Source organism: Arachis stenosperma, chromosome 7, assembly GCF_014773155.1.
Source record: "Arachis stenosperma cultivar V10309 chromosome 7, arast.V10309.gnm1.PFL2, whole genome shotgun sequence".
NCBI lineage: Eukaryota > Viridiplantae > Streptophyta > Magnoliopsida > Fabales > Fabaceae > Arachis > Arachis stenosperma.
This window is the reverse complement of record NC_080383.1, coordinates 1990446-2062534: the sequence shown is the minus strand read 5'-3', so window position 1 is coordinate 2062534 and position 72089 is coordinate 1990446. Positions and strand designations below refer to the sequence as shown.

Sequence of the window (72089 nt, the reverse complement as noted above, 5' to 3'; positions counted from 1 at the left end):
TAACAAAAAAATATTTAATTCGATTTCTAATTTTTATTTTTTAAAATTGATTAGTCTCTATATTAAAAAAAATAATATTAACATTTTATCAAAAATTAAATTAAATATTTTTTTATCAGAAACTTTCTTATTTTTTAAAGTAATTATCAGAGTTATTTAGAATTTTTTTTCTCGTTTATTACGAGAGAAAGAAGCCAGAATTTGTTGGGAATTTACTATACGGAAAGTGAGGTAGTTGTATTGAAGATGTATATACTCAACAAAAATAATTATTATTTGAATCTATGAATTCATCAAAATTGTTAGATATCAATAATTTTTTTTTTTTTTTTGTAGAAGGTAAAATACCGATATTATAAATATCACAAACAATAAAAGTAACTAAGATGTTAATATTTATATTTTGAATTCAAGCTTAATAATTATGTTATTAACGCAATAAACAAATAATCAAACTTAATATTTATGGTATTACAAAAATGTTATTTATACAAAAAAAATAGTCATTAAAATAAGTTTTTAATGTATTTATATATAAATACATATGTAATTTAGTTTATTTTTAATATATATTTATATTCTAATATATATTTTATACTAATAACTAACTTTAATAATTAATTTTAGTGTGCACGTAATATAATTGATATTATTATACGAATAATTAGTGACTAATTATATATATATATATATATATATATATAAAAATTATACAATTATTATTAAAAAAATATTAGAGAATTATCAGAATTTATTATTTTTAGTCATTAATATTTAAAAATATGAAATAAAATATATTATTATATTATTAAATTAAAAAAAATAAATTAAAAAAATTAAATTAATAATTAAAAATAATAAATTCTCATAACTTATAATATTTTTTTATCATTAATATTTAAAAATATAAAATAAAATATATTATTATATTATTAAATTAAAAAAAATAAATTAAAAAAATTAAATTAATAATTAAAAATAATAAATTCTCATAACTTATAATATTTTTTTATTATTATTAATTTATGAATTTATCATCTAAAGTGAGTGGACTATATGGTTCAGTTTTCGTTGTCATGGTCCCCTCAAATACAGCCAAAAGTAGCAGTGTAGTTTGGACTTCGAAACAGATGTATTTTGAGCATAATGTTGATATCTTGTATATAATAAGTAAGTAATTATTCAAAAATCATAGAAACCGCAATTAATGCAATGTCACGGCGTCACCTTTTTCTAGCAATCTTAGTCCGAGAGATGATTTAATATTCACAATTTTGGCTGCTAACAACCATACCCCACAACCAAAAACAGTGGTCTAAGAGCCAAAAATTCCAAATTGCTTGATCATCACGTCTAGCAAATTCGTCATTAAAAAAAATGGATTAAATGATGTTGTGCTCAAATTCAATCTAATCCGGCCAATGTTTATTACAAGTTGGTTAATAATAATAAATTTAAACCACGTATTATATGTTGTAAAATAAAAGATATATATATAATAAAGTTGTATAAATAGAAGACTCTAGTATAAAATAATTAGCTCAATAATAATTTATATATATATAATAAAATTATATGTTGTATTGTGTATATATATACAAAGATAGAAAGAAGTATTAAAAATAAAGAGAGAGAGAATCGTATTTGTTTATTGTTACAATCTCAATATAATAAAGATGATTAATATTGCTATTAATATTATATGTAAAGAGTAATAGAAAATAGAATTTAAAATACTTATAAAATAAAAGAAGAGAAAGAATTGTAGGAGAAATATAAAGAGAAGAGTATTTGATTGCAACATAAAAGAATAATATTTGTTGTAAAGAGATAGAGAAAGGGAAGTATTTGTAACTGTGTCCAATTCATTTGCCTCGTTCATGCTTTTATAGGCAAATAAATTCAACTATTCAAACTTTATTAATTGTACTTTTTCATGTGAATTTGCTCCTTACATAGGAAATTAGATCCACCTTTAAATGAGCATTCATCCTTATCTATCCATGCTGTAACACTCCCCTTGAATGCTCATTTAGGATTATTGCCTCGTTAAAACCTTACTAAAGAAAACCCTGTGGGAAAAACCTTAGTGAAGGAAAAAGAGTACAATATCCTTTGTGATGGGGACTGCCTCATTAAAAACCTTGTCAAGAAAAACCCAATGGGAAAAAACTTGACCAAGGAAAAAAGAGTACAGTCTCCCCCTCTTGCCGACATCATTTAACGTCTCGAAATCGGTGCATCCCAATCTCATGTACCAATCTTTCAAAGGAGGATTTTGGGAGTGACTTTGTAAATAAATCTGCCAGATTGTCACTTGAACGGATCTGTTGGACATCAATTGTCCCTTGATTTTGAAGATCATGAGTGAAGAAGAATTTGGGAGAAATGTGCTTTGTTCTATCGCCTTTAATGTATCCGCCTTTAAGTTGAGCAATGCATGCTGTATTATCTTCAAACAGGACAGTTGGAGCTATCTTATGATCAATCAGTCCACATGATGACATAATATATTGAATCAAACTCCTCAGCCAAAAACACTCGCGACTAGCTTCATGAATCGCCAGTATTTCAGCATGATTAGAGGATGTTGCAGCAATTGTCTGTTTCGTGGACCTCCAAGATATAGCTGTACCACCATATGTGAATAGGTATCCTGTTTGAGATCTCCCTTTATGTGGATCAGACAACTATCCGGCATCTGCATAGCCAACTAGTTGTGACTTGGATCCGTAGGGATAAAACAATCCCATATCAACCGTTCCATGAAGATATCGAAAAATTTGTTTGATTCCACTCCAATGTCTTCTGGTTGGAGAGGAACTATACCTTGCTAGTAAATTCACCGCGAATGATATGTCAGGTCGCGTATTATTAGCAAGATACATTAGTGCCCCAATGGCACTAAGATATGGTACTTCATGACCAAGGATATCCTCATTTTCTTCTTTAGGACGGAATTGATCCTTTTTCACATCCAAAGATCTTACGATCATTGGGGTACTTAATGGATGTGACTTATCCATATAAAATCTCTTCAAGATCTTTTCTGTGTATGTTGTTTGATGAATAAAGATCTCGTCTTTTATATGCTCGATCTGCAGGCCGAGACAAAATTTAGTCTTTCCAAGGTATTTCATCTCAAACTCTTCTTTTAGAGTTTTTATAATTGTTGGAATCTCTTCAGGAGTCCCAATGATATTTAAATCATCAACGTACACAGCAATTATAATGAACCCAGATGTAGTTTTCTTTATGAAAACACATGGGCAGATGTCATCATTCTTGAAACCGTTTTTGGCTAGATACTCAGTAAGACGATTATACCACATTCGTCCAGATTGCTTTAGACCATATAAAGATCTTTGCAATTTGACTGAGTATAACCCTTGTGAATATTCACTAGATGGTTTAGATATCTTTAGTCCTTCAGGGACTTTCATATAGATATCCCGATCTAATGAGCCGTATAAATAGGCTGTTACCACATCCATTAAATGCATATGCAGTTTATGATATGCAGATAAACTGACCAAATAACGCAATGTTATCGCATCCACTACAGGAGAATACGTTTCTTCATAATCTATACCGGGCCTTTGTGAAAAACCTTGTGCTACAAGTCGGGCTTTATAGCGCACAACTTCATTTTTCTCATTTCGTTTTCTCACAAATACCCACTTATATCCAACAGGTTTTACATCTTCAGGTGTACGGACTACAGGTCCAAAGACTTCACGTTTTGCAAGTGAGTCTAATTCAGCCTTCATGGCTTCTTTCCATTTGGCCAATCATTCCTTTGTTGACATTCTTCGACTGATCTTGGCTCAAGATCCTTACTTTCATGCATGATATTTGATGCCACATTATATGCAAATATTTCATTGACAATTGTCTTATTTCGGTCCCATTTCTCTCCTGTAAAGACATAATTTATTGAGATCTCATCATTTTCACAATTTTCAGGTACCTGAACGTCTTCTGGCGTTATATCAAAATTTTGGACAACTGCCGGTGTCTTTACTATGTCTTTTTCAACAGGAATCGTATTTACCTCTTTTCTCTTTCGAGGATTTTTATCTTTGGAACCGACAGGCCTGCCACGCTTCTGGCGTGTATTTGCTTCCGTGGCTATTTGTCCTACTGGGACATCAATTCGAATTGGGGCATTTTCCGCCCTGCCACGCTTCTGGCGTGAATTTGCTTCAGTGGCTACTTGTCCTACTGGGACGTTGATGAGCGGATAATTTGTACACTTTTTGGCACTGTTTTTAGTATGTTCTTAGTATCTTTTAGTTAGTTTTTAGTATATTTTTATTAGTTTTTAGTTAAAATTCACTTTTCTGGACTTTACTATGAGTTTGTGTGTTTTTCTGTGATTTCAGGTATTTTCTGGCTGAAATTGAGGGACCTGAGCAAAAATCTGATCCAGAGACTCAAAAGGACTGCAGATGCTGTTGGATTCTGACCTCCCTGCACTCGAAGTGGATTTTCTGGAGCTATAGAAGCCCAATTGGCGCGCTCTCAACGGCGTTGGAAAGTAGACATCCTGGGCTTTCCAGCAATATATAATAGTCCATACTTTGCCCAAGATTTGATGGCCTAAACCGGCGTTCAAAGTCACCTCAAGAAATCCCAGCGTTAAACGCTGGAACTGGCACCCAAATGGGAGTTAAACGCCCAAACTGGCACCAAAACTGGCGTTTAACTCCAAGAAGAGTCTCTACACGAAAAATGCTTCATTGCTCAGCCCAAGCACATACCAAGTGGGCCCGGAAGTGGATTTTTATGTCATTTACTCATTTCTGTACACCTTAGGCTACTAGTTTTCTATAAGTAGGACCTTTTACTATTGTATTAACGGGGATCGGATCTTTGGAACCTTTTTCTTTTAGATCTTTTGATCACTTTGGGAGGCTGGCCTCACGGCCATGCCTAGACCTTGTTCTTATGTATTTTCAACGGTGGAGTTTCTACACACCATAGATTAAGGTGTGGAGCTCTGCTGTACCTCGAGTATTAATGCAATTACTATTGTTCTTCTATTCAATTCCGCTTGTTCTTTGTCCAAGATATCACTTGTTCTTCAACATGATGAAGGTGATGATTGACGCCCATCACCATTCTCACTCATGAACAAGGTGACTGACAACCACTCTTGTTCTACAAGCATCTGAGGCTTAGTGAATATCTCTTGGATTCCTGATTGCACGATGCATGGTTGATCGCCTGACAACCGAGTGCTCGCCTGACAAACGAGCCAACCATTTCGTGAGATCAGAGTCTCCGTGGTATAGGCAAGAACTGATGGCGGCATTCAAGAGAATCCGGAAGGTCTAACCTTGTCTGTGGTATTCTGAGTAGGATTCAATGATTGAATGACTGTGACGTGCTTCAAACTCCTAGCAGGCTAGGGCGTTAGTGACAGACGCAAAAGTATCGATGGATATTATTCTGGCCTGACCGAGAACCGACAGATGATTAGCCTATGCTGTGACAGAGCATCAGGGACGTATTTTCACTGAGAGGATGGGAGGTAGCTGCTGACAACAGTGAAACCCTACATGAGCTTGCCATGGAAAGGAGTAAGAAGGATTGGATGAAGGCAGTAGGAAAGCAGAGAGACGGAAGGGAAGGCATCTTCATGCGCTTATCTGAAGTTCCTACCACTGAATTACATAAGTATCACTATCTTTATCTTTTATGCTATTTTCGTTCATCATCATATACATTTGAGTTTGCCTGACTAAGATTTACAAGATGACCATAGCTTGCTTCAATACTAACAATCTCCGTGGGATCGACCCTTACTCACGTAAGGTATTACTTGGACGACCCAGTGCACTTGCTGGTTAGTTGTGCGAAGTTGTGTAATGCCATGGTATTGAGCTACCACGTTTGTGGAGCCATTACCGGGGATTATGAGAGTTGTGAAAAAGTATTGTTCACAATTTCGCGCACCAAGTTTTTGGCGCCGTTGCCGGGGATTGTTCAAGTTTTGAGCAAGCTTTTGGTAACAATGCCTGGGATTGTTCTAGTTTGGACAACTGACGGTTCATCTTGTTGCTTAGATTAGGTATTTATTTTTTTCGAAATTCTTGAAGATGAATTCTAGAGTTTTATGATGATTTGTTGAAATCTGGCTGGCTGAGAAGCCATGTCTAATCTGATTGGACCGAGGTTTCAACTTATCACCACAAGAGCGTGTTGATTTTCATCAATTTTGCTTTTGGAGCAGTGATCTGCTAAGGCTTGGCTGACCTTTGGTCATGTCTAGTGTTTTGGACCGAAGCTTTCTTTGAAAGCTTGGCTGGCAGTGAAGCCATGTCTAATTCCTGGACCGGAGTCTTAGACTAGCATTGCACTGATTCCTGGAATTCTCATTAAGAATTTTGATATCTTTTTCCACTTAATTTTCGAAAAAAACACAAAAAAATTACAAAATCATAAAAACCAAAAATATTTGATGTTTCTTGCTTAAGTCTAGTGTCTCATTTTAAGTTTGGTGTCAATTGCATGCATTCATTCATGTGTCTTAAGTGATCTTCAAGATGTTCTTGATGATTTACTTGCTCTGATCTTTGAATTCTTTTGGCTTGAGTGTTTATGTGTCTCATATAGTGTCAGTAGTATACAAACTGCTAAGTTTGGTGTCTTGCATGCATTGTTATTTGATTCTTGTTGCATTTTGATTATTAAAAATCCAAAAATATTTTTAATTTGTGTCTTTTCAAGTCAATAATACAAAGAATTGAAGATTCAGAACATACTGCAGAGGAATTATACAGAAAACGCTGAGCATTCAAAAATGCCCAGTGAAGAAGACAGACTGGCGTTTAAACGCCAGCCAGGGTACCTGGTTGGGCGTTTAACGCCCAAAGAGGTAGCATTTTGGGCGTTAAACGCCAGAATGTATACCATTCTGGGCGTTTAACGCCAGGATGGTGCTAGGGGAAGATTTTGTTTTCAAAATCAATTTTTTTCAAGTTTTCAAAGTTTTTCAAAATCAAATCTTTTTCAAATCATATCTTTTCAATCAAATGTTTTCAAAATCAATTTCTTTCCTTTTTGAAAGATACTTCCTAACAATTAATGATTTGATTGAACATCTCAAATTTGTTACCTTTTCTGTTGAGAAAGGTTTAATGTTTGAATCATATCTTTTCTTGTTAGGCAAGTCACTAATTTTCAAAATCAAATCTTTTAAAATAATTTTCAAAACATATCTTTTAAAATTGTTTTCAATTCATATCTTCTCAATCACATTTTTTTAAAACCAATCATATCTTCTCAACCACATCTTTTTCAAAATAGTTTTCAATCAAATCTTTTTAACTTCTAATTTCAAATCTTTTTCAAAAATCACTTGATTTCTTTCCCACTTTCAATTTTCGAAAATTATCAATTTTTCAAAATAATTTTTAAAATCTTCTTAATGTAATTTTCGAAAATCCTCTTCCCTCTCTCTCACATCCTTCTATTTGTGGAGTACTACTCCTTCTTAATGCACAATTCGAACTCTATCTCATCAAGTTCGAATTCTTCTACCTTCTTTCTTCTATTTTTCTTTTCCTCTGACACTTCAAGGAATCTCTATACTGTGACATAGAGGATTCCACATTTCTCTTCTCTTTCTTATGAGTAGGAGCAGAGACAAAGGCATTCTTGTTGAAGCTGACCCTGAACCTGAGAGAACCTTGAAGCGAAAGTTAAGAGAAGCCAAAGCACAACTCTCTTTAGAGGACCTGACCGAATTCTTCAAGGAAGAAGAACCCATGGCAGCCGAAAACAACAACAATGCCAACAATGCAAGGAAGGTGCTGGGTGACTTTACTGCACCTACTCCTGATTTCTATGGGAGAAGCATCTCTATCCCTGCCATTGGAGCAAACAACTTTGAGCTTAAGCCTCAATTAGTTTCTCTAATGCAACAGAATTGTAAGTTCCATGGACTTCCAATGGAAGATCCTCATCAGTTCTTAGCTGAATTCTTGCAAATCTGTGACACAGTCAAGACTAATGGGGTTGACCCTGAGGTCTATAGACTGATGCTATTCCCTTTTGCTGTAAGAGACAGAGCTAGAATATGGTTGGATTCTCAACCTAAAGAAAGCCTGGACTCTTGGGAAAAGCTAGTCAATGCCTTCTTGGCAAAGTTCTTTCCACCTCAAAGATGGAGTAAGCTTAGAGTGGAAGTCCAAACCTTCAGACAGAAGGATGGAGAATCCCTCTATGAAGCTTGGGAAAGATACAAACAATTAATCAGAAGATGTCCCTCAGACATGCTTTCTGAATGGAGCATCATAGGTATTTTCTATGATGGTCTCTCTGAACTATCCAAGATGTCCTTGGATAGCTCTGCTGAAGGATCTCTTCATCTGAAGAAGACGCCTACAGAGGCTCAGGAACTAATTGAAATGGTTGCAAATAACCAATTCATGTACACTTCTGAAAGGAATCCTGTGAACAATGGGACTAGTCAGAAGAAAGGAGTTCTTGAGATTGACACACTAAATGCCATACTGGCTCAGAACAAGATATTGACTCAACAAGTTAATTTGATTTCTCAAAGTCTGTCTGGAATGCAAAATGCACCTGGCAGTACTAAGGAAGCTTCATCTGAGGAAGAAGCTTATGATCCTGAGAACCCTTCAATGGAAGAGGTGAATTACCTAGGAGAACCCTATGGAAACACCTATAATTCTTCATGGAGAAATCACCCAAATTTCTCATGGAAGAATCAAGAGAGACCTCAACAAGGTTTCAATAATAATAATGGTGGAAGAAACGGGTTTAGCAATGGCAAGCCTTTTCCATCATCTTCTCAACAACAGACAGAGAGTTCTAAGCAGAATACCTCTGACTTAGCAACAATGGTCTCTGATCTAATAAAGACCACTCAAAGTTTCATGAATGAAACAAGGTCCTCCATCAGAAATTTGGAAGGACAAGTGGGTCAACTGAGCAAGAAAGTTACTGAACTCCCTCCTAGTACTCTCCCAAGTAATACAGAAGAAAATCCAAAAGGAGAGTGCAAAGCCATAACCATGGCCGAATATGGAGAGGAAAGAGAGGAGGTGGACGCCACTGAGGAAGACCTCAATGGGCGTGCACCAATCTCCTCTGAGTTCCCCAATGAGGAACCATGGGAATCTGAGGCTCAAAATGAGACCATAGAGATTCCATTGGACTTACTTCTGCCATTCATGAGCTCTGATGAGTATTCTTCCTCTGAAGAGGATGAGTATATCACTGAAGAGCAAGTTGCTAAATATCTTGGAGCAATCATGAAGCTAAATGACAAGTTATTTGGAAATGAGACTTGGGAGGATGAACCCCCTTTGCTCACCAAAGAACTGGATGCCTTGTCTAGGTAGAAACTGCCTCAAAAGAGGCAGGATCCTGGGAAGTTTTCTATACCTTGCACCATAGGCACCATGACCTTCAAGAAGGCCTTGTGTGACTTAGGGTCAAGTGTAAACCTCATGCCCCTCTCTGTAATGGAGAAATTAGGGATCTTTGAGGTGCAAACTGCAAAAAAATCTCACTAGAGATGGCAGACAACTCAAGAAAACAAGCTCATGGACTTGTAGAGGATGTTCTGGTAAAAGTTGAAGACCATTACATCCCTACTGATTTCGTAGTCCTAGAGACTGGGGAGTGCATGGATGAATCCATCATCCTTGGCAGACCCTTCCTAGCCACAGCAAAGGCTGTGATTGATGTTGATAGAGGAGAGTTGATCATTCAAGTGAATGAAGAATCCTTGGTGTTTAAGGCCCAAGGACATCCCTCTATCATCATGGAGAGGAAGCATGAAGAGCTTCTCTCAAAACAGAGCCAAGCAGAGCCCCCACAGTCAAACTCTAAGTTTGGTGTTGGGAGCCCACAACCAAACTCTAAGTTTGGTGTTGAACCCCCACATTCAAACTCTAAGTTTGGTGTTGGGAGGTTCCAACACGGTTCTGAGTATTTCTGAGGCTCCATGAGAGTCCTCTGTCAAGCTACTGACATTAAAGAAGCGCTTGTTGGGAGGCAACCCAATGTTTTATAGTTAACTATTTTCTTTTGTTATTTTATCTTTTTTGTAGGTTGATGATCATAAGAAGTCACAAAAACAATGAAAAAAGCAAAAACAGAATGAAAAACAGGAAGAAAAACAGCACACCCTGGAGGAAGATGCTGCTGGCGTTTAAACGCCAGTAAGCCTAGCAGTTGGGCGTTTAACGCCCAGTGTGGCACCATTCTGGGCGTTTAACGCCAGAAAGGGGCACCAGACTGGCGTTAAACGCCAGAAAAGGGCTAGAACCTGGCGTTAAACGCCAGGAATGGGCACCAGCCCGGCGTTTAACGCCAGAAATGGCTCAAAACGTGAATTTTGATGCCATTTGGTGCAGGGATGACTTTTCCTTGACACCACAGGATCTGTGGACCCCACAAGACCCCACCACCACTCTCTCTCTTCTTCCCCCATTCACCAATCACCTCAACACCTCTTCCCCAAAAACCCTTCACCTATCAACTCCCATCTTTCTCTTCACCACTCACATCCATCCTTCATAAATCCCCACCAACCTAACCCTTCAAATTCAAACCACTTTCCCTCCCAAACCCACCCATAATGGCCGAACCCATTACCCCCCTCTCCTATATATACCCTTCTTCAACCCTTCATTTTCACACAACCTAAACACCACTTCTCCCCCTCTTTGGCCGAACACACCACCATTACTCTCTTCTTTCTTCTTTTGCTCGAGGACGAGCAAACATTTTAAGTTTGGTGTGGTAAAAGCGTTGCTTTTTGTTTTTCCATAACCATTTATGGCATCCAAGGCCGGAGAAACCTCTAAAAAGAGGAAAGGGAAGGCAAAAGCTTCCACCTCCGAGTCATGGGAGATGGATAGATTCCTCTCAAGGGTGCATCAAGTCCACTTCTATGAAGTTGTGGCCTTGAAGAAGGTGATCCCCGAAGTCCCCTTTTCACTCAAAAAGGGTGAATATTCGGAGATCCGCCATGAGATCCGAAGAAGAGGTTGGGAAATTCTTACCAACCCCATTCAACAAGTCGGAATCTTGATGGTTCAAGAGTTCTATGCCAATGCATGGATCACCAAGAACCATGACCAAAGTGTGAACCCGAATCCAAAGAATTATCTCACTATGGTTCGGGGGAAATACTTGGATTTTAGTCCGGAGAGTGTGAGGGTGGCGTTCAACTTGCCTATGATGCAAGGAGATGAGCATCCTTACACAAGAAGGGTCAACTTTGATCAAAGGTTGGACCAAGTCCTCACAGTCATATGTGAAGAGGGCGCACAATGGAAGCAAGATTCAAGAGGAAAGCCGGTTCAATTGAGAAGGCATGACCTCAAACCCGTGGCTAGAGGATGGTTAGAGTTCATACAACGCTCAATCATCCCCACTAGCAACCGGTCCGAAGTTACCATAGACCGGGCTATCATGATCCATAGCATCATGATTGGAGAAGAAGTGGAAGTTCATGAGGTCATAGCCCAAGAACTCTACAAGGTGGTGGATAAGTCCTCTACCTTAGCAAGGTTAGCCTTTCCTCACCTCATTTGTCACCTCTGTTATTCAGTTGGAGTTGACATAGAGGGAGATACCCCCATTGATGAGGACAAGCCCATCACCAAGAAAAGGATGGAGTACACAAGAGACCCCTCTCATCAAGAGATCCCTGAGATACCTCAAGGGATGCACTTTCCTCCACAAAATTATTGGGAGCAACTAAACACCTCCCTAGGAGAATTGAGTTCCAACATGGGACAACTAAGGGTGGAGCATCAAGAACACTCCATTATCCTTCATGAAATTAGAGAAGACCAAAGAATCATGAAGGAGGAGCAACAAAGACAAGGAAGAGACATTGAGGAGCTTAAGCACTCCATAGGATCTTCAAGAGCAAGAAAGAGCCGCTATCATTAAGGTGGACCCGTTCTTTGATTTCCTTGTTATTTGTTCTTCTGTTTTTCGATTTTTATGCCTGTGTTTATCCATGTTTGTGTCTTATGATTATTAGTGTCTTAGTGTCTATGCCTTAAAGTTATGAATGTCCTATGAATCCATCACCTTTCTTAAATAAATCGTGCTTAAATTGAAAAGGAAAAAGAATTGCATGAATTTTGAATTTTATAACAGTTTAATTAGTTTGATGTGGTGGCATTACTTTTGTTCCCTGAATGTATGCTTAAACAGTGCATATGTCTTTTGAATTTGTGGTTCATGAATGTTGGCTCCTGAAAGAATGATGGAAAAGGAGACATGTTACTGAGGATCTGAAAAATCATTAAAAATGATTCTTGAAGCAAGAAAAAGCAGTGAATACAAAAAAAAAAGAAGGAAGCAAACGAAAAAAAAAAAACCGAAAACGAAAAAAAAAAGAGAAAGAAAAGAAGAAAGAAAAAGAAAGAAGTAAAGTTGTGATCCAAGGCAATAAGAGTGTGTTTAAGAACCCTGGACACCTCTAATTGGGGACTTTAGCAAAGCTAAGTCACAATCTGAAAAGGTTCACCCAATTATGTGTCTGTGGCATGTATGTATCCGGTGGTAATACTGGAAGACAGAGTGCTTTGGGCCACGGCCAAGACTCAATAAGTAGCTGTGTTCAAGAATCATCATACTTAACTAGGAGAATCAATAACACTATCTGGATTCTGAGTTCCTAAAGAAGCCAATCATTCTGAATTCCAAAGGATAGAGTGAGATGCCAAAACTATTCAGAGGCAAAAAGCTAAAAGCCCCGCTCATCTGATTAATACTGATCTTCACAGATGTTTTTGGAGTTCATTGCATATTCTCTTCTTTTTATCTTATTTGATTTTCAGTTGCTTGGGGACAAGCAACAATTTAAGTTTGGTGTTGTGATGAGCGGATAATTTGTACACTTTTTGGCACTGTTTTTAGTATGTTCTTAGTATCTTTTAGTTAGTTTTTAGTATATTTTTATTAGTTTTTAGTTAAAATTCACTTTTCTGGACTTTAATATGAGTTTGTGTGTTTTTTTGTGATTTCAGGTATTTTCTGGCTGAAATTGAGGGACCTGAGCAAAAATCTGATCCAGAGACTCAAAAGGACTGCAGATGCTGTTGGATTCTGACCTCCCTGCACTCGAAGTGGATTTTCTGGAGCTACAGAAGCCCAATTAGCGCGCTCTCAACGGCGTTGGAAAGTAGACATCCTGGGCTTTCCAGCAATATATAATAGTCCATACTTTGCCCAAGATTTGATGGCCCAAACTGGCGTTCAAAGTCACCTCAAGAAATCCCAGCGTTAAACGCTGGAACTGGCACCCAAATGGGAGTTAAACGCCCAAACTGGCACCAAAGCTGGCGTTTAACTCCAAGAAGAGTCTCTACACGAAAAATGCTTCATTGCTCAGCCCAAGCACACACCAAGTGGGCCCGGAAGTGGATTTTTATGTCATTTACTCATTTCTGTACACCTTAGGCTACTAGTTTTCTATAAGTAGGACCTTTTACTATTGTATTAACGGGGATCGGATCCTTGGAACCTTTTTCTTTTAGATCTTTTGATCACTTTGGGAGGCTGGCCTCACGGCCATGCCTAGACCTTGTTCTTATGTATTTTCAACGGTGGAGTTTCTACACACCATAGATTAAGGTGTGGAGCTCTGCTGTACCTCGAGTATTAATGCAATTACTATTGTTCTTCTATTCAATTCCGCTTGTTCTTTGTCCAAGATATCACTTGTTCTTCAACATGATGAAGGTGATGATTGACGCCCATCACCATTCTCACTCATGAACAAGGTGACTGACAACCACTCTTGTTCTACAAGCATCTGAGGCTTAGTGAATATCTCTTGGATTCCTGATTGCACGATGCATGGTTGATCGCCTGACAACCGAGTGCTCGCCTGACAAACGAGCCAACCATTCCGTGAGATCAGAGTCTTCGTGGTATAGGCAAGAACTGATGGCGGCATTCAAGAGAATCCGGAAGGTCTAACCTTGTCTGTGGTATTCTGAGTAGGATTCAATGATTGAATGACTGTGACGTGCTTCAAACTCCTAGCAGGCTAGGGCGTTAGTGACAGACGCAAAAGTATCGATGGATATTATTCCGGCCTGACCGAGAACCGACAGATGATTAGCCTATGCTGTGACAGAGCATCAGGGACGTATTTTCACTGAGAGGATGGGAGGTAGCTGCTGACAACAGTGAAACCCTACATGAGCTTGCCATGGAAAGGAGTAAGAAGGATTGGATGAAGGCAGTAGGAAAGCAGAGAGACGGAAGGGAAGGCATCTTCATGCGCTTATCTGAAGTTCCTACCAATGAATTACATAAGTATCACTATCTTTATCTTTTATGCTATTTTCGTTCATCATCATATACATTTGAGTTTGCCTGACTAAGATTTACAAGATGACCATAGCTTGCTTCAATACTAACAATCTCCGTGGGATCGACCCTTACTCACGTAAGGTATTACTTGGACGACCCAGTGCACTTGCTGGTTAGTTGTGCGAAGTTGTGTAATGCCATGGTATTGAGCTACCACGTTTGTGGAGCCATTACCGGGGATTATGAGAGTTGTGAAAAAGTATTGTTCACAATTTCGTGCACCAGACGTCAATTCGAATTGAGGCATTTTCCGCTGGTATATAAGATTTGGTTATCCTCTTTGTATCGGAAAATGCATCAGGCAATTCATTTGCTATTCTTTGCAAATGTATAATCTTTTGAACTTCTAGTTCACATTGCCCTGATCGAGGATCTAAATGCATCAACGATGATGCATTCCAATTAAGTTCCTTTTCAGGAAGCTTATTCTCTCCCCCTAATGTTGGAAATTTTGATTCATCAAAATGACAATCCGCAAACCTGGCTTTAAATACATCTCCAGTTTGTATCTCAAGATACCTCACTATAGAGGGAGAATCATATCCAACATATATTCCCAATTTTCTTTGGGGTCCCATTTTGGTGCGCTTAGGTGGTGCAATGGGAACATATATCGCACACCCAAATATTCTTAAATGGGAAACATTTGGCTGCTGGCCAAAAGCTAACTATATAGGAGAGAATTGATGATAACTCGTTGGCCTCAAACGAATAAGTGCCGCGGCATGTAAAATAGCATGCCCCCAAACCGAGGTTGGGAGATTTGTTCTCATAAGCAAGGGTCTAGCAATTAATTGGAGGCGCTTAATAAGTGATTCTGCTAACCCATTTTGTGTGTGAACATAAGCTACTGGATGTTCAATACTTATTCCATTAGCCATACAATAAGCATCAAAAGCTTGGGAAGTAAATTCACCAGCATTATCAAGACGAATTGCTTTAATTGGATTTTCAGGAAATTGTGCTTTTAATCGAATAATTTGAGCCAGTAATCTCGCAAACGCCAGGTTGCGAGAAGATAATAAGCACACATGTGACCATCTCGAAGATGCGTCTATCAGGACCATAAAATATCTAAAAGATCCACATGGTGGATGAATAGGTCCACATATATTACCTTGAATCCTTTCTAGGAATTCAGGGGACTCAAATCCAATCTTTACTGGTGATGGCTTTAAAATTAACTTTCCCTGAGAACATGCAGCACAACAAAATTCACTAGTTTTAAGAATCTTCTGGTTCTTTAGTGAATGTCCATGAGAGTTTTCAATGATTCTCCTCATCATGGTTGTTCCCGGATGACCCAATCGGTCGTGCCAAGTTATGAATTCATTTGGGCTAGTAAACTTCTGGTTTACAGTGGCATGTGATTCAATTGCACTAATCTTGGTATAATACAACCCAGATGAAAGTGAGGGTAATTTTTCTAATATAACTTTCTTATTTGAATCATGAGTTGTGATATATAAATACTCATGATTTCCCTCATTCATAGTTTCAACATGATATCCATTTCGGCGAATATCTTTGAAACTCAACAAGTTCCTCAGAGACTTGGTAGATAATAGTGCATTATTTATTATAAATTTTGTTCCTCCAGGAAACAAAATTATAGCTCTTCCGGAGCCTTCAATCACATTGCCTGAGCCAATAATAGTATTAACATATTCTTCTTTTGGCACAAGATGGGTAAAATGTATATCACTTTTGAGAATAGTGTGCGAACTTGCACTATCCGCAAGGCATACATCTTCATTACATATCCTTGCCATTTTCTTCAAAAACAAATAATAATAAAATGAGTAGTATGCACAGTTAAATTGAATGCTTGATCAGAATTATTTCTCTAAGGAACACTATACATAAAATAATGTCATATACTAAAATTTTATTTTAAAATTTGACACATTTAATAATTTCAAAATTCATAAACATTAAAATTTTATTATTTATGTACATCACTTAAATACATAGAAAATAAAACTTAACAATAAGTTCTTTACATTATTTATTTACATAAATACTTCACAATCTCACATATTAAACTATTCCATCATTGATCAAATGACCAATATTTCCTTCGGGATCCTCAAAGAAATCAGATACATCATAATGAGTGGTGGAGTTCTCAGCATCATTTGAAACAAAATTTGTTTCCTTTCCTTTGTCGTTCTTTTTCAAAGATGCCTGATAAAGATCGACTAGGTGCCTTGGGGTACGAAAGGTACGAGACCAATGGCCCTTTCCACCACAACGGAAACACTTCTCCTCTGTTGATTTATTCTGCCCGATATTCTTTTCTTTATCCCACTTCTGGTGAGATCCTCTCTTTTGAACATAATTCTTTTTCCTTCCATAATTTTTCTTGTTATTAAAAGCTTGCCATTTACCTCTTCTGGAGTAATGATTTGCCACATTTACTTCAGGAAATGGGGCGGCGCCAGCTGGGCGCGCTTCATGATTCTTCAATAACAACTCATTGTTGCGTTCAGCAACAAGAAGGCAAGAAATTAACTCAGAATATTTTTTAAACCCTTTTTCTCGATACTGCTGCTGCAGGAGCACATTCGAGGCATGGAAGGTTGAGAAAGTTTTCTCCAACATATCATGATCAGTTATTTTTTCCCCACACAATTTCATTCGTGAGGTGATTCGAAACATTACAGAATTATATTCATTTATAGATTTAAAATCTTGTAAACGCAAATGCGTCCATTCATACCGGGCTTGAGGAAGTATCACCGTTTTCTGATGATTGTACCTTTCTTCAAGGTCTTTCCAAAGATCTGCAGGATCTTTTAATGTGAGATATTCATTTTTCAATCCTTCGTCAAGATGACGACGGAGAAAAATCATGGCTTTAGCTTTATCCTTCTGGGATGCATTATTTTCAACCTTAATGGTATCTCCAAGATCCATTGAATCAAGATGGATTTCAGCATCTAATATCCATGATAAATAATTATTTCCAGATATATCAAGAGCATTGAATTCAAGATGAGAGAGTTTTGACATAATGAAAATATTACCTGAGTCTTCCTAAAGATTTGATCAGAGACTCGTGCTGATAACGTGTTGTAAAATAAAAGATATATATATAATAAAGTTGTATAAATAGAAGACTCTAGTATAAAATAATTAGCTCAATAATAATTTATATATATATAATAAAATTATATGTTGTATTGTGTATATATATACAAAGATAGAAAGAAGTATTAAAAATAAAGAGAGAGAGAATCGCATTTGTTTATTGTTACAATCTCAATATAATAAAGATGATTAATATTGCTATTAATATTATATGTAAAGAGTAATAGAAAATAGAATTTAAAATACTTATAAAATAAAAGAAGAGAAAGAATTGTAGGAGAAATATAAAGAGAAGAGTATTTGATTGCAACATAAAAGAATAATATTTGTTGTAAAGAGATAGAGAAAGGGAAGTATTTGTAACTGTGTCCAATTCATTTGCCTCGTTCATGCTTTTATAGGCAAATAAATTCAACTATTCAAACTTTATTAATTGTACTTTTTCATGTGAATTTGCTCCTTACATAAGAAATCAGATCCACCCTTAAATGAGCATTCATCCTTATCTATCCATGCTGTAACATTATATACTATAATGAAATCTTCAATCTTTTGTTATTACTATTGACGATTTTGTTCATAGTTGGATATTTTATATGCAATATGACTCTTTTGAAATTAACTTTTCCCATGCCAAAAATTCAAACTTAAAAGCATTTACTAAGAACAATCATATTATTTGTAAATAAAAAATTTATTATTGGTATAAAATATATATTGAAATAAGAATACAAATAAAAATATATTAAATTACATAAATAAATATATACAAATACATAATGATTAATTTAATAATTAACTTTTTTTAATATAATATAATATTATCGTATTAAGAAAAATTAAAAAAGTTAAAGAATGCATATAAGACTTCAACTCCAACTAAATTTCTTATTTAATTTTATAAATAATGGCATATATTATGATTATCATTAATATAAATTTTTAATTTCTTAATTTAATAAATATATAACAAATATATTGTAAACTTAAACTTTGTATATCTTTTATAAAAAAAATTAATTGATAACTTTAAATGTGTACTTAGGACAAAACCCTTTGATGGTTTCAGTGGCTAAGAAAAGGGGGGTTGAATCTTAGCCCCATTTTTACTTGCTAACACTTGCTGGACTTAGAGGAGACTTTTCTGTTTTTAGCTCGTCCCTAGCCAAGAGACATTTTCATTTTGTCTCGTCACTTGGCACGAGACATTTTTGGATTTTGCTCCTGAACAGTAGAAATAGAAATGAAGTAGGAGAGAAGGAAGATTACACCCAGATATATCCTGGTTCAGCTGCTAAGTGCAGTGCAGCCTACATCTAGTCTCCATCACAACAATGATGGAATTTTACTATAATCAACTTGCTGTTTTGTTAAAGTAGGTGGGGTCTTGAAACCTTGTGTCATTAGATGAAGAAGCTTTATCTTTAAAAGAAGGTTTCCTATCAGATTTATAAAACTCCAAACCAGCTTTATCAAAGAGTGGTTTTTGACTAGCCAAAATATTTGATTCAGATTTTCAGAACTTTGAGTAAATTTGGCTAAGTCATTTTCAAGACTTTTGACCCTTTTCAGCAACTCTTCATTTTCCTTAAAACAGTTTACATATGCAAATATCGAGTGATCACTTTCACAACTTCTAAGTTGGGCTTTCAACTGCTTATTTTCTTCCACAAGATCACAGGCAGTTTCGGCCTCCCTTAGCTTTTCTTTGAGAAAATCATTTTCACCTTTAAGAATGAAAATTTGTTGTTCAAGATCTTGATTATCAGTCAGAAAACATCTTATTTTTTCAGAAAGGTGGTCTATCATAAGATGAAGGTCTTCAGTGTCAGGGTTTTGAAAAAATACCTGATCTACATGATTTGCCATGAGACAAGGCTATGACTTAGTCTCAGATTCTTCATCACTGTCCGAGTCATTTTCTAAGTCTTCCCATGATGCCATCAGACCCTTCTTCTTTCCTCCTTTTTTCTTCTCCTCCCTTTTTAACTTGGGACAATCAGATTTGTAATGTCCCATTTCCTTGCAATTGAAACAAGTCACTCTGCTAAGGTCTTTCTTCATTTTCCTTGAGCTACCGCCTTTGCCTTTGAACTTCATCATTTTCTTGAATTTTTTGGCAAACAACACAAATTCATTTTCAGATGAGTTATCACTGGATTCATCATCCAGAGGGTTAGTAACAGAAGAAAATGCAATTCCTTTCTTTTTTGACTCCTTTTTTAAATAAGCGTTTTCAAAAGTAAGAAGGTTTCCTCTCAAATCATCAAGGGTCATGGAATCAAGATTACTGCTCTCAGAAATAATCAAAGCTTTTTGTTTTCCACTCTTTAGTGAGACATCTCAGCACTCTTTTCACAAGCACAGAATCGGAATGTCTTACTCCCATAGCATCCAAGCCAACAGTGATGGTATTGAACCGTTCGAATAGTTCATCAATAGATTCTCCTTCTTTCATTGTAAACATTTCATATTCCCTGTTTAACATGTCTATCCGAGTCTTCTTAACAATGGTGGTTCCTTCATGAGTGATTTGTAATTTATCCCAGATTTTCTTTGCCGTTGTGCATCGTGATACCCGTCGGTACTCCTCGAAGCTGATAGCACAGTTGAGTAGATTTATGGCCTTGGCATTTAGCTCCACTTTCTTCCTATCTTCTTCGGTCCAGCTTGCTTCTGGTATAAGAGTGACTACTCTTTCAGCACTTGTGTTAGTAGGAAACTGTGGTTCTTCTAGGATGATCTTCCAAAGCCTGTAGTCTACTGCTTGTACAAAGATCTTTATTCTCTCCTTCCAATAGGTATAGTTTTTCCCATTGAAAAAAGGCGGCATGTTGCTTGATTGCCCTTCTGTGAGATTGTATGATACTAGATTCGAGCCACTGCTTTCTGCCATGAGGATCTTTTCTCCAAGCTGCAAAGCTTGATCTCTTTGAAACCAGGCTCTGATACCAATTGATGGTTTCAGTGGCTAAGAGAAGGGGGGTTGAATCTTAGCCCCCTTTTTGCTTGCTAACACTTGCTGGACTTAGAGGAGACTTTTCTGTTTTTAGCTCGTCCCTAGTCACGAGACATTTTCATTTTGTCTCGTCACTTGGCACGAGACATTTTTGGATTTTGCTCCTGAACAATAGAAACAGAAATGAAGTAGGAGAGAAGAAAGATTACACCCAGATATATCCTGGTTCAGTTGCTAAGTGCAGTGCAGCCTACATCCAGTCTCCATCACAACAATGATGGAATTTCACTATAATCAACTTGATTACAAACTGTAAAGTGCTAACACAACTTACAAGGGGATTCCCACAGAATCATGAAACACAACATAGATGAACAAAGGAACTCTAAGGACATCTATGGCTTTTTCTTTTAATTTTGCACTCTCTGCCTTTTTCCGCTCTATGACTTTTTCATACAAACCTCACTGTTTGCCTTTTTCCATGAGACTCAAGATATGACAAAATTAAACAAAAAATTACAAAACAGAAAATATTGAAGGAGAAGAAAATCTGTAAGCTTAGGTAGCTATGAGACTTCTGTGCCTTGCACTCTCACTTTCTTTTCCTTGAATCAAACTGTGACTGTTCACCCCTTTTATAGAGAAGTGAAGCCTTCACAGTTGAAACATAAAACCAAGCTTAGCTTCTTTTCCTTCAAAATAAACCGGTTCGGCCACAGAGAGAGAAGAGGTAGCTCATGCGTAACCCAACATGCAATTACCTCTAGTTCTTCCTTGGTCGTCACTCTTCATCAATCCGAGCGCTCCATCCTTGGCTTGCTCTCCAAGATGGATTTTTGGCCCTTGATGCTTCATGATGATGATGGCTTCATCTGCTCCAATCTCTGCCTCTTCCATCACTTCGCCACTCTATCTACTTCTTGTGGTGGTTGAGCAGAATCAGAGACAAGCAATGCCTCCAAGAATCTCACCTTGCTGGCCGAATCTTCTTCTTCTTTTTTTGAGCATGAAGACTCAAGATTACCTCACCAAATCTAACCATATTTGGTGATAATCTCAGGCACAACATACTTTTCTTTTGTTATGTTTTCTTGCCATCATTACCTTGATGGTCTTGATGCATGCAACTTCTTCTTTCTTTTGGTAGCTGAGCATAGCTTCCATTGCTTCCTAGACAATGACCGAAGAGGAAGAAGAAAAGATGAGAGAGAATGAAGAATAAAAGCAATTAATTGAAATGAAACAAATTAAATGGGTTGCTTTTACTTCCCTTGCTTGAGTAGCGTGTTACATTGATAAAATCAATCATGTCACTCATACTCTCTCTCTTATTTATATTTCCAATGCTTGCAAAAATTAAATTTTGAAATCCATTCCTCAATGAGAAATGAAATCCGTTGGAAAGCATGGAGCCAATTTGCTTTCTTCCATTATGTTTCGGACCAAGCATTGGATCTTTGGTTTGATATGGGCTTAATGTTGAAGTTTAATAAAAACTGGCTCATTTATTTCATCCATCATTCATATGGCAATTGATAACATTTGCTTTCCTGATGAGTTATTTTTTGGCTTATGCATGAGGGTATATAACAAAGCATGTTCAACTTGGGCTTGTGATAACAATGGATTAGTTTGGCCCAAGTAGCACAATAAATAATTCGGCCATACTCATCATACATTCTAACATCAAACCAAAGGTGAATGTAATTGGGCTTGCATCAGATTTTTTTTTATTTTTCGGCCCAAATAAACCCTGCACAGCAAAATTAATTTAATTAACATATATAGATCAAAATTAGATTAATAATTTTTCTGTTAATAATGTTTGATCATCATCAATTTAAATTAGAATTTTTCAAACTCATCACCTTTTAAAAAACTTTCTTTCTTTTTCTCTTAAGTATCTCACTCTAAATTTTCAAATTAAACTTTTTAGAGTTGCATTTTTCAGAAATTTGCATTTATGTGTGTTGGGTAGATTAGATATGGGCCAAGAAAGAGACAGCCCAATATATGACCCATTATAGGCCCATCAGAGCTTCATTGCATCTAACATGAACTGAGTGCAAGTTATGAAATAAATTACATTAACTGATTTAACAGATTTCTCAAAAGAATCTTCATTGAACAACAGATTTATCAAAACTTGACTTGGACCTAGCGGAATATTCTGCCACAAGTTGGGAAAAAGAAGAACACCTATCCTCTAGCAATTTTGAAGGTGACTCATACTCTTCAATAACTCCTGCATCATATAAATAGACAATGAAAAATCAGAAAATAGCAGATAAAAAAAGAGTTTAATTAGGAATAATAGGCACTTTATAGTTCTTGCCTTGATGAAGAAGCAAGACCATATTGCTGTCTAGAACAGAAGTGATTCTATGCGCAATGGTTATGATTGTAGAGTCAGCAAAATGCAGCTTAAGAGTTTGTTGAATCAAATTGTCTGTAGCAGTATCAACTGATGCAGTTGCTTCATCAAGAACCAATATCTTGCTCTTCTTTAGCAGCACCCTACCTAGGCACACCAATTGCCTCTGTCCCATGCTCCAATTTTCGCCATTCTCGCTAACTGCACATTAACAATAAAGGATTAAAGTACTATATAGATGTAATCAAGCTCAAGAGATCACCTAAACTGTGAAAGTTAGGTAAATTTAAATCACCATGTTGTAGAGAAATAGAACACAAACCTGGAGAGTCCAACTTTCCTTCTTTCTTTCTAACTTCATCTCCAAGTTGACACTTATCTAAGGCCTATACATAAAAGAATGTAAATGTGAGAATGTAATGACTATTCTTTTTATCTGTCACTTTGGTTGAATGTACAATTATTAAGAAACTTGTAGACTTGTAGTAAAACTAACTTATCTTTAATGAAAAGAGAAGACAATAGAATAATTTTAACACTTTTATAGATTAAGAGGATAATTAATAATTTAATAACAAACTTTAAGTGTTTAACAAACTAAACCAACCTCCCAAATTTGTTCATCAGTGTACTCTTCAAGAGGGTCCAGATTGTTTCTAACTGTCCCTTCAAACATGGTTGGATCTTGAGGAATAATGCCAAGTCTAGACCTCAAATCATGAAGTCCTACTGATGATATGTTGATGCCATCAATCATAACTCTCCCAGCAGCTGGTTCAACGATTCGGAATAGAGTTTGTATGAGAGTTGATTTACCACTTCCTGTTCTTCCAACAATCCCAGTTTTCAGTCCTCCATAAAATGTGCATGAGATTCCGCGCAACACAAGTGGAAGGTGTGAAGCATAACGAACCTTCATGAATCATTTCAAATATGGCACAACTTATAATGTTTTAGAAGCTAATTTCTAAGAGAAGTAACAATAACTTTTATCGCAAGAAACAAAACAGTTTCTTAAAATACCTGCAAGTTTTGTATATCAACCTCACCATATAATGGCCAAGAAGAATCTGGTCTATTTTCTTCTACAACAAGGGGAGGCTCACTAGGAACACAAGTATACTGCATAATCCTTTCGACCGATATGATTTTGTTCTCTAAGCGGCAAAGATTCCATACAACCCAAGCTTGCACCATGTTTAAATTTAGTCCATAGGTAACAGCTAAACCAGCAATGCCTTCAATCACAAAATTAGATACAAGTGAAAAAGGATACATAGAAGTTAAAGTTCTCCATTAATATGCAGAGTAACCTTTAAATTGTTTGCAAAATATCATAGTTATGTTGTTACATACTTGGATTTATGACTCCTTTTGGAATAGATACCAAGAATATCAAGGAAACTGCAAATGTGATTGAAGACAACATATCTAAGCGAAAGCACAACCATTCCATAGCACCTGTAACATTGAATTTCGGCCGAGAATATCCATCCGAAAGTTTCATATTTGTTTCCTGAAATCTAGACTGCTGATCAAAGCTTCTAATTGTTGATGCACCAGAGATTGTTTCAGCAAAGTGTTGAATCACTGGCGCTTTGCATACTCCAACTAAGCGCGATAGTTCTCGCGCTGCTGGTAAGTAATATTGCTGCAGAAAATTTAAGTTCAGCACTACATATGTTAGTTCAAGATCATCCATAATATCACATTGTAAAATCAAGTTTTTCTGCAAAATAATGTTATTACCTGGTACCATATGCTGGCTGCAATGACAGGTATGAATACAAAGATAACTTGCCATGCAACTTGAGACATCAGTGCTATGATTCCAAGAAGCTGTATGAGAGTGAAGGCAACTGAACTACTTTGATTTGGAATGTCAGTATCAACAGCACTTTGGTCAGTAGAAGCCTGCATTAATAAATGTTGTATGAAATGTTATAATGAGATATAAGATACACAAATTATACCTCAAAAATTAACCATGGAAGGAAGAGAAAAAGATAAAGGGTCAAAAGAATGGAACATCACATACTCTATTGAGAATTCTACCACCTGGAGTAGAATCAAAGAATGACATTGGTGCGCGGAAAATGCAGAAGTGCATCTTATTGAATAACAGTGTAGCAGTTGTGTAACCGGCAGTAACAAGAAGCATAGCTCTAGCAAGAATGCAGAAAGAACTTCCAATAGCCAAAGCAACATAAACAATTATAAGAATTGATCCTTCAACAGGTGATGGATCCTCTTGTGAGATTGGTGTAGCCCAAGTCATCCAATAGTTGCTTCCAATTTGGAGAGTTTGGAACAGAATCTGAGCCAACAATATGAATGGAACAAGAATCCCTCTATATGCTGTGGTGATGTATTTCCAATATATCAAAAACCCAACTTTACCTTTCTCTCTTTCTTCTTCTTGAACTAGCTGGCCTTTTGGCTCACTATGATCATTGATGTCTATTTTATTACCAATTTGATCATCTTTTCTTGCCTCTTTTTGTTCCACAACATGCGCATTAGAGACACTAATATCTTGTTCAAAGGTACTTGTTGAATCAAGTGTGGACAAAGCTTTTTTATGTGCACCAACAAGTTCCATAAAATCAGCTCCATTATTAAGCAATTCAATATACTTTCCACATTGAGTAATTTTTCCATTTTTCATGACCTAACAACAAGGCATAACAACATCAAGGGTAGTAACTAATAAAAACCACTTTTTGAATAAATGGCAATAAAATTCCAGAATCAATTTCCAACCATGCTTTTTCACTTTCCTACTATTCAATTAACTAGCAGCATAAAAATTGTCATACAATATTAAGTTCCTAGAAATTAATCTCATAAGATTATAAGAACATATACTCACCAATATAAGATCAGCAGCAGGTAAGAACTCTACTTGATGAGTAACATAAACTACTGTCTTTGAACTCAAATGGCCTAACAAACATTCCTGTCAATCCACAAATAAATTAGAAAAAGATTAGTTGAAAAAGTTATTCATATTTTTATATTATGCATAAGAGACCAGATCATAGTGCACACGATAAATAACAGAAAAAGAGTTACCTTAAAGAGATGAGAACCTGTATGAGCATCAACAGCACTAAAAGGATCATCAAATAGATATATATCAGAATCTTGATATAAAGCACGTGCTATTTGAATCCTTTGTTTTTGTCCACCACTCAAATTTATCCCACGTTCACCTATAATTGTTTGGTCCCCAAATGACAAAGTCTCAAGATCCTTCTTCAAGGAACAAGCTTCAAGAACCTTATCATACTTTTCCCTATCCATCTTCTTACCAAACAATATATTATCTTCAATTTTCCCACTTTGTATCCATGGTGATTGAGAAACATATGCTTTCTTACCACACACTTTTAGAGTGCCAGAAACCTTTGGTACTTCTCCTAATATACAAGAGAGTAATGTAGATTTTCCTGATCCAACAGTGCCACAAACAGCAACTTTCATGCCATGAAAAACACTTAGATTTATGTTCTTCAATGTTGTAACTGAAGAAGATAAATCCCAAGAGAAGTTTCCGTTAGTTACTTCAATAGCTTTATCAGAAGTACCTACTGGAAGCTTCTCTACAACATTGAATTGCAAGTCTTCGAGGCGAAGGAATGACGAAATCCTATCAAGAGAAACCTTAGTTTGTGCAATCATTGAAATTGTTTCTGGAAGATTGTATATAGGCTCTTGAAGAATTCTGAATGTAGCAAGTGCTGATAAGATTTTCCCTGATTCAAGTGGAATCCCTACAAGCATGCAGGTGCCAAAAGTAACAACAGAAACAAATGTTGGAGCACCCCAAAACACAAATGTGGTCATGGCTGAAGTGTAAACAAATTTTTTTAGCCACATTTGTTCAGTTTTTCTGAGTTGAATTATCTTAGATAGAAACTTCATTTCCCATCCTTGTAATTTGAGGATCCTCATGTTCCTAAGAACCTCTGATGTTGCTTTCATTCTTGTATCTTTTGATTCCATCAGCTTTGTTTGGAACTTCTCTTGCAATGATCCTAAAGGGATATTTGCCAACATTACAAAAACTGTTGCAAAAAAAGCAGCAATTGAAGCAATGCCAAGATTCTTATACAAAATCAACAATGCTAATGAAACTTGCAATACTACTAGCCATAAATCATGCATGTACCAACTGAAAACACCGATTCTTTCAGCATCAACCGTCATCAAGTTGATTGTCTCCCCTGAAGTATGTCCCTTTTTTGATTGACAAGAAAGGGTCAATGATTTGTTATAGATCATTGTCAAAAGCAGTGCTCTGATTCGGATTCCGATTTGCTGCAACTTAAAGAACCAATGCCTTTGTGAAAGACATTCAACAATCTTTGCTACAAAAAATGCAGAAACCAAAACATAGCCCTGATTTTCATAGAGTTGTTTTCCATCAAGAAACTGAACAAAAGCATCAATAAGATAAGGACCAACATAAGAAGCCAAAGTGTTCAACAATGCAAGAAATGCAGTGAACAGAATCTCTTTCCATGCTGAAACTACTAACAATTTCACAAGCTTAAGAGTGGTTATGTGGTTTGTTCCACCACAATCTGCTTCAACCTTTTCCTTGAAAGCTGGAAAAGCTTCAAGGACAGTATCTCCGGAATCTAGTTGTGGAACATCCTCAAGGTCTAAGATTTTCTTATTACCAAGAGCTATAAGAGAACCAATCCAAGAGAATGTTAGAATGCTGAAAATTCCAGCATTCGAATAAGGCGTAACGGTTTCTCCCCCTCTATTAATCTCTTTTTTCTCCATGGAAGAAGCATGATCATCACCATTCAATAGAGGTTCCTCAATGGTGCTGATATCTTCACACTCATCATTCTTCACAAAACACATAACATAGCAGAAAAACAAGCCAACAAGAGTAGCTACCACATCAGAAACTATGCACTGAGGTGGTAAATGAACATGTTTTTTGTATAGAATAAGAACAATGATGTCCACTATAAAGGAAGAACAAGAAACAAACAGGTAGAAGGCACACCAAATTCTGAATAGTAGTAAGGGAAATCTTCTATGATCATTATGCATGGAAATAGCAAGAACACCCCAAGAAACGGTTTTGAGACCCAAATCCAAAAGGGTAAAAAGCTTTTCTTGTGTCAAACTAGTTCTATACCAAATGAAGTAGTTGATGAGAGAGAGGAAAAGGTTGAAAGCTGAAAAACCAACAGAACAAAACAGAGTCTTTTGAAACAAAGCTTTATTATTATTATTAGTTTTCTTATCTTTGGATTCTACTGTGATGATTCTCTTACAAAGCAATGGCACCAAAACCATTGCCAACAATAGAAGATGGAAAAAGGAAGACAAGGCATGAAGGAAAATGGGTTTGAGTAGAAAACAAGTGGGAGAGTGCATGAGAGAAGAAAATAAAGATGAAACAAACCACATTGCTTAGTTGTGTGAAGCAATCAAACACAAAAAAGGAATGAGGCTTATTATGAGGAAAAATGAGAAACTCTATAGAGGTATATAAAGGAGTACTAACTTGTAAGAAATGTGAAACTCGTGTGAAATGAAAAGGTGAATTATAAAAGGGAAAAAGAAAGCAAAGAGAGTTAAAGGGTTAAAGGAGAAAAGGAGGGTGGTAACTGATAAAGGTGCTGCCCCATGCATGGATAAAGCTATATATACGTCAAAGTTTCACATTGATTATAAGAACATATTAAATAAACATTTGTATAATAATTATAGGAGGTTCTTATAGTTTTTGGTTAAATATACTTTGTATATAATATAGTAGTAGTAATAATAAAAGTGACATAGTATAAAGAGGCTCAAGAGATTCTTTGCATGCTTTAGTTTAATCGGAAAAAAAGGGGTTTCTTTGCATTGGTTGTCACCTAACGTTTTTGATTAAAAATGTTGGAGTTTTGACCCATTGCTTTTGTTAAAGGACACTTTCTGTATATATATAGCTCGAATTTTGATATCTCTTTATTTAATTATTTTTTTAGTAAAAAAAAAAAAAGAAAAACAGTTATATGAAGCACGGACACTTCGTTGAGTTGCCGTATCTGCGTAATATTAGATCCAAGCTATCATCTTAGCAATTTCAGAAGCAGGATGTATCTCACGGAGGCCTCAGATGCAATCCGTTATTCTCCATCCAGAAGGACAAAGCCAAACACGCATCAAGCCTATTAGGGATCAAGCAAGGAGATCGAGAGAGCCTTCGCAACTACATGGAAAGATTCAACAAAATATGTCTGGACATACAAAGTCTGCCAACAGAAGCAGCTATCAAGGGTCTCATCAATGGTCTACGAGAAGGACCTTTTAGCCACTCAATATCCAAGAAGCACCCAAAATCTCGGAACGAGGTACAGGAACGGGCAGATAAGTACATCAACATGGAGGAAAACTCTCGACTAGGAGAGATCTCAAAAACCGAACATTCCTACTCCTCTCGGGATAAGGATAAAGAGTCCAAGAAAAAAGAAGATCAACATGGAGAGAAGCCTAGAAAATACCACAATTACACCCCCTTCGGGTGTCTGTTGTGGATATCTACCGAGAAATATGCAACACTGAGAAGATCCCATCAACTCGCCCAATCAAAAACAAAAGAGGTCGGACGCGTTGAAGGTCCACCTCACACCAAAGAGGTCGGACAAAGTTGAAGGTCCACCTCACACCAAAGTGGTCGGACGAGTTGGAGGTCCACCTCACACCAAAGAGGTCGGACATGTTGAAGGTCCACCTCACACCAAAAAGGTCGGACGCGTTGAAGGTCCACCTCACACCAAAGAGGTCGGACAAGTCGAAGGTCAACCTCACACCAAAGAGGTCGGACAAGTCGAACATCTCACACCAAAGAGGACGAACGAGTTGAACATCCACCTCACACCCCAGAGAGACATGTTCATGGAGGATTCACAAGAGGAGGGATCTCTAAATCATCTCGCAAAAGGACACCTCAAAAAGGGATATTAAGGAAGGGAGAGAGGTTTGAACAGGACAACAGGGTGCAAACAAGCCTTCCGAGATTTCAAAAATTCTTGGGGCAACCACCCATTCTTACCCGACCAAGGGAAAGTGAAAAGCTCAGATTATACCTCGTAGTGGAAAGTCGGGCAATAGCTTTATCACTAGTTAAGGAAGATAAAATGGGCAACAATCCGTCTACTTCATCATCAAGGCTCTACAAGGGGCCGAACTAAACTATCAAAAGATAGAAAAGTTCGCCTACGCCCTCATATTCTCTTCTCGACAATTCCGCCCATATTTTCAAGCTCACACTATTAGAGTTCGGACCAACCAGCCCATAAAAGGTATCCTACAGAAAACAGACTTAGCTGGAAGAATCTTACAGTGGGCAATCAAGTTATCCGAATTCGATCTTCGACATGAAGCTCGGACAGCCATCAAATCATAGTATCTGGCCGACTTCATTACAGAGTACACTGACACCCCGGGAACTCCTACAAAATGGAAACTCTACATGGATGACTCTTCAAACAAAACCGGGAGTGGTGCAGGTGTAATTATAGAAAAGCAATCAGGGAAGCCAAATCAAAGCCAAATGACCAAGCTGAAAACGAGGCACTACTGGCTGGTTTAAGGCTAGCTAAGAAGGTAGGAGCTTACCATGTCCAATGACTCACAAGTAGTCACCTCACAAATAGAAGGGAGCAACCAAACTGAGGATCCCACCACAAAAAATACCTCGGGTAATTCGGGGGACCTTGGACAAAACCAGAGAACAACTCGGACAATTCAGGGGACCCTGGACAAAAATAGAAAATAGCTCGGACATTTCGAGAAATATGAAGTCTGACACATACCTCGGGAGCAGAATGCCTGAGCTGATGCATTTTCAAAACTAGCCAACACCAAACCAGGGGGCAATAACAGAAGCCTCATCCATACCACATTACAAGACCACAACAAGGAAGGAAAACAAACCCTCTCCTCAAAGTCCGGCGACACCAGCTCATAATTCTTTTCCTCATCCCTATCCCCACAACTTCAGAGGAACCTCCTAAGTCGCACACAGTACTCAGGGTCAGCCACAGTAACACGCATTACAACTATGGAATCCGGTCAATCAGACATGCCGACCGGGATCTTAGTAGACATCTCAGCAATATTTTTTCAAGAAGACATAGGTCAACCATGAGGTTATTACCAAATAACTCGGACAAATAATGGAAACAACTCGGACAATAACAGCAAAACATCAAGCGTCAGATACAGCAGTAAAAGGGAAACCCCAAGACTCACACGAAAGTCCAGGGGCACCCTTTGGAGGCAACAACAGGGCAAGAACACAGAGAAGAAAAGCCGACAATCTATACCCAAACAATCCGAACACCTCTCAAACAAAAGGTCAAAACAAAAGCTAGAACTTTTTGTACAAAGGGAGTCAGGCAACAATGAAAAGAAATAGGAACAGCAACCAAATCCTAAGCAAAGCACACATTCTCCTCAAAGGAGAATACGCAAACTTTTTTGCAGAAAGAACCAAAGTTCTTCAGATCAAAAGGGAGCTTGGGCTGAAGAGCTCACACAAGTCCTATAGGCATATCGGACAACTCCACACTTCACCACGGAGGAATCACCCTTCCGATTGACTCGCGGAGTGGAGGCAATGATCCCAGTAGAGATCGAAGAAAGATCCCCCAGAATGATCCTCTACAATAAAGAAGTCAACTCCCAAATCCAAAGAGAAGAGCTTGACCTACTTCCAGAAATCTGAGAAAGAGCTCGGACTAAGGAAGAGGTGTTAAAACGTCGAATGGCCTCAAGATACAATCAGAAGGTAGTACAGCGAAGCTTTGCCAACAACAACCTCATCCTAATCCGAAATAATATCGGAACAACTCGACCTGGAGAAGGAAAGCTAGCAGCCAACTGGAAAGGACCATACCAAGTTGTTTAGAAGAACTGGGGAAAGGTTGCTACAGACTGTCTGAACTCGAAGGGCAAGAGCTACCAAGGTCATGCCATGCCTGCAATCTAAAAAGGGCGCCAGGCCGAGATCCAAAAAGATTGCCCGACCTAGAAAGGTAAGTACTAACATGTACACACTCTTATCTTTATATTATTGTTTAAAAGATTGCAGATTCCCTAAAAAGTTTCCTACCAAGATGCCCGACTACGGCAGGTCGGCAAGGTGAAACACCAAAATCACCGCCCGATCACGACAAAGTCGGCAAGATGAAAACCAAACTCATCGTCCGATTACAAAGCGACAAGTCGGCAAGGTGAAAACCAACTTCACCGCCCGACCACGATGAAAACCGAATTCATCATTTGATTTCGACAAAGTGAAAACAAAATTCACTGCTATATCAAGACGCATTAATCTGAAACGCAAATTTCACTGCCGGATCACGACAAGGTCGGCGGGGTGAAAACCAAATTCACCGCCCGATCATGATAAAAGTTGGCAAAGATGAAACCAGAATTCATCGCCCGATTTCGACAAGGTCGGCAAAAAAATGAAAGCAGAGTTCATCGCCCGATTATAAAGCAACAGATCGGCAGAAAGTGAAAAACAATTTCACTGCACGATCACGATAAAGACAACCGTCCGATAAAGGTGAAAACGCGATTCACCCAAAGGACGATCTAGAGATGACAACCACTTTCTACAAATCGGCAAAGATGAACACAGAATAATGTAAGAAGTTATCGAAAGTGATATAAAAAAGAACCTGACGAGGTCTTACGGATCGCTAAAATAATAACTTAAGGACTGGTCGAACGTTAAGAAGTCGAACCAAGTCAACCCAAGTTATAAGTAAACCCTGGAAAGAGGTATGGCCAACCCTATTAAAGAGGATTACTTTAACTTAGAAGGGCCTGACATAACAAAGTCAGCCCAAAACAAAAAGTTATACAAGTAGTCCCTGAAAGAGATCTGACAAAGATCCAAGAAAGAGGACTACAAAAAATAACTTAAAGGAGACCGACATAGCCAAGTCGGACTCCTACCACTAAAAAGTTATACAAGTAGTCCCTAAAAGAGATCTGACAAAGATCCAAGAAAGAGGACTACAAAAAATAACTTAAAGAATACCGACATAACCAAGTCGGACTCCTACCACTAAAAAGTTATACAAGTAGTTGCTAAAAGAGATCTGACAAAGATCCAAGAAAGAGGACTAAAAAAAATAACTTAAAGGAGACCGACATAACCAAGTCGGACTCCTACCACTAAAAAGTTATAAAAGTAATCCCTGAAAGAGACCTGAACAAAGTCCAAAAAAGAGGATTACAGAAATAACTTGGAAAGCTACAGATTGGACCGACAAGAAGAAGTCGGACCAACGAAAGCAACAGCTTGGACCGACAAGAAGAAGTCGGACCAACGAAAGCTACAGCTTGGACCGACAAGAAGAAGTCGAACCAACGAAAGCTACAGCTCGGACCGACAACAAGAAGTCAGACCAATGAAAAACGTGCACTAAAACGGACATAGCTCCGCCCAAAAAGCCACGGCTTCACGACAAGGCTATCAAAATTGTTCAGAATGACTAAAAAGTGTTCTACGAGAACACTAAAAAGTCGTCGAACAAGTTAGTCCCAAGAACCACCTCGACCAAGCAGAAAATGGACAAAATCAGAAGTGATCAAAAGAGGTCGGACAACAAAGTACCGACACTCTACAAAGATCCACAAAAACGGACAAAGACATCTCGCAAACGGCCAGAGGAAAGCCAGGAATGTTTTGCTAAAAGGTACGAAGTCTTGAAAAAAGACACTACTTAAAAAGCGAAAAGCACAGCCTCAAAGACAGAGCTAAAAAGTCATCCAAACAAACTTTAAAAAGGTTCCCCATCGAAACACTACCTAAAAAGTTGTTGGATTATGACTAAAATGCCCGAACAGCGAAGACAAACAAGTCGGAAGAAGGCTGAAAAGTCCCCTCAACAAAGTAAAAGGGGCAATACCAGACTCGCACAAGAAGAAACTACTCAAAGATCGACCAAAGTCAGGATGCTTGAGCATGACTTCCCCGAAGAGATCGAAACTCTGAAAGCACGGTCTCACGGAAAAGTCTGAACTCTAGCAGGGGCAAAGTCATACAGGTCGACGTCAGCTAAAGAAGAGGTGCAAGTATGATCTCAAAAAGAACAAGCCATAAAGGTTCGAAAACAACCTAAGGCTCAAATGTGCTCAGCCAAAAGGGATACAACTCCACTCAAAGAAGGCACAATCTCAAACAGGGCTACGAACGTCATCCGAGACTAAAAACGGTTCTACATAAAGAACACTAAAAAAGTCATTGGACAAATCACTAAAAGTCCGGATATTAAGCCGCAAGGAAAACTTCACCAAAGCAGAGGGTTGTCAACACAAACTTAAAGCAAGGCGTGATCCAGAAGGCAAGGGTAGAAAACCCACGCTACCACTCAAAAGAGGTTGGACTGTGAAGTACCAAACCTCTAGAAAATCTACAAAGATTGCAAAGCAATGAAGAAACAAGCCAGACAGATGCTCGAGCACGACTTCCAAAGAGATCGAAGCTCTGAAAAGCATGATCTCATGGAAAGATCGAACTCAAGCAGGGGCACTGTTCATACCCTGGGTCAAGCTGTCCGACCCGGGATGTTTAGCGACAAGCTGACCGACCTCTTCAGGTCAGACTATCCGACCTCTTCTCAAAGAGCTCGGCCAAATGCCCGACCTCTTCTCAAAGAGCTCGGCCAACTCGCCAAAGGAGCCCAAAGCAGGCCTAAAACGAAGGAACACAGCCCAATCTAAAGGCAGCCAAAGCCCAGAAAGATAAAGGTGGTTCCCTTGAAGATAAGATTACCTCACTTAAAGATAAGATAAAGATAAGATAAGATAACTAACTTATCTTATCCACAGGAGGCCACATCTCACCATTATAAATACACTGGAGCACCCAGGTATAACTCATACTCTGATTCTACTCAATACCTGCTTAATACCCTTGCTAACTTAAGCATCGGAGTCCCTTGCAGGTACCCCCCACCCTCCGGGGACGAAGGATCAGCACCACCACCAAGTCCAACAAGTCGGACACACCAGCTCCGGCCGCTGTACACCTGCCAGACACGTCGGCTCCGACCAACACAGAAGATCTCGTCCGAGATCGACCTACAGTTTCAGGTAGCCCTCGGAACAGTACGCATTTTAGTAAAAGTGTTGATATCCCTTTTTTGTACAGCGTGTTGTTTATGATAGTGTAGTACTGTGCCTCTCTTTTCAGCCTCTTTGCCTCCTTTTCATCTGTAGGGAGTTCTTCTGTTTTGAGGTAGTTTATTATGGGGGTCATCCATCCTTGATCCTGACCTATTATGGCTAGGATTCTTTCTTCTTCCGCTATTGACGGGTTCTGTAATACCTCCTGGATGAGGCTTCTGTTGTTGCCCCCTGGTTTGGTGCTGGCTAATTTTGAAAGGGCGTCAGCTCGGGCATTTTGCTCATGAGGTATGTGGTGGATCCTATATTCTCCGAGTTGTCCGAGCTGTTCTTTGGTTTTATCCAAATATTTTTTCATGGTCGGATCTTTGGCTTGGTAGCTTCCTGTTATTTGTGAGGTGATGACTTGTGAGTCACTGTAAATGTTGAGTTTCCGAGCTCCAACCTCCCTAGCCAGCTTCAGACCAGCTAATAGTGCTTCGTATTCTGCCTGGTTGTTTGAGGCCGGGAATCCGAATTTAAGGGAGAGCTCAAGTTGAGTTCCTTGGTTGCTTTCAAGTATCACACCCGCACCACTTCCTGTTTTATTCGAGGATCCGTCTACGTATATGTTCCATTCTATAGGGATTTTTGGGATGTCTGTAAATTCTGCGATGAACTCGGCCAGGTGTTACGATTTGATTGCTGTACGCGCCTCATATTGGAGGTCGAATTCGGACAACTCGATTGCCCATTGTAGGATTCTTCCTGCTAGATCTATTTTCTGCAATATCCCTTTTATGGGTTGGTTGGTTCGAACTTTAATGGTATGCGCTTGGAAATATGGGCGAAGCCGCCGGGATGTGAGGATCAGAGCGTAGGCAAACTTTTCTATTTTCTGGTAGTTCAGCTCGGATCCCTGTAGTGCTTTGCTAACGAAGTAGACGGATTTTTGCCCATGTTCGTCTTCCCTGACTAGTGCTGAGGCTATTGCCCGGCTCCCTACTGCGAGATATAATATGAGCGGTTCTCCTTCTCGTGGCCGAGATAGGATAGGTGGCCGTCCTAAGAACTCCTTGAAGTCTAGGAAGGCTTGCTCACATTCTGTCGTCCATTCGAACTGTTTTCCCTTTCTTAAAGTAGCATAGAAGGTAAGGGATCTTATCGCAGCTCCTGCTAAGAATCGGGATAGAGCGGCCAACCTCCCGTTGAGTTGTTGTACTTCTTTGATACAGGTTGGGCTCTTCATGTTGAGTATGGCTCGACACTTGTCTGGATTTGCTTCAATCCCCCTTTGTGTGAGCATGAAGCCCAAGAATTTGCCGGCTTCTACTGCGAAGGTGTATTTTGCGGGATTGAGCCGCATGTTGTGTTTCCTGATAGTGTAAAACACTTGAGTCAGGTCGGATAACAATGTATCTTTGCTTTGTGTCTTTATCAACATATGGTCTACATAAACTTCCATGATTTTTCCGATGTGATCTGAGAAAACTTTATTCATTAGCCTTTGATAAGTAGCTCCTACGTTCTTGAAACCAAAAGGCATCACTATGTAACAGTAGTTTGCTTTCGGTGTTAGGAACGAGGTTTTTTCTTGATCTGGTGGATACATGGGGATTTGATTGTACCCTGAATATGCGTCCATGAATGAGAGATACTTATATCCTGATGAAGCATCCACTAGAGCGTCGATGCTTGGGAGTGGGTAGGGGTCTTTTGGGCAGGCTTTGTTGAGATCGGTGTAGTCGGTGCACATTCGCCACTTTCCATTTGACTTTTTCACCAAGACGACGTTTGCTAGCCATAGTGGATATTTGACTTCCCTTATGAACCCGGCCTCAAGTAGCGCTTGTACTTGTTCTTCTACAGCCTGAGCTCGTTCTGGTCCAAGTTTTCTTCGTCTTTGTTGTACTGGCCGAGATCCCGGATAGACTGCCAATTTGTGGCTCATTAGTTCGGGATCAATACCTGGCATGTCGGCAGCTTTCCATGCGAAGAGATCAACATTATCTCGTAGGAACCGTATTAGTGATTCCTTTATGTCTCCTTTCAGGATCGTGCCAATATTAGTTGTTTTATCCGAGGTGTCTCCGATCTGGATTCTTTCTACTTCTCCTTCGGGTTGTGGTCGGAGTTCTTCTCGCCTCTGAACTCCACCGAGCTCGATTGTGTGGAACTCTCCTCCTTTACCTCGGAGGTTTAGGCTTTCGTTATAATAGCGACGTGCCATCTTTTGATCTGCCTTTATTGTAGCTATCCCTTCCGCAGTTGGGAATTTCATACATAAATGTGGAGTTGAAACTATTGCACCGAGTTGATTTAACGTTGTCCGACCTATTAAGGCATTGTAGGCTGAGCTTACGTCAACCACGATGTAGTCTATCTTGAGTGTTCTGGATTGGTTCCCCTTTCCGAAGGTTGTATGCAGCGATACGTATCCCAGCGGTTGAACTGGGGCATCTCCTAGTCCGAACAGGTTGTTCGGGTATGCTCTTAGCTCTTTTTCTTCTAGACCGAGTTTGTCGAAGGCAGTTTTGAATAAGATGTAGGCAGAGCTTCCCTGGTCAATTAGTGTACGGTAAAGGTTGGCGTTTGCCAGTATGATCGTAATGACCATGGGGTCGTCATGTCCCGAGATGATTCCGGATGCGTCTTCCTTGGTAAACGTGATTGCTGGGATGTCTGGGGCTTCCTTTTTTCCTTCGACGTGGTATACCTCTTTGAGGTGTCGCTTGCGAGATGATTTGGAGATTCCTCCTCCAGCAAATCCGCCGTGTATTACGTGAACGTGTCTTTCCGGTGTGCGAGGTGATCGTTCAGGTCGTCCAACATCCTCATCCCTTCTTCTTTTTCTTGGTTCGTCATCCCGATTAGCCAAAAACCGATCTAGTTTTCCTTCTCTTACTAGTTTTTCTATGATGTTTTTCAAATCGAAGCATTCATTGGTGGAATGCCCTCGAAGTCGGTGATATTCACAGTATTCATTCCGATTTCCTCCTCTTCTTTTACCTTTAAGTGGCCGAGCTGGAGGGATTTTCTCTGTATGGCAGACTTCTTTGTAAACATCTACCAAGGATACCCTAAGAGGAGTATAGTTATGATATTTTTTGATTTTCTCTCCGGAGCGATCTTCCTTTTTCTTGGATTCTTTATCTCGGTAGGCAGAACAGAACCTTGAGGTTTCACTAAGTCGAGAGTTTTCCTCCATGTTGATGTATTTTTGTGCCCGTTCTTGTACTTCGTCTAAGGATGTCGGGTATCTCTTTGATATAGATTGGCTAAATGGTCATTCTCGTAGGCCATTTATGAGGCCCATAATGGCAGCTTCTGTTGGAAGATTTTGTATGTCCATGCATGTTTTGTTGAATCTTTCCATGTAGTTGCGAAGGCTCTCCGGATCTCCGTGCTTGATCCATAGTAGGCTAGGTGCGTGTTTGGCTTTATCCTTTTGTATGGAGAATCGGGCCAGGAACTTTTTGGCCAGGTCGTCGAAACCCGAGATGGATTTCGGAGGTAGGTTGTCGAACCATTTGATGGCTATCTTGGTTAGAGTTGTTGGAAAGGCTTTGCAGCGAACTGCATCTGAGGCATCAGTGAGGTACATTCTACTTCTGAAGTTGCTGAGATGATGGTTGGGATCCAAGGTGCCATCATATAGAGTCATATCCGGAAGCTTGAAATCTTTTGGAATTTTGGTTTTCATAATTTCTCTGGTAAATGGATCTTGATCTTTCTGAGAGCTATCCTCTGTGGATGGTCGAGTAGCTTTAGTTTTGAGATCAGCTTCGAGTTTTATAAGCTTATCTTCTAATTCTCGGCGCCGCCTTATTTCCCGGCGTAGATCTTCTTCTTTTTCACGTCGATGTTGGGCTTCTTTCTCAAGTTGCTCCAATCGATTTTGAAGTGCTTCTATTACTCCTGGATTTGATGAATTTTTGTCTCCGTTGGTTTCTGGAGTATCTTTGAGTATCGTGTCCGCGTTTTTATGCGGCGTTCTGTCTTCCAAACCTGAATCGTGGTCGTTGTCATGGTCATCCGCCATGTTAATGGGATGACTTCCAGGTCCCCGGCAACGGCGCCAATGTTCCGAGGGTTACCTGAAACTGTAGGTCGATCTTGGATGAGATCGTCTGTGTTGGTCGGAACCGACGTGTCCAGTAGGTGTACGGCGGCCGGAGCTGATGTGTCTGACTTGTTGGACTTGGTAATGGTGCTGATCCTTCATCCCCGGAGGGTGGGGGGTACCTACAAGGGACTCCGATGCTTAAGTTAGCAAGGGTATTAAGCAGGCATTGAGTAGAATCAGAGTATGAGTTATACCTGGGTGCTCCAGTGCATTTATAATGGCGAGATGTGGCCTCCTGCGGATAAGATAAGTTAGTTATCTTATCTTATCTTATCTTTAAGTGAGGTTATCTTATCTTTAAGGGAACCGCCCTTCTCTTTGTAGGCTTGGGCCGTCTTAGGATTTTGGGGTGTGTTCCTCTATTTGGGCCCTTTGTTTGGGCTTTCCTGTGACTTGGCCGAGCTCTTTGAGAAGAGGTCGGGTTGTCCTGACCTGAAGAGGTCGGTCGCTTTACCTGTAGAACATTCCGGGTCGGACAGCTCGGCCCAGGGTATGAATAGTTTCAAACTAAACGGATATGATTATCCATTATGGGCAACTCTGATGAAAAAAGTAATTGGTGGAAGAAGAAAGAAGAAACACACCAAAGAAAACTGCTTTAATATTGTGGGTTACCCAGATTGGTGAAAAAATAACCCCAAGTCATCAAGAAATCAGAATAAGGGAGCCACCGCTGTGAGCATCCCAGAGGTCACCAACAGCGGTGAGGCCAGAAGAGAGGATGCAAGTCACTATGGCAAGGCGGCAGTGGCGGTAAGGGCAAGGACTACTGAACTCTTTGCCTGCTCAGCCCAAACCGCGACTCAATATAAAAGGGAGACCCAGAATCAGAATCCAATTAAAAGGATAAATGAATGGATTTTCGATTGTAGGGCTACCGATACTATGACTCATGACCTCCATGATTTTAATAGCTTGACTATACCCTCAAAAGCTCATATTGAAACAGCTGGTAGAGAATTAATTGATGTTAAAGGAGGAGGCTCTATTACTTTTTCAGAAAAATTAAAATTAAAAAATTGCCTCTATGTCCCTACACTATCATCAAAATTATTGTCTGTTAGCCAAGTAACAAAGGAACTAAATTGTGTGGTACTCATGTACTCTACCTTTTGTCTTTTACAGGACATTCTTACGAAGGAGATCATTGGGCGTGGTACTGAGCGAGAAGGCCTTTACTACGTTGATGAAGTAGCACACCAGGGTCATGCCATGCTTGCTCACGGAACGGTTACTAGGCAACTTTGGTTATGGCACAGGCGTCTCGGACATCCTTCATTTGGGTACCTCAAGTTACTATTCCCTAGTCTTTTTACAAGTAGTACTGAACCCCTCAAATGTGAAACTTGTATTCGTGCAAAAAATCACAGAATTTCTTTTCCTCCAACCAATACTAGAGTCAATTCCATTTTTTCTTTAATACACTCAGATGTGTGGGGTCCAGCTCCCATTTTCCATAATAATTTTCAATATTTTGTGTTATTTGTGGATGATTTCTCTCGCATGACTTGGGTATATTTTTTAAAACACAAATCTGAAGTACCTGATAAGTTCTTTGCTTTCTACCAAATGATTCAAACTCAATTCAACAAGAAAATTCAAGTACTTCGCTCAGATAATGGTGGGGAATTTATAAACCAGTCAATGCGCGATTTTTTAATGAAAAATGGTCTTATTCATCAAACTTCTTGCCCAAATACACCCCAACAAAGTGGTGTGGCTGAGCGGCAAAATCGTAAGTTACTTGAGATGACCCAAGCCATGCTTTTTGATGCACAAGTTCCAAAATTTTTTTGGCCTGAAGCTATAGCGACCTCTGCCTACTTAGTAAATCGCCTACCTACCCAAGTTCTCCACCACAAAACACCCTTACAAGTCTTGGCTACTCAAACTGCAATTCCGCCTATTCTAACCTTACCACCTCGAGTATTTGGATGTTCTGTCTTTGTCCATATTCCCAAAGCCAATAGAACCAAACTTGATCCTTGTGCAGAAAAATGTGTTTTCGTTGGGTATGCTACACACCAAAAGGGGTATAGGTGCTACAATCCAATCACCCGTCGTATTCATGTGACCATGGATTGTGATTTTTTAGAATCTGAATTTTACTTTAGCCGCCAACATGGCATTCAGGGGGAGAACAATAATGAACTACCAAGTTGGCTAAATAACCTTTGTTGCCCAGAAACTGTTCAAACAGAGCAAGTAGATGGAGCCACCGAGCATACTTCACTCAACGTAGAAAATAACTCGGTACATACAACCAGTGAGAGTCCTTTTGAGAATGTCAGACAAGAGGTAAGTAATTATCCATCTGATAATTTACTCCCTATTTTTAATGAGGCCACTAACAATAACAGTATAGCACTGAAACATGAAGAACCTGAGCCCAATACCTTTATTCTTCCTCTAAGAAGAAACAGAGGGATGCCTCCTGATCGGTACTCACCAGAACATGTTCCCCGTAACACAAGATACCCAATAAGAGTGGCTAGAGAAGGAATGACAGATGTTGCAAAGGCTTTTTCAGCCAGACTCTTAATAGAAGACATTCCAAGAACTGTCCGAGAAGCCAATGAGAAAGCTAAATGACGAAAAGCCATGAATACAGAAATGGAAGCTCTAGAGAAGAATGGAACTTGGGAAAAGTGTATCCTACCGACAGGAAAAAAGCCAGTCGGGTGCAAATGGATTTTCACCATTAAACACAAGGCAGATGGCACTATTGAACGGTACAAGGCAAGGTTGGTGGCCAAAGGTTATACACATACCTATGGTATCGACTACACTGATACTTTTTCACCTGTTGCAAAGATTAATACTATCAGGGTGTTATTTTCAATAGCAGCAAATGAAGATTGGCCACTCCATCAATTTGACGTCAAGAATGCTTTCTTGCATGGAGAGTTGAAAGAAGAAGTGTACATGGAAGCTCCTCCAGGTTTCTCAACGGGATTTGGAAAACATGAAGTTTGCCAATTAAAGAAGGCTCTTTATGGGCTTAAACAATCTCCACGTGCCTGGTTTGGAAGATTTACAGTTACCATGAAAAGGTATGGGTATAAGCAAAGCAACTCTGATCATACCCTTTTTTTGAAAAAACGAGGAGATTTAATCACGTGCCTACTAATCTATGTGGACGATATGATCATAACGGGAAGTGATGCTGAAGAAATTGCAAAATTGAGAAGGAACCTATTTACAGACTTCGAAATAAAGGATTTGGGAGGACTAAAATATTTCTTAGGAATAGAGGTTATACGATCCAGCAAAGGAATCTTTATCTCCCAAAGAAAGTACATTTTGGACCTTCTGGCAGAAACAGGAATGGTGGATTACAAACCAATAGATACGCCCATGCAAGTTAATCACAAGTTGAAGATGGTAGAAGGTGCCACCCTAGCAGATAAGGAAAGATACCAGCGACTGGTTGGAAAACTAATTTACTTATCACATACTCGGCCTGACATAGCTTATGCTGTGGGAATAGTAAGTCAGTTTATGCATAAGCCACAAGAAGATCATATGGAAGCTGCCATGAGGATAGTTCGATATTTAAAGGGAGCTCCAGGAAATGGAATCATTTTCAAAAAGAATGACCATTTGAAGGTTGAAGCATACACTGATGCAGATTAGGCGGGCAACCCAAATGATAGAAGATCAACCGCTGGTTACTTTACACTTGTTGGAGGTAACCTGGTAACTTGGAAAAGCAAGAAGCAGAAAGTTGTAGCTCTTTCAAGTGCTGAGGCAGAATTTCGAGGGATAGTTAAAGACATAACTGAAGTCTTGTGGATAGGACAATTGATGACTGAGATTGGGTTTCCACCACAATCGCTAAGCCAGTTGAAATGTGACAACAAAGCCGCAATCAGCATTTTAGAGAAATCCTGTACAACATGATAGAACAAAACATGTTGAAGTGGATCGACACTTTATCAAAGAAAAAATTGAGAATGAAATTATTGAACTTCCATTTGTGAGATCAGAAGAACAGTTGGCTGATATTCTTACTAAAGCAGTGTCAAGACAAGTCCTTACTAAAGTTCTAACCAAGTTGAGTATTGGTGATCCCACTACTCACCTTAAGGGGGAGTATTAGAATATCATAATTAGGGAACAAAATCAGGAAAATATCAAAGAGAATTAGAAAAAAATCAATGTAATTTATTAGGATATTATTCCATAACGAGTGTACTCTTAGCGTACTCTTAGTCTATATCTTAGTAAGAACTTTGTAATTACAAATGAGAAATATGAATAACAAAAATAATACTTTTTTAAATAATTATTCGTTTCTTTCCTAAACTCTTTGTACCATGGTAACAGTTCCTGCATCGCTTTCCAATTCGACATAGACACTGAGCACTACACGGTATCTTAAGTTGATGGCACTTATATTCGTTCCCTTCACAATAATTGACCTTGCATTTGCACTTCCGGGATACTCTAACATTCTCTGGTGGTGCCGGTGGATCTTTCCTGTTTCTACAGTTGCCGTGGCAGGCACAATTGGGGTGCAATCTCGCGCCACATCCCTGCAGTAGCAGCTAATGGCACAGCTTCCTTAGCATATACACGTTTCTTCGCGATTAGGCCTCCATCTGTTGTTTTCTCAGCCTCAACCTCATCAGCATGGTTGATGGCAGCATCAGCCAAAATATCCAATTCCGACATTATTGCGTGCACCTAATAAGTTGAAGATATAGGTGAAGAACTATTTATGCTATATTAGGTCATGGTCAGGTAAGATTGAGAGAAGATGAAATATACATTTTTTGTAATTATATGGTTTACATAGATAATAAAAAATGAAACAATTTTTTAAAAAGAAAAAAAGTATGCTTAATCAAATTTTAACTGAAAAATAAATTGTTTTATCATTTGTGAGATTTAGAAGAGATAAAAACAAGGGAAAAAATTAGTCTTAGTTTATATAGTTTAGTACTCACTACGTACTCTTTGATACTGTATTCTAATTTTCAGTCTCTACTTTTAAAGAGCATAAATAGAGAATTCATTATATGCATACATGTATTTTTTAGAAAATAAAATAATGAAATGATAAATTAAATTTATGATTTATAATATCATTTAATTGATATATACCATTAATCATTTATTTTATAATTTTTCTAAATAAATATATTAATTTTACTGTCATTATATTTTTAAAAATCGTATATGCAGTTAATTTTTGTGATAAGATTATGACACTAATATTTGAAAATAAAAATGTAGAAAGAAGGAGAAAAGAAATTGTAGTAAAAAATCTAATATATCATGGATCAAGTTGTAATAATAATCAAAGTTTTTTTTAATATATTTTTTTCTTGCATAAATAACAGTTAAAAACTGTGAAGGTGTAATTTAAACTTTTTTAAATAAGTAACTGAATCTAATATTTCATATGAGAGTTCGCTACTATTAGCATTTTTTTGTAAATATTTTTATATTTTTTTTAAATACAACCAAACTACAATATTTTTATGTTTATTTAAAACATTGTAACATTTGATTATTTTACTATAATTATTTTGAGATTTTTCAATCAATACTTACTTTGTTATTTTTTTAAATTTAAAATAACAAATTATATTACTTCTTTATTTATGTATAAAATTATTTTTATTTTAGGTTTTTTACATATTCAAATTACAACATTATTATTATGTTTATATTTCACATAAGCTTGAGGATAATAATCTATTTTTTCTCGGTGACATAACGTACTTATGAATAGATAAGTTTAATTTTAAAAAATAATTTTTGATTACATACTCACATTTCATCTCTATAAGAATATTGCATAAATAATAGAAAATAAGTAGATAATATACATGCTAATTTAGATAATCAAAATAAAATAAAATAAGTAGAAAAAATATAATTTAACTTTAAAATTCTTTAATTAATTTTTCACACTACTTTCATTTTAAATAAATTTTTTATATTTTCATATTAACATATCACTTTAAATGTAAAATTATAAAAAAATAAATTTATTTAGAATTAAAGTAATGTGATTAAGTGTAATTTATTTAGATATGATTAAAAAATAATTGAATACTATATACATTAAAAATTAATATTATTGAAGGATAAAAATAAAATTTATTTCTATGTATTGTTTTTGTCCCCAATGTTTTCGTCCTATTTAAGTCCCTAACATTTCAAAATCATCTTAATTTTCTCCCGCCGTCAATTCTGTTACGAATCTCTAACGGCAGGATAATATTGAATCAACGTTAGGGACTTAAATAGAACAATCGAAACGTTAGGGACAACTTTGTAACTTACCCCAAATGTTATGGACAAAAACGATACTTTACTCAAAAAAATATAAAACTTTCAAGATAAAATGAAAAGATGTGACATTATATGCATTAGATAATTTAAAAAATACTTATTATAGAGGAAGTTAAAAATATTCTGAGCTAAAAAAATTATTTAATAAAATTAAGAGAGAGAGTTAAAATTTTGTAACTAATAAAAAAGAATCACCACTATCAACCTATTAAATTTGAGTAATATCAAATGATAATTAAGAAATAAACCAGAATGATAAATTTAAAAGTTTTTTTATTTTTTTTATATAGTGTTTTACTTTAAGTACTTTTATGGATGGTATTTAAATAACAAAACAAAATAGTAAGAAGATTCGCATTAGTTATGAAAACTAATATCATTCTTATAGTACGATCACATTATTTCAAAACATACAACATGAAATAAAATATAGTTTAATTAATATGCACAATAAAACAAACATAAAACTTATATAATAGCAGTCAAATATGAAAAGTAGTGACAATCTTCTATTCTAAGGTATTATATTAAATTGTAATTTAAATTTATAATTATTAGTTAAAAATTTATAATAATATACTATTTTTATTATATCAGTTAAAAATAATATATTTTGATACTTTTTTTAAGGCTACTAACATTAAATTTTGATAATTTGAACAAAAACTTTTAATACTTTATGTCTTAATTTTTTTTAATTGATCAATAAAATTACTTAACACGTACATCAAGAAAAAAATTATTATTTTTATACATCTAGATATTTAAAAGACACAAAAATAAATTCTTTTAATAACACTTTAACAACTCATAAAAATTAACAGAACCAATGATTATAGATCAAAGTGATAGACAAGATATAAAATTGTGATATGGTACTTGATGATAATTAAAGAGGTGAGAGGAGAAAAAAAATAAAAAAGGAGAACAAGACAATATAACAATTACGGTAAAATAATGACAGTCATATATATAGAAAATAATAGTAAGAAAAAATAATAGTGTGTGATACAATGAAAAAATATAATAAAAGTATAAATAAATAATTTTAAAAAAATAATAAAATTACAAATAATTTAAAAATTAAATATAAAATTTAGAATTATACATAAAGATAAAAAATACTTTAAATATAATATTTTATCTTTACTTTAAATTAAACACTGTTAAAAAATAAATAAATAAACTTATATAATATTTATAAATAATTACTTTATAAATGTTTATCTTGATTTTGTTATACATAATAATAATATAATAATTTTTTTAATGTCTTATTTAATTTAAATTTATAAATTTTATACATCTTAAAATTTAAATAACTTATAATTTTTTATATTTATTTTTAAATATTTGTTATTCTTAATTTTTAAATTATTTTATAAAATTTATAATTTTAAAAATAAAAATTTTACAAAACTATATCTGAGTAAAATTTTCAGCCCCCCTTTCCCCCCAAATTGTTTTTCAGTAAACTGAGAAAAATTAATTTGTTCTTTTAAAAAAAAAAAAACAGCTCAGACTCCGACACTATCAGATCAAATCAAACCCCTCTAAAATCTCAAAGGCAAAAATCCAAAACCCTAATTACCCGCCCCGCACCCATTCTCCTTCTTCCTCTTCTCTCCGAAATGGCTTCCGCAGCCTTTCCAAGAATACCCACCGAGACGGTGAAGAACGCCGTGGAGGCTCTCCTGAAGTGGCGAGATTCCAATTCCGAGTCTCACAAACCCAAACTCTTCGACGCCGACGAAGAATTCGTTTACTTAGTCGTCACTCTGAAAACCATCCCTCACAAATCCCGCGTTAACCCTTACAAGGTCCCTTTACCCCACTCTCTCCTCTCTCCCTTCAACGAAACTTGCCTCATCATCGACGACAGGTCCAAATCCAAACCCACTAAACAAGAAGCTCAAAAGAAGATCAAGGCCGATAACGTCGCCGTTTCCAAGGTCCTCAGGTTGTCGAAGCTGGCCTCCGATTACCGCCCTTTTGAGGCGAAGCGGAAGCTCTGTGATTCATATGATCTTTTTTTCGCTGATAAGAGAGTGGTGCCTTTGATGCCCAGGCTGTTGGGGAAGAAATTCTTTAAGAAGAAGAAGGTGCCGGTGCAGGTGGACTTGACTAAGAAGAATTGGAAGGAGCAGGTGGATAAGGCGTGTTCGTCGGCGCTTCTGTTTCTTGGAACGGGGACTTGTTGTGTTGTGAAGGTTGCCAAGGTTTCCATGGAGAGCGAGCAGATTGTTGAGAATATGATGGCTGCCATTGAGGGGGTTGTTGAGGTTGTGCCGAAGAAGTGGGCGAATGTGAGGTCCTTGCATGTTAAGCTTTACGAGTCGCTGGCGCTGCCTGTTTTCCAGGCTGTTCCGGAGGTGAAGTTGAGGATTGAGGGAAGTAAGGTTGAGGAGGCGGAGAAAGAGAAGCAGACGATGGAGGAGGAGGAAGAGGGCGAAGACCATAGTGGCGCGAAGGCGGTGAAGAAGAAGAAGAAGAAGGGGAGGATTCATGAAGTTAGATACATGGATAGCGAAGTTGGTGAGGATAATGTTGAAGATGTGGCAGGTAGTGAGGATGATGGTGGTGGTGTTGTTATGGAGGAAGATTTAAAGGATGCTGGAAAAGGTAGTGGAGAATTGGCGAATAAGAAGAGGAAGAAAGGGGCATTGAGTGAGTTGAGCAGTGTCAAAGAATTGAAAAAATCTGTTAAGAGAAGTGGTAAACAGGATAAATCTGCGAAAGTGATGAAGGAAAATTCCATCAAGAAGAGTCAGAATAGTGAATTATCTGTTGAGGATGGAGATTCAGGAAAGAAGGGGAAGAATATCAAGAAGAAACTATCTCTATTGAAGTCAGAAGAAGCTGATTTGAAAATGAAAGTGAGGGCCAAGAAAAGTAAGAAGGCTGCTTAAGGTTATTCTTAGGATTTACTGTTAGATTTCACTGCTTGATTTAACTCTTGGTGGCTGCCATGTGTTGTTTTCATTTGTTGAGTCCTCTGGCAGATTTTGTATCAAGCATAATTTGTTTTGTTATTCTTTTTGCGTTCTGTTTTGATCATTTTATAACTTGCTATTGCTACTATCCAATATTCCTATAATTGAGCTTTAGATTGATTTGTGAGAAGGAGAATCAAAATATTGTTTTCTCAGTTCAGAAAACTCTTTTAAGTTGTTTAGATTTCATATTGTCAGATAACTCCATAGAAATTATGAGACGAATGGTCCCTTACTTTAAAGTAAAAGGCTTATCAAAGTTTAGCTTGAAATTCTACTACCTCCTATTTTGCCTAAGTATATCTCTGAAATTATTGTCTTTGATATCTTGCATATTGGCTTCTAGTTTTCATTTCTTGAGCTCCAAGAATATTGGAAAATGGAAAATCTATTACTCTTGCTGACTTCTTTTTACAGATTGAGAGGATTAAAGAAGCTTATGATACTCTTGAATTCATCGTAGGACTTGGGATATATTTGTTTTCCTACTTGACTCTATTATGATTTGCTATATATCGAATGTAAATGGTGTCAAATGTACTCCTGTTTCATTCCAGTTAACTCAAATGATACAACAAGCTTATTCCTTTAGTTCTGTGTTTTTTGAAGTATTGAACATTAACTAGCATACTAGAAACTTGTATATTCCAAAGTTGTCTGTTTTTTCTTTTTCTTTTCTTTTCCTTTCCTTTTTGTTATTTTTTCTTATAACTTTATGTTGAGGGTCATCTGGTCTCTTATTCACTTGCATACTTTCTTCATGGCTGGAAGATATTTAGTATCTGTTGCGAAGTGTGATTGAATGAGTTATAATTCAGGGTTTTCCAGGTAAATTTCAGTTATTTCGGAAAATAGATTTTCTCAATTTTTGTCAATTGTTGTTATAAAGTGTGATTTCTCACCGGATGCTCTTTAAGCGAACAAAATAAAGCATGCGAAAGATGTTAAATGTTATAAGATTACACTTGACAATAGGTAAGAGGGCAAGAAACATCATTCCCTTTTTGTTTAGACATCATGGATTCTGCCTCATTTGCTTCATTTTCTGGTTAGTCATCATGGTTCCTATTCACATGTCAACGAAGGATCAGATAAATTGGATCCGTGTTATGCTTTTAGGTGATGATGCTTTATAGCCGCAAGTTGTTAAACTTATCAAAGCAAGTTCTACAAGAGTATTTGAATAAGTTTGATTTGTGAAATTTGGTTTGTAGCGTTGCAAGTTGTAGTTACTGTCTATATTTCTCCGGTATTTTGCCCCTTGCCTTCGCAATTCATCTTCGAATTGTTCAAAACCCTAACCTTAACACACCCACATTCACACTCACTCACCATCACTCACCGCTGCCACCACGCCCCCTTTCACACCCCCCCAGATCCGAGAGAAAGTGTGAACCAGCGGGAGGAGAGGAGGGAGACGTTGATGAGAGGGCGCTAGCGAGAGAACAGAGAGTGAGAAGGGGTCACCGCCGCAACTCCGCTGCAGCCGCCGCCATCGCCGTCGTGGAGCAGGGAGCCCGGAGGAGAGAGAGACGATTCGCAAACGAGATGGAGAGAGAGGACGAAGACGCGACGCAAGAGAGAAGGAGGCTGTTCTGCATACATATATGATTTTAGATATAAAGATTAAAAATGATTTATTTTATCTGAAACTATAAATCCTAGAAAGTTAGAATTAAAAAAGAAAATTGACTGCTAATTAAAAGTAGATTCCAAACTTATTCAGAGATTATTTCTGTATTTTAGAACAAGTAACACAACCTATTACCTTGTTGCATGCAGTATATTAATGACATTGTGCCGGAACACTTCTACTTCAGAAATAACAATGGAAAAAAAATCAGGTAATAATCATTACTAACATGTATGACATCTATGCTTCCTTTGTCACTCTACAAATTCTCAAGTCTCCTTGTTATAGCTGCATATCCAACTCTTCTTCCCAATAACTTAACTATAAGGGTGTTCTACCATAATTTTTAGAGCTTCCTTTCCATTTTCTCATTAATGATAATGTTGTAGAGACCCTCATCTCTGATCTCCACTCTTATTCCTTTTGGAGTGTAGTTGCTGCCATCTCTTTCCATTCTTTGCATTTCTCAGGTTTGTCCTCTACTTCTTCTTCATCATCAAACTCATCCTCAGATCTTTTTTTTTTCAGACCCTCTCCTTCCATTTTATTTCAGATAAGACCCTCTTTGACCATATTAGTTTCAAAAGCCAATTAGGACAAATGGCTCTGCTCTTTGTGATTGCTATTTGGTTGTTATCTTTTAATTTTCCACTTATGTATTTTTGTCTTATGAAATTTTATAACAATATGATTGTTTTAGTTCTGGAGAGTATTTCAATTTATTTATATATTCCTGTGTGTTTATGCTTATAATACCATGATTATGGGTTATGGTTCAGTTGGAAAATTTGATGAAGCATATGATTTACTCAGAGACAAAAAAGAAAGGGATGCATACCTAGTGTAGTTGCTTATAATTGCCTTCTGACTTGCCTGGGTAAAATGGGTAAAGTAGCTGAAGCATTGAGGATCTATGAAGAAATGAAAAAAGATGCGGTACGAAATCTTGCAACCTACAATATCTTGATTGACATGCTTTGTAAGGCAGGACAGCTCGAACCCGCTCTGAAGGTTCAGGAAGCCATGAAAGAGGCTGGTTTGTTCCCTCATATCATGACTGTAAATATAATGATTGATAGACTATGTAAAGCTCAAAGACTTGATGATGCTTGCTCCATATTTTTAGGATTGGATCATAAACTTTGCACCCCTGATGCAGTTACATTTTGTTCTCTTATTGAGGGTTTGGTTAGACATGGCAGGGTAGATGATGCCTACATACTTTATGAGAAGATGTTAGATTCCAATCAAAGTCCAGATGCAGTAGTCTATACATCTCTTATTAGGAATTTCTTCAAGTGTGGTAGGAAGGAGGATGGTCACAAAATTTACAAGGTGATGATGCATAGGGGTTGTTCTCCTGATCTAACGCTCCTTAATATTTACATGGATTGTGTTTTTAAAGCAGGTGAAATTGATAGAGGAAGGGCTTTGTTTGAAGAGATAAAGGCTCAAGGGTTGATTCCTGATGTTCGGAGCTACTCAATTTTAATTCATGGTCTTGTGAAAGCAGGTTTTGCAAAAGAAACATACAAGTTGTTTTATGAGATGAAGGAGCAAGGACTACATTTGGACACCCGCGCTTACAATGCTGTTATTGATGGGTTTTGCAAGTCTGGTAAGGTCAATAAGGCTTACCAACTGCTGGAGGAAATGAAAACAAAGGGTCTGCAACCTACTGTTGTCACTTATGGATCTGTCATTGATGGACTTTCTAAAATCGACAGGCTCGATGAAGCATATATGTTATTTGAAGAAGCGAAATCCAAAGGTGTTGACTTGAATGTACTGATCTATAGTAGTCTCATTGATGGGTTTGGAAAGGTGGGAAGGATTGACAAGGCATATTTAGTTTTGGAGGAGTTGATGCAGAAGGGTCTAACTGCAAACACATTCACATGGAATTGCTTACTTGATGCATTGGGGAAAGCTGAGGAAATCAACGAAGCTCTTGTCTGCTTCCAAAATATGAAAAGTTTGAAATGTCCTCCAAATGAAATAACTTACAGCATTATGATAAATGGCCTTTGCAAGGTTAGAAAATTTAACAAGGCTTTTGTGTCCTGGCAAGAGATGCAGAAGCAAGGGCTAAAACCTAATACTATCACATACACAACCATGATTACTGGACTTGCAAGGGTTGGAAATGTTCAAGAAGCAAAAGGTCTCTTTGAGAGATTTAAGGCAAGCGGGGGCATGCCTGATTTAGCTTGTTATAATTCTATGATTGAAGGATTAAGCAGTGTCAATAAAGCAATGGATGCATATACACTTTTCGAGGAAACTCACATGAAAGGTTGTTGTATTTATAGCAAAACATGCGTTATTCTTTTAGATGCACAGCATAAGGCTGACTGCCTTGAGAATAAGTTATATATGTGTGTTGTACTGGTATTGGTATTGAAATCTGTCTTCCATATAAAAATTGTGTGCGCCTTATCACCCTTCACATTGACTTCTGAGGCAATTTTGTGAGATATTTAAAGACTTCAAATGTCACCACTTCGTGGATAATGTTAATAGCTTAATGGTCTTAGCCCTAAGGTAATCCTTACAAATTAAAGTAGTTATTCACATTCCGGAATATTTCATTGATATGAATACTATGCATATTATTTTTTGAAGTATTGTGCTATGATTTATTGTTACGCCTGATGGTTATTTTCTGAGAAGGAATACACTGGACTTCTTTCTATTATGTTTTGTCCTGTGTGCAATATATTTTGTTGTTGTTGCTTTGTCCATAATAATGTTTTATTTTGAAGTGATTGATTCAAAAGGTATTGTTAGTGTGATAATGTGTTTATAAACTTATTGCAGGGAACAAGTACCCAATCAAGTTACACCTTCCTTGTATTTTTTCCCTTCTTGAAGAATATGTATACAAGATTTACTGCCAATGCAGTGCTTCATTCTTCAAGTTCTTTCTATACTCAGGTAATTCTAAGTGAATGCCAATTTTGTTTCTTATTCGGCAAGAGTTATAACATCATTCATTTTTGTACACTCTTAATTTCTTTGAAAAATAATTGGAAGTATAAGAGAATGTTGGTTAACATTTACACGGTATTGTAATTTAATGATTTATTGGCATCCTGTTGTTAATAATCAAAGGAAATATTTGAAGTGCTTTGGTTACAAGTATTAATAGCTTTCTTTGTACTCTCATTTCCATATTTTATGATTAAGCAGCGCTTTGCAGAAAATGCTTAACTCATACTGAAATTTGAGCAGAACATTCTCCTTATTCTATAGATAGATAGTATATATCCTTCATGAATTAATATATGGAATTAAAACTTAATTTTCTATGTACACTTATAATCAAATGCTGAACTACATTACTTAGTTGGAAGGGTGAACAATGGACCAATTTTCGACAATCTCACCTAGGTTCCATTACTTAGTTGGAGGAAGATCAATGTTTTTGGCACAATGTTATGTGCATTCTTAACTTTTATTGTTGCAAGACAATGCAAACGCTTGTAATTGGAATTGAGGAATGATTTTTTATATTTTACTGTTTAGTCCTCAAAAGCCAAAATTTATAAGATGAAATTATGTATTGTACGGTGTTTGTGGAAATTAAAAGATGTTAATAATTTGCATAAAACGTTTGAAGATGAACTCGGATCAGATAAGTATCGTTTTGAGCAAACACCTAATTATTCCAAACAAATTTTAGACTGGATATTTTAGTCCCAAAATATCGTTTTGAGTAAACACTTAAATTGAATATTATATTAATTTCTTTTAAGTGATAGATGTCCAATTTATCTGACAGAAAATAATAAAAATTTATTAGAGATATAAAGTATTTAATCTAAAATTCTTAAAACCAATTTAAATGGAGTTCCAATTCGGGACACATTAGACATTATCCTATCAGACTAAAATATACTGTAGAAACCTAAAAAAAAAAAACTAAATTTTTACTTATCAGAGATGTATTATTTGTACTTATTTGTTTGGCGTACCAAGTTGATATATACCATGTTAGTAGACAGAGTGTGAGTACCACACAAAACCACTCTTCATCTAATCTTTTGCATCTTCTGATAATCATCATCACTAGCATGGGGTTGGAGCTTCAGGTTTCTATTTCCATGATCCTCCCTTTCTTCATCTTGTTGTTTATGTTATGCACCATCTTTTGGACATCAAAAGCTAAGATCTCATCAAACTCAAAATTGCCACCAGGACCAAGAAAACTACCTCTCATAGGTAACATTTACAATCTTGGATCTCTGCCTCATCACTCCCTAGCAAGATTGGCAAAGCAATATGGTCCTCTTATGCATATTCAGCTTGGTGAGCTTTCCTGGATGGTGGTATCTTCAGCTGACACGGCCAAAACTCTGATGAACACTTGTGATATCAAGAAGTGTATATAGAATTCATGAAGGATGTCATGGAGGCAGTTTCAGAGTTTTCTGTTGTTGATCTGTATCCTTCCATTGGAGTTCTTGAGGTTCTTACCGGGTTCAGGAAAAAAATGACAAGCTTCACCGAGAAGTGGATAGGATACTTGAGAACATTGTGACAGATCATAGGGACAAAATTACAGTTGGTGGTGGAGGAGAGGAAGATCTTGTTGATATTCTTTTAAGGCTTCAAAAGCAGAATGATCTCCAATATCCCTTATCTGACAGTGTTGTCAAAGCAATCATTTTGGTTAGTATGTTTCAGTTAAAAAATCATGCAAAAATTGAATTGATGTCATGACACTCGTATGATTCTTTTTCTTCAAGCTTTTACAGTTTTGTCAAAGCAATCATTGATTAGTATTCTTTTGAATATGAAACCTTGCATGTAATAGAGTTCCCTTAAGATAACTCGTTTTTTAGTATTTTCATTTTCATTGATGATGATGATAACTCATCAGATGATTACAAAGATTCAGAATACAAGTTTATAGCATTTAGTGGTGGAAGAAGGATTTGTCAAGCGATCACAAATGTTGATTTCACGCTTGCATGTTTGCTTTTCCACTTATAAAATTAATGATGAGAGATCACATTTTATCCTTTTAATTATGAAAAAAAAAATTGAGAGGATCTATTCCCTAAATTTTACTAGAGTATAACTATGTATTATGTTAGGAGTTTAATCTAACCTTTTCACAGATTCTCTATCTTCTATTGTTTAACAACAATTCATTCATTTTTTTAATCTCTTTTCCTTTAATTATTTTATGATAATAAATTAACGGTGAATTCTTCCAAACCCATGGCAATTTTGTGGGTAAGTTACCCCTGCACATGTGTCTTCATCTCAGCCATTGATCAAAAAAATTTTCAACCTTGCATTAATGCATTCATTGGTTATAGCAAAAGCTTTTAATGAACATATACCATAATAGATACTTCATTAATTAGAGTACATACATATTGTATACTGTATTGGGGAACATTTGCAATTATAATTTCTACTATATCACTTATTTTTCATTTTAAAAAGTACCCTCCATGTCTTCCTGAAATTCAACATGCATCGCTCAGAACTTGAAAAACACAGCCTCCAACAGTGAAATTTTTTATACTAGTACCCACTATCCAACCCTGTTTGGTTTTTTCGCTTTCGTTGAGTGTTACACCAGATAGGAATCCAGCCAGCGTCCATTTGGCAATATTGATCTCCTTCGAGTAAAAGGAGCCGGAACTGGTACTCTGGTTCCGTCGGCTAGGCATCGACGTCAACTGAGGAGATGGCGAACGCTAAACTGAGGAGAATTTTGTAGCAGAACTTCTGCTAGATCCGTAGTTGTGGCTGCTGGAAGCTGGTTTAACAACATTCATTTTTCGGCTGCCTTCGAATTAGGTGCGTCGGATTAGGTAAAGGTCACCTCCCTCCGACTCCGACAGTGCAATTTTTATCCGTTGAAGCTCAACCTCTGGTTCTCATCAAGGTATGTCCGATTAAGTTTTTTTGTTAATCCAGATTAGTTTAATTTTGATGATAGTCTATGCCTTTTCAACGGTTCTCTGTTTACGGTGTTGGATTGCTATTCTGGATTTTGCAAATAAAGCAACATTGTCCAGTTCTAAGCTGTGGCTAGGTTTGGGGAATTGAAATTAAAACCTAATACTGGGGTCCTAAACAATTGGGTTAGTTTAATTGGTTTTGGTTCATTTAATTTTACATGCAGCTTATTTTAGCTTCCCTTCGTTGCTGCCATTGGCTCCGTTTATTGACATTTTTGGGTAAAATTATGGCAGGGGTTAAATTATGTCCATTAACGAGGATGATGTGAAGAATGATTCTGATAATGATTTGGGTGATGATTTCGATTATCAACCGAATGCAGAAGACAATGCTGAAGACGACGATGTGGATTCGCTGGATTCTACTAGCAAGAGTGAAGAAGTTTGTGGGGTAAAAAGAATAGCAGATCTAATGGTGGAGGATATTTGGAACCTGGAGTTTAGGACAGAGGATGAGGCCTGCCAGTTTTATAACGCTTATTCTTGTTGGCATGGATTTGTAATGAGGAAGGACGACGTGGTTAGGGATAATCAAGGTCGAATTATTAGCAGGCAACTTGTTTGCAACAAAGAGGGCTGGAGAAATATGAGGTATCTTGATATGGATGATAGATCAAGGGAGGCAAGGTCGCTAACGCGAACCAAGTGTCCAGCTCGGCTTAGGGTAAAGCTTGACTACGGCTGCGGTAGATGGAAGGTATCATGTTTTGTGGAATCTCACAACCACGATCTGACGCCACCCCAATTTGCGCATCTGGTACCGGCCAATCGTCGTCTCACTGTGACTGATAGAGTCCAAGTGGAAAATCTTCATAATTTTGGTGTCAAGAGCTGCCATATTATGGGGTATATTGCATTCCAGAAGGGTGGATATCGTCATGCTGGCTTCACACGGAAAGATTTGTACAACCACATCGATCGCTATCGGCGGGCAAAAGTTAAAAATGGGGATGCCAATGCGGCAATAAACTATTTGATTGGAAAGTCAAACAACGATCCACTGTTCTTTGGAAAGTATACGTTCACTAGTGACGAAAGGCTGGAGCATATTTTTTGGGCAGATGGGCAGTCAATTATCGACTATCACTGCTTTGGAGATATTGTTGCCTTTGATTCAACCTACAAGAAGAATAAATACAACAAGCCTTTGGTCATTTTCTCTGGATGCAATCATCACGGGCAGACTGTTATCTTCGGCTCCGGCCTACTATCCGACGAAACCACAGAGACGTATAAGTGGTTGTTGGAAACCTTTGTTGAAGCGATGGGTGGGAAAAGTCCAAAAGCAGTAATAACTGACGGAGACCTTGCCATGCGAGATGCAATCAAGAATGTACTGCCTGATGCGACCCATCGGTTATGCGGCTGGCATCTGCAGAGAAATGCATGTGAAAATATAAAGAATCCTAATTTCCTACGCGATTTTAAGGGTCTTATATACGACAACAACGACCAGAGAGACTTTGATCGGAGATGGACAGCCATTTTGGATAAGCACAACCTTGTTGGCAGTACCTGGATGGAGAAGACGTACGAAACCCGTGAGATGTGGTCCCATTGTTTCCTCCGGGATAAGTTTTTCGGTTACATAAGGACGACATCACAGTGTGAAGGTATAAATTCTCTCATCAGATTTTATGTTAATCGCAAGAACACCCTCATTGACTTCATGCATAACCTGGATAGGGCCTTAAAGGAGTATAGAAACAATGAATTAATAGCTGACTTTAAGTCTCAGTGCTCAGAGCCTGTGATGATTACCTCATTGGAGGTATATGAAAGATCTGCATCCTGTTATTTCACGCGAAACATTTTCAAGGAAATTCGTAATGAGATTCAGAGGGCAGGGGCTTTGAATATAACAGTACTAAGCACAACCTTGGACAAGGTTGAGTTCAGTGTGACTGCTCTGGGAGACCCGGCCAAAGATCGCCGGGTGGAAGTCGATAGAGGTAAGAATCTGTTCTCGTGCTCGTGCAAGCTGTTTGAATCACGTGGTATTCCCTGTAGTCATATCTTCTGTGCCATGAAGTTCGAAAACATACTTGAGTTTCCAGATTCGTTGATATACAAAAGGTGGACAAAGAATGCAAAGAACGAATTTATTAGCACAGATATGCCTGTGAATGATGACATGGAAAGGGTCTTAAAGTTTCGAGTTGGAGCGTTGGCATCGAATTGCAACAAGCTGTGTGATATTGCTTGCAAGGATCTTTCAGACTTTGATGAAGTCCAGTTTGAACTTGTCAATTTAGTTATCCGCCTGCAGTCACGCAAACAAGGCAAGTCAACTCCTAATGTTAACGTGGAAGGCATCAACGATCCATTCGTTGTCAGAAGCAAAGGAGCCCCTTCCAAGAGGTCTTCTTGGAGGAAGAAGAGAGCATGCTCTAATTGCCACAAGTACGGTCATTACTACAAGCGCTGTCCAGATCTGATGCAGCATAGTGTGGAAGGCAACCCTCGAGATCGATCATACGGCAATGCATCAGCCAAGGACTCAGGTTTTAGTCCACAAAGGTTTGCTAATTCTTCAAGGTCGTTCTCAATTAAGTCCGAACACCACTCAGGACCTAATACCAAGGTACGATCTGTTTATTCGAAATAGGCTCCTGCTGTGAAAATCTTGTTCGGTGTGTGTCCCTTTAAAAACCATTAAACTATGTGAATGTTCCTCTGTTTGGGCAGCCTTTTAAAAAGGGTGGAACAAGGAAGTTTACGGCGACGGGTATGAGGAACCGGAAGGGTAAAGACAACACTTTTGTTGAGGTAATTTTTTTGAATATAAACATCTAATTTCCGTGTCATGATCAGGGTAAATTAATGATGATCTCGGACTTCTTGTATTAAAAAAAAAATATATATAAAACAGCGGAGCCTTCATGAAAGCAGCGAATCCATTGACATCGCGTCCACGAATGGTGGTTACAATAAAAATCTCTACTCGTTAACACAGGTGTGATTCGTAAAACTCCTCTTAACCACTTTGCGATGAATGACCATTATGGTTTTATGCATGATTATAGTTTCTGATTGGGGATTATGATGTTATCAGCAGGTGAAGGAGTCACAGGAGGACAAGAGACATTCATTCAAGAACTATGATTGCGTTAATGATGTCGTTTATGATAAATGTGACACACGACATGTGCAGATCGATGTCCGAGATCCGTTAACATCGTCACTGCCTTGTGGCAACAAACAAGGATCGTACATGGCATTGTTCGCGTCGATGCACAGGACACTGTGAACATTTCACGGAATTAGTCTTCTGAATTTAGTGCAATGCAAGTATAATTGGTTCTAAAAGCATGATTTATCCTGATTTAGTGACCGCAATGTATTAGTCGCTGCTTGGTATTGAGGAGTTTTTTAGTTGTAGTTATTTACGTTAAGTATGAACATTGCTGTGTTCTTGTTGCAGTAAATTGCGGTTGACTTTTGGGTAACGATTTGCAACCATTGTGATTATGCAATTCAGTTGATCAATTAGAGTTGTGTAAATTGTTTTTTTTCCCTACTTAGTCCATTACGATGACAATAATCAATATGCATGTGTTTTGCTTACATTGCTGTATTTTAGTTGAAGTTTATTGTGGTTGCATTTGGAGTAAGGATTTCCTACCATTGTGGTTATGCAATACAGTTGAAAAAACAGAGCTGTGTTAAATGAATTTTTTTCCTTTCTTATTGCATTTGATTTACCAACCAAATTATTTGATTGAATGGGTTGTAGTCACCAAGGTTGAATTGTTCTTAGACGGTTACGAATCTCTTTTGTAACGTTGAGTTTGTGAATCTGCTTTGTTATTATGGATTTCCTGTATTCATTGAAAATTTTATTTTAGGGAAAATGGCACACTTCGTATGAAAGTAGTTTGAAATATATATCGAAATATGAAGCAGATAATTCGTTAACAGAAACACATTTTTGTTGGCTCATATCATATTTTCGATTGTTAGGTTCAATAACATTTCGAGGTTGTTAGAGTCTTACATACTGACTGAATTTAACACTACAAACAATAAATGTTTGAAACACTGCCGACATTTCCTTTAAGTTGTACAATAACGAAGATTTCTATGTTCTCAGCTAGTTGACTACGGCATGATTTTACTTTGAAAGGCAGGGTTTTCCTTCCTGGCATTGAGAGCTTGAATATTTCCAGAATGTAGTCATCCAGCATCCGTAACATTGTTTAGTATTAGGACCTGATATTAAGAAAACTCATCACGACAACTATACACATTACATGAATCAAAAAATTCAATTAATTCAACAAGAAGAATAAAAAAAGGATCCACGAAACTGCTAGTTACCCTTTAGCCTTTGGGTTCTAGGTTTTTCATCAATTTCCTTTTCCAGTGTTCCACCTACATACACAACTACAGCCTATGTTAAATATAAGTATATAAATTCAAAGGAATACATCACATGGACCAACCATACAATAATCAGATTATTTTAATAGGTCTAATGCATGCGCCCAAACACCATCCGAGACACTTGTACTCTAAATTACAACAAGAAGCATCTTTTTTTTTTTACCTCTAGACGGATTTCTTCCGTGGGGAAATGAATTGGTCCCGCAGCTCAAGTGCCTAAGTTGGTTTGGGAATGGTACTTTTCATTTTCACCATCTTCCTGATCTCTTGGGGGAGAAGCAACGTCATCTGTTCCCTTCCCGCATCCTCGTCGTGCATTGAGATGAGATATGGTTAGTAAATATTTTGCTTTTTTCTTCCGTGCATAAGTATGTGGAAAAGGTATAAGTACAACTGTTCGTGAAACATATACGGAGTTCCGCTACGTATGAAAATTATGAATTACTCGAGACAAAACCAAGTGGGAATGATTATCAACTCCAATTTTGTCGGAGCTACCAACTGGTGACGGAATGAAAGTGAGGAATGTAGATGATAGTGTATGGTTAAATGAAGGTTGGTATGCACTTCCTGAGTTCTTAGGACTAAAACATGGATATTTTGTTGTTTTCAAGTACATGTTAAATCCTTATACGAATTATTTGTGATCCACTTTGAGCGAATCATACTTTGAGTAGTCAAGTTTGAAATGTTTTCATAACGACCAGCAGGAAGTGATACGGAAAATCATTTCCCACATCCGGTGCTCGTGATGGAAACCGATCAACCTCGAAAATTCAATCATCTATTCACTCAGTAGTGTCATAAGGAATTCATCATGGATTTACCAGTGTACAAAAAAACAACAAAATACCCAAGCCTTAGCGCTAAGAAACCAACAACTCCATACCAACTTTCATTCAAACATACACGAGCATCTATTAATTTTCTGAGTCACAACTTTTTTCCGTCACCCGCTGGTATCTCCGACAATATTGACTCCGACAACATTGTCTTAAAAGAGCCTAACGAAGTAACCCTTAAAATTTTATTCATATTACAACCATCACGCCATTGTCTTACCTTCATAGTCAGATTTGTTGTCTGCTTTTGGTTCGGTTATTTAGTGGCTTCACATGTTACTGCAGTTTCCAGCATCTGAACGGCGACGGCAACCCCATTAATGTCAATTTCATCAACGAATGTGCATCTTGGAACACAAACGTCCACCCAGCAACACTTTGAAAGAACAGTGCTTCCCGAACACAATCTGAAATCCCAGACAGACACATCAGGTATAAAACACTCGATAAGTCATTCATCAAATCAATTATATACGTTAACAACCGTGGTCCAACAAAATCATCTCCAAGTATACAACCTAATATAATGACTTTACAAATTATTCCATAAATCGAGAAGAACTTACCATCGTATCGACGAAAGAGCCACTTTGATTTAGCGAGAAACAAACCATCCTGTGAGTCGATTCAGGGCATCCATGATACTACCGCTAATTCTGACGACTTGTGAAGTTAGGGAAAACCTCAACCGAACGAGCGTTGATGGGGTTGAAGAGAATCTGCCCATTTGTAGAACCCTCGCTTGGTGTTGGATAGAGTGATATTGGATGTGGATAAAGTCTTATCTCATTAGAATCGGCAACTTGTGGTTCTCGTTCTTCTCTTCCAGATCCACCGCTTCTTATGTATGCGCTGGAGCTGCAAAATAATTAAAAAAAAGGCAGACACTCCACTCTAGACCAGTGACCCAAGTGAGATCCAAGCCCAACAACAATAAATTACCCACCCTTGGTTGATTAAAATAATCTACGGTTGGGCTATTTTACGCATTGATTGGGCCGAAAAAATTTTTACTATTCTGTTCATGTGTCAAAAAAGAAAAACATTTCTCATTAAACCAAGTTAAAAAAAAAAATGAGTTCACATACGACTTCATTCAAACATTACCGGTGTTTTCATGTTTCTCGTTTTACTTTTTTTTCTTTAATATTTTGAGGTAAAAGAAAATCAATTTTTTTTAAAAAAACCCCCTTTACATTGTAAATTTAAAGCCCAACATATAAGCGATAGGATGACATAAAAAGATACGAGGTTTTGTTTTCTTCCATGCCTATTGGGCCAGATTTTTTTATAATTTTTTGTAAAGGCCATCAAACATTTATTAAAAGCTATACATCATAGTTAAAAAAATTAAGGCAACTCTGCCTTTTGTACTTGGAAAACTAATTTCTGTCCAATCAACTTAAAATGGAAAACTCAATTAAAAAAACGAGCAGAAAAGTATAACATTTGCGAATTCGATTCTGTTTTAGGGTTACTACCAAAAGTAGTTTTCAATTTCATAACACCAAAAAAAAAGTCATTATAACTGTTCAACAAACAAAACACATATAATACTTTCTAAACGTAATGCAAAAGTCGTATCATGATATATTTTGACACTGAGGTCAAACACAGGGGCTAAGCGCCTTCATTCACTCATCCTTCTGCATCCTATCTGCATCTGACCTGGATGATCGTCACTGGCTCCGTTGATATCACCTCGAAGACACCCACGCCACCTGGCTTGAAGTTGCACAATGAAGCAAAGTTCTCCCATCCTCCAGAAATGACGCCGAAGCTTCCATCCCTTTTTCCACTATACCTTGTATATGTAGCTTCGACCTGTATGTGGCCGTGTGTGAGGATGAGAGGGTGTCTCTGACCAGTGAAGTGACTAAGATGAGGGACGTTCGGCTGTTTATAGCACAAGAAATTTCAGTTAGCATTATCTACTTTAACGCTTACTTCAGTAAAACATCATTCCAACCAAACTGTCTTAACAACTTAGCGCTTACCAATAATCGCGACGACATCATGGGAGCAGTTAGGTCCATCACAAAGAAAGGCCACTTGCTTTTGACCTTTGCGGCAACCGCTCTAGCACTGGCTGAAGGAGGGATGTTGATACACTGTGCAATTTCATAATTACCAGTCCTTATATATGGTGGTTCTTCAGGATCACGGAGTTGGTACGAGTTCTCAATACCACCAAAATCAAAAATCCTAACTTGGAAAGTGGAGTTTCCTTTGTGTGTGAAATATAGCATGGAGTCCAGATTGATCTTGTACATCTGATAGAACTCCTCCCAGCCTCGAGTCAATGCAATTTTGCCACTTTGGAGCTGTGTCCAGAAACACCTACAGGGGTTATTCCTTCCGTCAGGAACAACCAGGTCCAGGTAGGGGGTACGGTTTGGTAGCTCAGCGGGAGTTATAGGTAATGACTGTTACAAATTGGTGAAGTTCTGTGAAAACATCGATAGAAAAAACTAAAATTAACAGGTGTTACCGAAACGGGTGTTAGTTACCAGTTTGAACATTGAAGGCCTTATTATTGGCTTCAGAAACCTCATCTTGTAGCTTTGTGTCGTACCATTATCAATCTCTTGGACTCTCTTACCCTTGTCCTTCGAAGTCGTCGTCTATGGCAAGTGTCACACACATGCCAAGTTCAGAAAGAAAAAGGTCAGCGTTCATTTAAAAAAACCCATACAGCAGAAGCTTCTGATTAAAAATCAACACACATGCATGTTTTTGAAATTGGAAACTAAGTGGTTCAATTTTTCCACACACAGTGCAACTATATTTTGTTATAATCATTTACTGTCGTGATCTATTGAATCTTTAGCAGAACAATCTTAATCAAACCTAAATGCATAAAATCCTTTTCAGACGATCAAATCAGAAACCCAAATCATTCCCCCAATCATTTAATAAATACTCTAACCATCTTAGTTTGATTTTACTACGATTGCATTTTTAGTACATTGACACTAAATGCAGATGATGATAAACTAAAGACCACTATCAGGATAAGACCTAGGATAGAGTTTCACCTTGTTTGACATATTCTCCGAGACGAGGCTGTTGGAGTCGATGCCTACAGCAGTGTATTCTGTGTTATGCTGGGGTTGCTGTAAGGGTTTTTTTTTTTAAAGGAAGATGGAAGGTGAATAGTGATTACATAAGGATACTTATCTTGCACGCTTGTGACTGAAAGGAATATATAAAGTAAAAAAATGAGGGGTTAAAAACGCGGCGTTTTTACAAAAAAATTGTGAGTAAATTAATCAGCTACTTAAACGTTGTGGTTTTCGATAATCTCCAACAAATATTCTGTTGTATCCCAATAACTCCCCGTAAATCCCTCTCCTTCGAAGTTCGTTTTCAACGAAATACTAAATAAAATTAAATTTAGTTTAAATAAAAAAAAAATTCCTAGGAAAAAATCAATTACTAATTGATTGCTATTAACCGCATCAATTTAAAAAGTCGGTTTATACGTAACTACTACTATTTCCTTTGAAAATTAAATTCTTCAACAATTGATACTACCGAAATTAATGCTAGATTAATTCAAAGTAAGATAAGGTCGAAACAAACGTTTTAAACTTTTAAAAATTAAATTCACTTTTTTATATAACCTGATTATTGGGTTTCTTTTTTTCTTTTTTAACATGCCTATGACTAACTATTTCGTAACTATTATCCTTTATATCTAGATTCTTCTACGAAAGTTATTAAACTTCATAAAATTAAAAAAAAAATCTTTGCACATTTATAAACGACACATTTCCAAAACATTTTGATAATCAAGTTTATGTTACGTTTTCGAAAAATTTCGGATAACACAGAGTTGGCTAATAATAACTACACTCTACCACTGACTCGACGTTTGGATTAATTTTACATTAAAAGGATTAATAAATTCTCAACTAACATAGTCACATAGCAAAGCAACTGAAGAAGGAAAAAAGTTACGTTGATAAAGCAACTATTGTTCGTCTGAAAACTTCGTTGGCAACATCCTCCCTTCAACCACAGTGATCGTTGAAGTAACTAATCTATAATGGAGGGCGGTTTCCGGTAACCATCTTCTTTAATTTCTGCCACCTCGTTTGATAGCAGCCGTATCTGTAAATAATAAAATGGAACATATTCAAATAACTGAATGCATTTATTAATTAAATAAAGAGTGACAAAATGTTTGGCTACTCCCTTGTTTTATGGTTTCTGGCCACTCTGTTTTATTCGTTGTTGTTTCTACGTGTTGGTTTAGGTATGTTAATGCATTAAGGAACATTCAACAATCGTACAACCAGTTCTATGTGTTTGGGCTATTTGCAACAGATGTACGTATATCCACAATTTTGCATTCGTTTGTTGTTATGACCAGATGTTAAAAAAATGTTTGGAAAATTAACTTACCATGGTTTTGTCTTGTTCCGCCACAGGATGATGTTGAATTCCCACCTAATATTGTGCATCTCTTTAAGTGGTACAGTACCACTGATCTTTATTTCGTTGACACTCAAGACAATTGCCTCCACATCACACCCAAGCAAGAAGGTAACAGGTTCTGGATAAAGGGAGCTGATTTAGGAAAGATACGGCGCATGTACAGAAGAAGTTCTTTGCTGAGTGTGGAGCTTAGGTACGTCGGCTGGGGAGTATTCTACATGCTCGTCCGGGACATTAACCGGAAATATGAACCTCCGTGTGTGGTTGATGAACTTTATGCGGCAAAGGTTTTGCCTGACTATATCGTTCAACGCTTAGCTTCGGTGTGCGGGGCTTACTTCAACAAAGAAGCCCAACTTAGAGTCTACCAGACCGAGATGTTCCTGATGAATCACCGCCGGATCCAACAACAGCAAAATTTCGATACTCAGCAGTCAGGGTGAGTAACAATGGACCATTATTTTGTTGTATAATTTCTCATGTTTTCATGTTTTCTGACTAAGTTTTTTCGACTCAACTACAGTGTAAACAAGAGGCAACATGGTGGGGGGGGCTGAGGCAGGTCCTAGTAAGCGACACCGACGCCAGACCTCTCCTGAATCGTCTGTCAACCAGGGGTCAAATTAACAGATTTATGGAGACCATATAAACTATCATGTGGAGTGTAATTAATCAAAATGTTATCCTTAATGTGTTATTTTGTATGTGATCTAATGTGTTTGACATTTGATGATCAGCTTTGATATACTATGGTTTGTATTTATGGTGCTTATGTTGGTTACTATTTAATTGCGTCTATGTTTGGTTTCTATTTTATTGCGTCTATGTTTGACTGCTATAGAATGCAAATCCAATGCTACTGAATGCAAATGATCCTCTACACACGTATCCTATATGACAACATTAGTATGTGGGAAAACAATGGATTAATGTAAGCGTTAAAGATGAAAAAAAATTCCGGTTAACTGTTACAGTTTTAAGTATTCTTCTTGTTTAACATTTGTTTGTGGCCATAACAAAATAATTGTAACAATATTGTAATCCCTCAAGAATGCTGGGTTTATTTGATTCTTTATTTTTTTTATTTTTAAGTTGCAGCACTCTCCCTGTTTTGGGTTTCAAAAAAAATCAAGAAAAAAAAAAGAAACGTACTATATTTCCAAAACACGTACATTTTCACGGGCCCACTTAAATGTCATTTAGAATTCTTGGTGATAATGTATAATTAGTGACGTTTTAAAAAGGATAATTTTTTCCCTAACAACACCTTTAGGGCCCACGAATAAAAGTAAAACTTAAACACAAATTGTCTGCCACATACATCAGTCCGAATCTAAAATGACCAACTAAAAAGGGTGAACTTCAAGTAATAAAAACATTCCTGCTATGTCTCATACGTTAGTCCCAGTAAGTCCTACAACATAAAAATATCTAGTGTTTGGGAGGTACATGGTGAAGGACTCTAAACGACATTAACTTAATTAATGGTCGTATGGTTTGTTATTTCCAATTTAAAGTTCATGACTACAGGCGAATAAGGAACCGGATTGATCAAGGTTCTATCAACAGAATCAAGTAACATGGAAAGATCAACTAACTTGGATATTAAAAATGAGCCTACAACGAATATTTCATCTCCCTTAACAAGTAAATATTCTGTTTGAACTAGATTATTTTGAAAAAAAAAGAAACTAACCTTTATCGTAAATTACATGACTAATTCACACAGCGATAATGTGTTCCAGTCCACCATCTGATCCAACATTTCATGCCTTGTATGGTATGATGAACGACATTTTTGTCCCCCATTATAATGCGGGGGATTGATGCATCGTTGAAAAGAACGAAAGCAAAATCACCCGAGTCCTTGTCCCTCCGAGGCATGACTGTCACCCTTTGAACCACATGACCAAACATGTTGCAGAAAAACTCAGCAATGCCCTCTGCAGTGGGCACGGACTCTCGACCGAAGCATACGGTCAGTGTCTTTGGACGTTCCGCGTCATCCAGCTCCTTGCAGACGTACTTCTGCTTTCCCTTATCTTGATCAGTTTGCCTTCCTCCTTGTTGCATTTGGAATCCTCGGCCATTGTTATGTCTACTCAATGCCTCTTGTGCAACGGATTTGCACTGGTCAAGTGTGTTGAAACCCAGTAGTTCTTTAGGAGTCCTTTGGTACTCCAACCACACCGCATCCATCGTTATGTCGCCCATAATTCTAGCGCAAATGGTTGATAGGGTATCGGGAATTAGAGTTAGGAGGACGGATCTCATCCTATGAACCTGATATAACGTGAGCTCAGTTTTCAGCACGTGTCCGAGGGTTTCGAGTTTTCTGGACTTCTCCACAAACCCGGAGAACTCATGAGACACTAGGCATTGCAAACAGATGACACATTCATCGGCAAGACTGTTCATAAACCAGCCTTCTTTTTTTATGGCTGTTTGCACAATACCATTCAGTCCCATTGTCTCCAGTGACAGTAGAAATGCCATGACCATCAGGGACTGTTTAACTTCACGGTGAAGGACTTGCGTCAGTATCCTGAATGCAGTTCGATCGATTCCATGGAACATTTCCAAACATTCGATTGCCATGGTTGAGGGTTTCCTTCTAGTATCCATGTTGTATGGGTTAGAATTTGTAAGCATATAGTTTGTAGTTGTAGTTTTTGATGCTTATACCACCAACTCATTTCCTCCTTCTTGTAGTCATGCAGCATGGTCTCCACTTTATTGCACCATCTTCTTACTCGTAGTCCTAGACTAACCATCACCTACCTAATTGGAATATTATTTAATGGCCTTAATTACATTGTATTCACCTACATGTATATGATTTTATTGATACCACTAGGTTCGGTTTATACTTTCTTCTTGAAAAAGAAGATGTCATAACTTTATCTAGTATGGCAAAATTGAAATTTAATTGCGTAAACATCGCCATATGCTATGAATCATAACATGTTATATAGCATAGGCAGTAACAATTTTTGTATACTACATTATCATTTTAATTTACATAACTGAATAGATGTTACTTATTAATTCTCTAATAAAATTAATAGTTTTATACGAAAATAAAAATAATATATAAAAAGTGGGAAACAGTATTTTTAATTAAAACTAATAAAACATAAATTTTAGAGATAAAGGAGAATCATTCACAAAAGCCTAAATATTTACGGTCTAGGGTTCACGGTTTAATCGCTAGGCCTTTTAGTGAACGGCTTCGTGTATATTGTTTACTGATTGCCGGTTTCCGGCTCAATTCGCACGGTGCAGTGTGTACGGGTTTAGTGAATAGGCGTTAGATTGAATGGTTTCGTGCTAATGGTATATTGTATGGCGGTTTACGGTTCAACGTGTACGCTTTAGGGTTCGCGGTTTGGTCGTTAGGTCTTACGGTGAGTGGTGTTGTGCCTCTGGTTTATCGTTGGGCAGTTTTCGGTTCAATGTTTACGGTTTAGGGTGCACGGTTTAATCGCTACGTCTTTTTAGTGAAATGCTTCCTGTGTATAGTTTTTTTTTGCCGGTTTCCGGTTCAATGCGCACCATCCAATGTGTACGGTATTAGGGAATACCAAGTTTGTGAGAACCGGACCGGTCAATGAACCGGTATGGTTATTGGTTAAATGGTTCAATGGTTCGACCGGGGTTCAACCAGAATTCAACCGGTTTAATTAAATATTAAATAAAGTTATTAAACAACCTAAAAATAATTTTAAATATATTAATTTAATAAAAAACCGTTAAAAAACCGTTAAAAAATCAAGCGGTTCGACCTGGTTACCGGTTAACCGGCCGGTTCGACCGGTTTGTTAACGGTTTTTTCCTAGCCGGTTTTTGAGCTTACCCGGACCGGTTCGACCTAAGTGTATATTGTTTATTGTGTGCCGGTTTTCGGTACAATGAGAACGGTTCAATGAGTCAGGTTTAGTGACTAGATCTCACACTGAATGGTGTTCGTGCGGATGGTTTATTGACTTGCGGTTTCCGGTTCAACGTATACGGTTTACGGTTCACAGTTTGGTCATCATCTCTTAAGGTGAATGGTTATGTGTCTCTGGTTTCTTGTTCGGCGGGTTGGGGTTCAACGTGTACGGTTCAATGTGTAAGAGTAAGTCAGTAGGTCTTATCATGAATGGTTCTGCGTCTATGGTTTATCGTTAGGCGGTTTCCGGTTCATCGTGGACGGTTTAGGGTTCGCGGTTTGATCGCTTGGTCTTTCAATGAAAGGCTAAGTGTATATTGTTTATTGTGTGCCGGTTTTCGGTACAATGAGAACGGTTCAATGAGTCAGGTTTAGTGACTAGATCTCACACTGAATGGTGTTCGTGCGGATGGTTTATTGACTTGCGGTTTTCGGTTCAACGTATACGGTTTACGGTTCACAGTTTGGTCGTCATCTCTTAAGGTGAATGGTTATGTGTCTCTGGTTTCTTGTTCGGCGGGTTGGGGTTCAACGTGTACGGTTCAATTTGAATGAGTAAGTCAGTAGGTCTTATAATGAATGGTTCTGCGTCTATGGTTTATCGTTAGGCGGTTTCCGGTTCATCGTGGACGGTTTAGGGTTCGCGGTTTGATCGCTTGGTCTTTCATTGAACGGCTAAGTGTATATTGTTTATTGTGTGCCGGTTTTCGGTACAATGCGAACGGTTCGATGATTCAGGTTTAGTGACTAGATCTCACACTGAATGGTGTTCGTGCCGATGGTTTATTGACTTGCGGTTTCCGGTTCAACGTATACGGTTTACGGTTCACAGTTTGGTCGTCATCTCTTAAGGTGAATGGTTATGTGTCTCTGGTTTCTTGTTCGGCGGGTTGTGGTTCAACGTGTACGGTTCAATGTGTAAGAGTAAGTCAGTAGGTCTTATCATGAATGGTTCTGCGTCTATGGTTTATCGTTAGGCGATTTCCGGTTCATCGTGGACGGTTTAGGGTTCGCGGTTTGATCGCTTGGTCTTTCATTGAACGGCTAAGTGTATATTGTTTATTGTGTGCCGGTTTTCGGTACAATGAGAACGGTTCAATGAGTCAGGTTTAGTGACTAGATCTCACACTGAATGGTGTTCGTGCGGATGGTTTATTGACTTGCGGTTTCCGGTTCAACGTATACGGTTTACGGTTCACAGTTTGGTCGTCATCTCTTAAGGTGAATGGTTATGTGTCTCTGGTTTCTTGTTCGGCGGGTTGGGGTTCAACGTGTACGGTTCAATGTGTAAGAGTAAGTCAGTAGGTCTTATCATGAATGGTTCTGCGTCTATGGTTTATCGTTAGGCGGTTTCCGGTTCATCGTGGACGGTTTAGGGTTCGCGGTTTGATCGCTTGGTCTTTCAATGAAAGGCTAAGTGTATATTGTTTATTGTGTGCCGGTTTTCGGTACAATGAGAACGGTTCAATGAGTCAGGTTTAGTGACTAGATCTCACACTGAATGGTGTTCGTGCGGATGGTTTATTGACTTGCGGTTTCCGGTTCAACGTATACGGTTTACGGTTCACAGTTTGGTCGTCATCTCTTAAGGTGAATGGTTATGTGTCTCTGGTTTCTTGTTCGGCGGGTTGGGGTTCAACGTGTACGGTTCAATTTGAATGAGTAAGTCAGTAGGTCTTATAATGAATGGTTCTGCGTCTATGGTTTATCGTTAGGCGGTTTCCGGTTCATCGTGGACGGTTTAGGGTTCGCGGTTTGATCGCTTGGTCTTTCATTGAACGGCTAAGTGTATATTGTTTATTGTGTGCCGGTTTTCGGTACAATGCGAACGGTTCGATGAGTCAGGTTTAGTGACTAGATCTCATACTGAATGGTCTTCGTGCCGATGGTTTATTGACTTCGCGGTTTCCGGTTCAATGTTAACGGTTTAGTGTTCACGATTTTATTTTGAATTTGAAAAATTTTTGATTGTAATTATTATTTATTACGTTTGTTATCAAAATTTTGTATAATATAAACTATGATCCTATAAAAACTGACAAAATAACTAAAAAATTAATTATAAATAAGAATAGAGCCATAAATAGTGAAAAATTATAGTCCAAGATAATACTAAATTAAAGAGTACAGGTAATATTAGAAAAATAATTGAATATTTTTTATTGTTTAACATTATAAAATTTATGGTGCTCTCTTTCTTAGAGTTTTGTTGTATTAAAAATAATTTAAATTGATGTCTCTTTTACTAATTTTTTTTATCTAAAAGTGATGTTGAGTAGTATAATCCATACAACATTTATTTTTGATATATTCAATTTTGATACAAATATTGCCAAACATAAATCACGTTAATTCAAACTTACTTTTCATCAAAATCAATTTTGTAAAATCAATTTTAAACAAACGCACATTTTGGTAAAATAAATATTGTTTGGATAATATTTGTTAAAATCACTTCTAGATAAATAAATAATTAAT

General features: G+C 37.5%; 5 protein-coding genes and 1 non-coding gene across 11 annotated transcripts; 3 read left to right on the top strand and 3 right to left on the bottom strand.

The window, feature by feature from the left end:
- Positions 1–8180: 8180 nt before the first annotated feature.
- LOC130942533 (small nucleolar RNA R71) lies at positions 8181–8288 on the bottom strand. The gene has a single exon (XR_009071100.1). It is a non-coding gene; the product is annotated as a small nucleolar RNA R71 (small nucleolar RNA).
- Positions 8289–22386: 14098 nt separating this feature from the next.
- LOC130941463 (ABC transporter C family member 3-like) lies at positions 22387–28220 on the bottom strand. Its single transcript, XM_057869975.1, has 10 exons — positions 25890–28220; positions 25687–25773; positions 24853–25485; positions 24564–24728; positions 24171–24465; positions 23838–24052; positions 23422–23727; positions 23137–23200; positions 22776–23015; positions 22387–22685 (listed from the first exon to the last, which is right to left on the bottom strand). The coding sequence occupies exons 1-10, from the start codon at positions 28218–28220 to the stop codon at positions 22561–22563; spliced, it is 4461 nt and encodes a 1486-aa protein (XP_057725958.1). The 3' UTR covers positions 22387–22560.
- Positions 28221–46943: 18723 nt separating this feature from the next.
- LOC130941905 (uncharacterized) lies at positions 46944–48554 on the top strand. Its single transcript, XM_057870544.1, has one exon. The coding sequence runs from the start codon at positions 47028–47030 to the stop codon at positions 48303–48305; it is 1278 nt and encodes a 425-aa protein (XP_057726527.1). The 5' UTR covers positions 46944–47027; the 3' UTR covers positions 48306–48554.
- A 529-nt stretch (positions 48555–49083) lies between these two features.
- Positions 49084–54827, top strand: LOC130940573 (pentatricopeptide repeat-containing protein At3g06920-like). Of its 6 annotated transcripts, none has more exons than XM_057868755.1 (5): positions 49084–50233; positions 50802–51058; positions 51149–52318; positions 52843–52959; positions 54223–54827. In XM_057868755.1, the coding sequence occupies exons 2-5, from the start codon at positions 50905–50907 to the stop codon at positions 54414–54416; spliced, it is 1635 nt and encodes a 544-aa protein (XP_057724738.1). In that variant the 5' UTR covers positions 49084–50233; positions 50802–50904; the 3' UTR covers positions 54417–54827. The 6 variants fall into 6 exon arrangements, 5 of the variants coding, with proteins under 5 accessions (XP_057724738.1, XP_057724737.1, XP_057724735.1 ...); XM_057868754.1 differs by adding an exon at positions 50412–50492 and having other exon boundaries at positions 50802–52318; XM_057868752.1 differs by having other exon boundaries at positions 50802–52318.
- Positions 54828–56250: 1423 nt separating this feature from the next.
- Positions 56251–59256, top strand: LOC130941167 (protein FAR1-RELATED SEQUENCE 5-like). The gene is made up of 3 exons (XM_057869577.1): positions 56251–58590; positions 58695–58775; positions 59065–59256. The coding sequence occupies exons 1-3, from the start codon at positions 56251–56253 to the stop codon at positions 59254–59256; spliced, it is 2613 nt and encodes an 870-aa protein (XP_057725560.1).
- Positions 59257–67393: 8137 nt separating this feature from the next.
- LOC130941165 (uncharacterized) lies at positions 67394–68302 on the bottom strand. The gene has a single exon (XM_057869573.1). The coding sequence runs from the start codon at positions 68300–68302 to the stop codon at positions 67394–67396; it is 909 nt and encodes a 302-aa protein (XP_057725556.1).
- Positions 68303–72089: the final 3787 nt, after the last annotated feature.

Excerpts from the sequence above, each read along its gene's own strand:
- LOC130941167 (XM_057869577.1), top strand. The coding sequence starts at position 56,251 with ATGTCCATTAACGAGGATGATGTGAAGAATGATTCTGATAATGATTTG. Across the intron at positions 58,591-58,694 it reads ACTCAGGACCTAATACCAAG|CCTTTTAAAAAGGGTGGAAC; the intron begins GTACGATCTGTT and ends CTGTTTGGGCAG. Across the intron at positions 58,776-59,064 it reads AAGACAACACTTTTGTTGAG|GTGAAGGAGTCACAGGAGGA; the intron begins GTAATTTTTTTG and ends TGTTATCAGCAG.
- LOC130941165 (XM_057869573.1), bottom strand. The coding sequence starts at position 68,302 with ATGGATACTAGAAGGAAACCCTCAACCATGGCAATCGAATGTTTGGAA.
- LOC130941463 (XM_057869975.1), bottom strand. The coding sequence starts at position 28,220 with ATGCACTCTCCCACTTGTTTTCTACTCAAACCCATTTTCCTTCATGCC. Across the intron at positions 25,486-25,686 it reads CTGCTGCTGATCTTATATTG|GTCATGAAAAATGGAAAAAT; the intron begins GTGAGTATATGT and ends CCTTGTTGTTAG. Across the intron at positions 23,016-23,136 it reads AGGAAAGTTGGACTCTCCAG|TTAGCGAGAATGGCGAAAAT; the intron begins GTTTGTGTTCTA and ends GTTAATGTGCAG.
- LOC130941905 (XM_057870544.1), top strand. The coding sequence starts at position 47,028 with ATGGCTTCCGCAGCCTTTCCAAGAATACCCACCGAGACGGTGAAGAAC.
- LOC130940573 (XM_057868752.1), top strand. The coding sequence starts at position 50,905 with ATGGGTAAAGTAGCTGAAGCATTGAGGATCTATGAAGAAATGAAAAAA. Across the intron at positions 52,319-52,842 it reads CGAGGAAACTCACATGAAAG|GGAACAAGTACCCAATCAAG; the intron begins GTTGTTGTATTT and ends AACTTATTGCAG. Across the intron at positions 52,960-54,222 it reads CAAGTTCTTTCTATACTCAG|GACCAAGAAAACTACCTCTC; the intron begins GTAATTCTAAGT and ends AATTGCCACCAG.